The 70,924-nt window shown below is 47.4% G+C and overlaps 2 protein-coding genes across 2 annotated transcripts; both read right to left on the reverse strand.

The window, feature by feature from the left end:
* Positions 1–1,745: 1,745 nt before the first annotated feature.
* On the reverse strand, positions 1,746–24,193 carry E2F6 (E2F transcription factor 6). The gene is made up of 7 exons (XM_047745125.1): positions 23,797–24,193; positions 14,596–14,650; positions 10,714–10,930; positions 8,340–8,495; positions 6,534–6,648; positions 3,457–3,604; positions 1,746–2,981 (listed from the first exon to the last, which is right to left on the reverse strand). The coding sequence occupies exons 1-7, from the start codon at positions 23,902–23,904 to the stop codon at positions 2,932–2,934; spliced, it is 849 nt and encodes a 282-aa protein (XP_047601081.1). The 5' UTR covers positions 23,905–24,193; the 3' UTR covers positions 1,746–2,931.
* Positions 24,194–35,488: 11,295 nt separating this feature from the next.
* LOC125108921 (basic proline-rich protein-like) lies at positions 35,489–48,348 on the reverse strand. The gene is made up of 3 exons (XM_047745388.1): positions 48,328–48,348; positions 36,844–37,887; positions 35,489–36,809 (listed from the first exon to the last, which is right to left on the reverse strand). Exons 1-3 carry the CDS (start codon positions 48,346–48,348, stop codon positions 36,573–36,575), a joined length of 1,302 nt encoding a protein of 433 aa, XP_047601344.1. The 3' UTR covers positions 35,489–36,572.
* Positions 48,349–70,924: the final 22,576 nt, after the last annotated feature.

Below are 70,924 nucleotides of genomic sequence, written 5' to 3' on the forward strand. Positions count from 1 at the left end.
CCACCTCACCCTTGGCCGCAGGGTCTACAGGAGCGGGTAAGCCAACAGGGGGGGTGGCATTTAATAGTCAATGCACATTGTGACATGGGACTCGCTTTTAATGACCTAAGTGCCTTTATTCCGGTTTCCATTTTTAACTTTGGGAGATAATCAAATAGCAGATTTCTGAGGTTTTGAGACATGACTTACCATTCACGCTCCCAAGAGAAGTGCTGGTCCTGTGTTCAGGTCCTCAAGCCTTCAGCAGCGCGACCGTTTACTTGTGCGACCTCCAGCATCGAACGCGACGGCAGCCCACGCGTGTCTCTGGGACCAAAGCCCAGGTCCAAAAGGGCTCATACCAGCCTCATATTTCAAGTCCTGATCTCAAAAACAGTGCACTCACACCACAAGGACGTTCGTCTCCTGGGGCGGGAGAGTTGGGCAGATGTGCCGTAATTTGAACAAAATGCAAAATTGGTAAAATTGTAACTTCTTTTTTCTTCCAGTGAAAATTGAGTTTGTTGGTCTGTGTTTTTGCAAAATCAGGGTTTGTTTTTAAATTCTTGGGTGCTGGGTGGAATGAAATCAGGTCACTTTTCTTACCAACCAGCAAAAGCATAGTAGAGAACTGCAGAGAAGCGTGAGCAGCACAGACGCGTTGGAGTCCCTCCACCCGAGAGCGCGCAGGCCCGGCGGAAAAACCTAACGGCAACCGAGGACGGCGGCACCCAACGCTGGGGACTGCCTGCGGGCACGACGGCAGGAGAGTGGAAGGAGGGCTTTCAGCCAGGTCCGGAATGAAGACGGAATTCTGAAAACGGGCAAGAGGACGACAATTCCAGGCTGAAGGGTTGGAGCAGAGGCACAGGGACGACAACGTGCGCTGTGCGTCTCGGGCGCGGCAAGCGGGCTCATTGGGCAAGTTAACGAGCTTGGAAGCTAGGGCAGGGCCGGCCCAGGGTCGGAGAGTTGGGATGTTGGCCTGAAGGACAGAGGGGTGTGACACTCAGGCTTCTGACCAGGGCTGGGTGGCAGGAAGTTGAGCAGAGCTGGGCACACAGGGAGACGGGCCGCCGTGCTGAGCGTGGGGCTGGGAAGAAGGGCCACCGAGCCAGAGGGGAGCGCACTTGCTTTAGTGGTTGTAACAGTGAGAGACCAAACACCCGAAGAGAGTTCATTTATAGGATGTGTCTCCAGGTGACAAAGGACCTTCGCTTCCATGATCTCCTTTCACCTTCGGAGCAATCTGTAGAACAGGTGTCACATGACACAGCTAAGGAACCAGCTGTTGCCCAGAAGCGACGCGGGCACTTTTGGTAACGCTGCCTGTGCTGGTTTGGGGGCACTGTCTTCTTTTCTCCCGGCCCGTTATTCCTGTTCGGGGAAGGCTTCTTCATCTGTGTTTTCCCGGAAGCCTAACGGTCACGGGCCTCTCGTCTTCTCCGGCTTACCTGCCCGTGAGCTGGGCTCACCTCCTCTCCCAGGTTCGGCGGCACGTGCGAGCGGACGTCTGAGACCTCCCCCGCAGAGCGCAGAGTAAACAAATCCTAGACACTTAGCAGTATTTTTCAGGATTGTGATTTTTGATCCCTTTTAAAAATCTTTTTTAACACGGCCTTAGTTTGAAGTTGCTTCAAATCTCTCTCGGAAAACAAGAGAAGCTCAAAATCGGAATCAGAATGATGCCGACGAGAATCCCAGACGGCAGACAAGCCGAGTATCATGAGTCCGGTTTTACAATTCACTCACTCACTCACTCGAGGAATTGTTCAAATATTTATTGAGCACTTCTGATGTGCCAGGCTTGGGGCAAGGCGCTAGGTATAACAATGATTAAGACAAAGTCCCTCAAAGAGTTCACAGTCTAACGGTGAACTACTGAGTAAACTGAGGCACAGAGTGGTACGTGACTAACCCATGAGGTAGACAGCGCTAGGTACTTGGGAATGTGGGATCAGAGCTGGAGAGAGGGCAGGGTACAACTAACTCATAAAAAGCAAACCCCTTTGATTGAAAAGCAAGGCTGTATACAGAAACATAATACAAAATCTGCTTGCAAAAAGGTTAAAATAGTTTCCAATTTTCATCATGATTAAATTCATGTCTTGCAATGAATTAAGCCATTCCCTGACAGTATTTCCATACGTGTCCCTAAAGCTTTAGGGCATGGTGCTAGTCTGCTCAGACACAATAACCCTGTAGGGACCTTGAAATCAAGAAGTATCAGATTTCAATGTCAGCACTGGGAACCATATTGAAATACTTTAATTAAATCCATGAACTTTAAATGTATAGCATATTTATGATACTTCTACATGTAGAAGTTTGGAAAAAACTTTCCTCTAACCCCCATTCAGAGGATTCTAATAAGTTATAGATACCACAGAAATTAGAGAATTTGTCTGTTACTTTCCATATATACATTATTTTGGCTGTACAAGGGTGAAAAGTTTGACTTAGACATATTACATAAGTAATCTAAACATTATACAGATATATACAAAGGCAGCACATTCAGAGGCCTGCACACACCGGCCCAACATTTAACAGCTAACTGCAGACGGGAACCCGTGTAAGGCGATTTCTTTTGTGACAATGACCAACGTGATCCTCGAAGGAAAGGGCAGAGTCTGCGAAGCACTGTCCGCTCCAGTCCTGACCGCCTGTCTCTTGTGATTCTCTCCATGGTGAGGTGATTTCAGTAGGCAAGATGTCCATTTCACGGACAAAACACAGTGAATAATTATAAAAAGAGTTTTCTTCAAATGCAGAAACCATAATTATCCAGTAATCGAAGTAGTGGGCTTCTCAAAGCCACTACTGGCCTTGATGCTGCTGTCAGGACCAGAGAATTTCATGGATGATTTATTGCTGAGGATCAAGTCTGATGGAGAATTCACCCCCACAGGAAGTTCCTCAAGGACTCAGCCCGCGAATTCCAGAACGCTCTCAGGTGCTCACTTCCAGCAATTCCTCACTTTGCTGTGGAGGATTTTCTTCTGCAAAACAACACGAAGGAGATTCTCCTGAGTGAGGGTTTGAGAGGTCAACAGGTACAGAATGTGGGATTCGAGCGCTTCAAAGAAAGGCTGAAGACCCTGGTCAAGAGCCATACCAAGATGCTGAGGGCAGAGGCTGCTGGAAGTCTCGAGAGGAGACACGGACTCGGGCGCGCCCTGACGGCACCTGCTGGAGGACGCAGACGGCCTTCTCCACCCGGACACAACACCAGGGGCGCCACCTCGGCACCCACTGTAATTCCTCGTTTCTGAGATCAAAACTACATGGAATTTAACTATTAAGTTCTTAGAAAAAGTCTAAACCGTAGTTAAGAATGACCTAGTCATTCTTTAACTCAATTTTGTGGCTAGAAAGTATAAAAATATCTGTAAGGCCACAGAGCCTATATCTATCTGTATCTCAAAAAACCAGTACACTCTTGAACGTCCCTGATGACCAGATGGGTACAATTACCTTTGTCAGGGCGCTCCGGAGGCCTGTCTGTAGAGGAAGAGGCGCCCGCCCCTTCGGATGCTTTACCGCCCGAGTGGCCTTGCTCCACTTCACACAAATACACATCGATGGGGCCTCTGGTGCTCCTTATGTGGACTGTGATCGAGTCCTGGCAAAAGACACATAAAATAGCTTAAAAAAAGACACACAGGATGAATGTGAGAATTCATTAATGACATTGTCTTACTAGATTGACAATGACTTCCTAGAACTTCCAAAGTTTCAATTCAAGGGCTATGTCTGAAAATTTAAGTTCAGGCGGTTTTCTTTCTATCGTGTACTTGAGAGAATCATGTACTTGGCTTTCATCACTCCGGCTTCAGCCACTGAGCTGCTGGCCAACTCACGGCACAGTCCTGGCTCCTGGGTTACCCAGCTAGGACCTCGGGGCCCTGATGTGAACACCTCCACACTGGAGGGCCCGCCTTTCTCCACTCAATGACTTGACGCCTTCTAGGAGGCTGTACTTGAAAGTCCAAAATCGGTGTTTGCATGACCGAGAAGTCTAAAAGCCCCTGTAGTCTCTCAAATGGTTAAGGGTGTGTTTAGCTCTTCGAAACATTGAAGAGGTAGCACAGTATCGGACGGGAAGGTCTCTGTCCATACGAAAAAGCCAGATGATAGGATCCAGACAAAACACACCTCAGCAACATACAAAATACTCAGAAGAACCGCATATAAACTATTAATTATTATTCACATCTTTTGGCTTTGAAACTTTAAATTTACTCGCAATTAAAATACTTATTTTCTGTAAGATATCAGCAAGTAGGGTGCTTCTACTTAGAATTATGCTGAGTTCTCTCTGTGTGTGTGCGTGAGCTGAAACCTGGGAATGGACCAATGTATGCTAAATTCTCAAGGAACAGTTCTAGTTCTAAATGATTCCTTTGTTTCTCTGACGAGAAGAGGGTTCAAGTATCTCAGTCTGTTCTCTGCACTTCCACGCGGCGAGGCCAGGCGAGATACAGACGCCGTGCCCCGCCTCCTGCTCGCCACATCTCACTGGGATCTCACAACTGGGCTCCAGGAGACGCAGCTTATCAGGTCTCAAAACCTCACGTCACCTTCTCTGCGGCTTCCCAGGACCAGACATGCAAGCCGGAGAAGGGGCATCCATGCTCAGGTTCTGGACTGCCAGGCCAGGTCTGGCTCGAATGGCACAGCTTACACAATCCAACACTCCTCTCCACACAAAACAAACTCTTACGGTGCTCAGAACTGGCAGCCAACTGAGGACTTCCTATTCCACCAAATCAGAGCTGACCAGCCTTTCCCATAAAGGGGGAGACAGTAGACATTTTTGGCTTTGTGGGCCATACATCCCTGTCACCACCATGTAAGTTTGCCATTACAGAAAGAAAAGCAGCCAGACACAATGTCTAAGCAGAAGGACATGTGGCTGTGTGCCGGTGAGACTATACCTAAAGATCTAGCCAGCCAGATTTGACCTGAGGCCAGGCCAGCCACCCTGGCTCAAGCTTCCCAGATCTCACCCTGGACCTCTGTGGGGGCAGGACCCCCCGAACACCGTGCGCCTGTCTACCACTCCCACTTACTTCCGGCTGAGAGTGGCTGCCCCCAGGGCCCACGTTCATTGGCCTCTGAACTGGGCTGTCTTGGGCATGACCTACAAACTCAGCAGAATTTAGCAACGACAGCCTGAAGCAGCTCACAGCACAGGGGGACCCAGAACCTCATCAGTCACCGCAGCATGGGCCGCCACTGGTGTCCCAAAGTAAGGATGTGTTGGAAGATTAGTGGTTAATTATAAAAAAAAAAAAGGTTTAAACATCTCTCAAACAACTTCTATCAAATATAACAGTTACTCAGGAAACTTGGAATATATCCAAATCCACATAAAATAATGAGGAAACGTCACCCAGACGTCAGAACTTGAGCGTGACTGAATTAAAAGCTGTCCTTTAACTGAACTATAACGCACTGTGAATTACCAACACGGGAGCTCACTTGGACAGTGGTGCACTGGGGATAAAAGAGAGAAAGGAGAGATGAGTGGAGAGTACTCCTCACTCTGGGGGAGGGGGTCCCTACGGCAATGCAGAGGACACCGATGGGTCTATCAGGCCGTCACCACTTCATGATCTGTCCCAAGAAAGGCCACATTTCTTGGTTCTGATTCCATCCTTACCAAGCAACCTTCTGATGACAATTATCTTTCAATACAAACTTTCCTGAAAGGAAAAGAGTGTGCTAGCAGCTGGTAGGAGTATTTTCATTCGCACAGTAATTTTACTTTTTATTTTGAATGTACCGGTTAATGTTCTAGTTTATTCTTTTTTTTTTTTTTTTTAAAGATTTTATTTATTTATTTGACAGAGAGAAATCACAAGTAGGCAGAGAGGCAGGCAGAGAGAGAGGAGGAAGCAAGCTCCCCGCCGAGCAGAAAGCCCGATGCGGGGCTCGAACCCAGGACCTGGGATCATGACCTGAGCCGAAGGCAGCAGCCCAACCCACTGAGCCACCCAGGCGCCCCTGTTCTAGTTTATTCTTTAGTCTTTGATGGGCGTGGTTGGGGTCAATTCCCCAGAGCCATTGCTGACAGCACACTGTACTTCTGGAACTTCAACAATGAGGCCACTTCTTGGGGAGTCCTCTAAGAGGCACTACAGTGTGCCATCGTCTACTACAGGTTGACACAGGCACTGGGGTGCCTTTGAGTGTGGCACGTGTACGGTACGACAGTTAAACACAAACTCTGAAGCCACGCTCTCTGGGTGTGAATTCTGGTGCTTCACTTACTGTGTGATCACAGAAAGCTATCTTTCTCTGCGCTTCCGACTCCTCCCCTCTAAGATAAGGACTAGTCCATGTGCTCTGTATTTGAAACAAGTTAAAATGTGTCAAGTGCCTGCAGCGAATCAGGAGGCAACTAACATGCGAATCAGGAGGCAACTAACATGCACGTGGTGGTCACTGAGTGACGGAGTTTCGACGACCGTGACAGAACACAGCCTAAGCCGCGGACCTGCCTCCCACTTTTAAAAAAATCGTCTTAGAAACGCAGGGATACCTACTTCCCTGGGAGCTGGAACATCCAATCTGGTTTCTGCCGGAGCTTTCACGGCAATAACAATCTGTTCGTGGAAGGCCTGGATGCTGTGGATATCCTGATACGTCACATACGCTAGCGTGAACATCAGTCAAGGGTCTAAGCAGAATGCTACTTACTGAGGAGACAATTTCTCTCTTATAATACATGCATACAAGTGTAACGTTAGAATCCCTGTAGTTTTTATGGGATACAAGCTCACAATTAAGGAAAGCAATTGGTAAAAAATTAATTCATATATAATTATTGCTATTTCATCAACAATTCCTAAGATTTTACAAAGTGTTTTACAATACTTGTAACCTGAAGCAGCCCTTTAAACTCTAGTGTCATGATTGTAACAGTATCTGGGGAAAAATAGTAATAACGCACATGAAACCACTCCAGTGTCGGTGTTTACTCCCTGCCCCCATTCCCCACTCACTGCTAGATCATGTTATGAGAAGCTCTGGGGACAAAATATTCAGTGTTGATGACAACCTCCTAAAATACGAGGAGGAAAAAAAATTCTGTATAAGAGTGAAGACAACTTGGAGAACCAGTGTTTCATGGCCATCATGTACTCGTGGGGTTTCTCACATACCAAATGCTTTTCCATCTCAGTACGTGAATTTTTTCATTTTGTTTTACGGTATTGCCTGAAATTTTACCAATTACGTCATTTACTGGGTTTTCCCGACACTTCTTGCTTACAGATTTTTGGGTAGAGGAATAGTATTTACTTTCCTTCCAGTAACCGGACTATGGAAATAGAGGAGTTTAAGCCCGAAGCATGAACCGCTGAGGATCGGTGCTGGCTCACAGAGGCAGTGAAAGCGGAGCAGCAGATGGGCCCGGGAGGCCCGGGAGACCCAGAAGATCGCCACCAAAGACTGGTCTCCCCTGCGGGGCCCAGAGGCGCAGCCAGCTCTACCAGGCTCCGTGGGCCAGAGCGGCAGCGCAAGTGCCGTTTCAATGACAATTTTATTCCATTTCGGAAATAAACTCTAGGGACGCCTGGGTGGCTCAGTTGGTTAAGCAGCTGCCTTCGGCTCAGGTCATGATCCCGGCGTCCTGGGATCGAGTCCCACATCGGGCTCCTTGCTCAGCAGGAAGCCTGCTTCTCCCTCTGCCTCTGCCACTCTGTCTGCCTGTGCTCACTCTCTCTGACCAAAAAAAAAAAAAAAAAGAAAGAAAAAGAAAAAAAGAAATAAACTCTAGGTCACAAATTAGGGAAAACCTGCATTTCACAAACACCAAGAGAGATTTTACTATCTTCTTTACAGCATTCTAAGAAAACAAACAAGAACACGCCACTATTTTTATTTTAAATGCAAACATGGATGTTGGTACATGGTCACGAGGCAGCATTTAACCTGAACCAACAGCAAATAAAGAAGCAAAAGGCAATTACTTGTGCATGTCTGAAGCTACACGATTAAACCTTTACTGGCTTTTAAAACTTCTAACAGTCTGATTTTGTATTTTGAATATTTGAATATATTACTTAAATCCCCAAGTTGACCCTACTATTTAAAATAACCTGCTTTGGAAGGAGAAATTAAAAAAAAAAAAAAAAACGACAGTTAACAAACAGGGTTGGTGGAGGCGGGGTTGGGGGGGGATGGGGAAGCTGGGGGATGGGTATTAAGGAGACACTTGATATAATGAGCACTGGGTATTGTATGTAAAAGGAATCACTGAATTCTACCTCTGAAACTAATGACACAGCCTATGTTAATTAAATTGAATTTAAATAAAACGTTAAAAAAAAGACAGAGTTAAAGGATATCGTTCATTTTCTTTGTCGTCTGTTAGCTCAAATAGCTGCTGAGCGCAATCCTTAATTAACTCATCCAAAGCATCTTCCATTGCTGACAAGTCAGAAAGTTCCTCCTGCAGCTTCTTCTGTTGGGGCACAGCTCCAAAGTTGCTAAGATCAGATCCTCTTTAAAAAACAAAAAACCAAAAAACTCACCGTCAGTAACATCTAGGAGATTACAGAGAATACAAGTCAGATTACTGGAACTTCTCTAAACGGTGACACCAGGTATTTTATGAATTGACAGACAAAGCGAGGTACTTAATGTCACCCGGAACCTCCTTCTACTCTAGACAACCATTATTCTTCCTATACATAAACTGGTTTTTGTCCCCATTTCTAGTCTCTCTCTTTTTTTAAAGATTTTATTTATTTGACAGACAGCACAAGCAGGTGGAGAGGCAGGCAGAGAGGAGGAAGCAGGCTCCCTGCTGAGCAGAGAGCTCTATGCAGGGCTCGATCCCAGGACCCTGGGGTCATGACCTGAGCTGAAGGCAGAGGCTTTAACCCGCTGAGCCACTCAGGCGCCCCCATTTCTAGTCTAATCTTACACAGGGATTGAAAAAACCCAAGAAACCATTATAACTCTATGGAAATTAGGGTTAGTAAGCAAAGCTGATGGACTTCACTGAGCACAGACCAAGAGTCAGTAACACTGTTAAGCCTCAGCTCTACAATCTAAGCAGGACTTTTAGTAAGTTATAAACTTTTAGTCCCCTATGAAAAATAAGGAATACAGACTAAAATGATAGTTTTGCTAAAATTCTGAGTATTTTTCCCTCATGTGCATATTCTACTTGGTTCTATGTGAATGTAATGATTATATTCATTACTCTTAAAAGACACCTTTTTTTTTTTAGTTATTACTACCTACCATGTCATACTGGTATGATATGAACCAAGCCACTGATATTTTTTTTTTCTTCTTTATGGAAAATAAAGAGGAAAAATGCTGTGACCACTTTACCTTTGGTTTACTAGTTTTCAAATCTGTTCCAATTACTGATTCAGAATGCAATCTGATGTTAACCCTGAAAGTGTTAATGTTATTTAGCAAACATGTTCAAATTAGAACTCAATCTGCATTTCTGTACTATTGAAAAAAATAACTTCCTTTAGGAACCACTTTCCTCTACCAGCAAAGTTCATTATTTAGAGCCATTTCATGATCTTTGTTGGCAGATTTTTCATTTGCCTATAACGGAAGGTATTTATATGTACGTATGCGCTGCAACTGTTTCTTACCGATCCACAAGATTTGCCTATGGCAAACAACAACAGCTGTCTTCTAGGCACACATGTACACACACAACTGTAGAGTGACTGCATCTGTATCAGATCTTTTTTCCACCATCCTCCCTAATCAAACAGGAAGTCTGTGGCAACTTTTTTGTTTTTTAAGAGAGAATGAGTGAGCGAGAGCACATGCATGAGTGGGGAGGGGGAGACAGAATCTTAAGGAGGCTTCCACGCTCCGTGCCGAGCTCGATCTCACCACCCTGAGATCATGACCTGAGCCGAAATCAAGAGGTGGACACGTAAGTGACTGAGCCACCGAGACGCCCCTAGCAGTGGCCGTTTAGACACTGTCTACTGATTATTCTTTACATTCAGGGTAGTGTGTGACCCATAGCCTTTCTGACTCATAATCATCTCGGGTAATTAAGAATGTAGATTAGGTTCCTGCCTTTGCCCCAGAAAAATGAATTACAACCCCTGGGGCGGGAGGCCTCTAAGTGTTTGTTACACTGTTTTACAGCCTTAACTAATTTCCTCCTGATACCAATCATCACTGGGAAAAAAAAATCTCCTAACAATCAGACGTCCCCCCCCCTTTTTTTTTTTTAAAGATTTTATCTATTTACTTGACAGACAGAGATCACAAGTAGGCAGAGAGGCAGACAGATAGAGAGAGGGGGGGAAGCAGGCTCCCCGCAGAGCACAGAGCCCGATGTGGGGCTCGATCCCAGGACACTGGGACCATGACCTGAGCCGAAGGCAGAGGCCTTAACCCACTGAGCCACCCAGGTGCCCCCGTCCCCTTCTTTTGATCTTGAAAAGCAAAACTCTTAAAATTAATCATTATTCCATTCAACTTTTCCATAATATCTGAATGCTATTCTAGGTCTATGGCTTTCATTTAGTCCTAAATAGGGAAAAAAAATATGTACCTTGTGGGATAACATGATAACATAAAATTTTTATAGAATCCTTTCCTAACAAGAAGCCATCTTTTACTTTGTTTTGTCCTGTCAAAACACTGCTGCTACCTAATCTGTTTTAAGCATAGTGTTGTCACTTAAGGGGAGCGGGGGAAGCCAGGAGAAGTTCAAAACCAACTCACATCCATCGAATATGGTTCTTAGACTTTTTTTCAACCAGAGCGATTCCATCTAAAACATTGGTGATGTCATACACTCTTCGTTTCCGCACTCCCAGTTTTGTGGCGACCTTGTTTAAGTCCAGAATACCCCCAGGAGCAGATCTGACAAGATCCATAAATTTTCGAGTTAAATAAACCAGAGATACATCAAAACGAGGTCTCTTCACTTTTAGAGCTTCTGGGAAACAAAACAAACAAATTTATAAAATTCTCAATAACACTTCTTTCTCAGCTCATTAAGAAAAGTCATCTATTTCCTCAGTAGGCACAGACACTACAGAAATTCCACACACTGAACACATCACAGCTAATTTTTATGAAACAGACTGCTCACACTGGATAAAAATGGAGCAGCCTATCTCAGGCAAACAAAGGCTTTAGTGCTAGAGGATCTGACATATGCAGCCACCTCCCCTGGGCGTGGGAATCTGTAGGAGTCCGTGGCATCTTATCTAACCCAGGGTCAAGAGTTTGCATTTCTACCCATACGACTCTCAGGAATAGGGTTAGAAATGGTTCTTAAGATTAAATTTCTTATTGGGCGTTCCAGTTAAGAAATTCTTTATAAAGCAAAGGCAAAGACTTGTCTTTTTCTTCTTAACACTTAAACTGTTCCTACGCATGTCACAGTGTAACCCCGCTGGAAGTTTCTGAAAGAGCTCAAATTAGTCTTCTATTAAAACATTAGACCACATCTTGAGGAAAGTGGCATCTCTATTTTTTTTTTAATATGCACTAGCCTATATTAACAGATAAGCAAACGAAGGGGGGAAAATCTCTTTAATTTCCCCCCCTCCTTCATCCACTATGATGATTTTGGTTTTCCATACACACCCTGTCCCCTCGGGACACAGACACACGTATCAATATATACATGTAACTTTCTTTTTAATAATTTTTAATTTTTTATTAACATATAGTGTATTATTAGCCCCAGGCGAACAGGTAAGAATCACCAGGCTTACATACTTTACAGCACTCACCATAGCACATACCTTCCCCCATGTCCCTAACCCCACCACCCTCTCCCTGCCCCCCTCCCCGCAGCAACCCTCAGTTTGTTTTGTGAGATTAAGAGTCTCTTATGGTTTGTCTCCCTCCCCCGATCCCATCTTGTTTCATTTATTCCTTTCCTACCCCCCAAGCCCTCCACATTGCCTCTCAACTTCCTCATATCAGGGAGATCATATGATAATTGTTTTTCTCTGATAGACTTATTTTGCTAAACATAATACCCTCTAGTTCCATCCACGTCGTGGCAAATGGCAAGGTTTCATTTCTTTTGACGGCTGCATAATATTCCATTATAGATATATACCACATCTTCTTTATCCATTCATCTGTGGATGGACATCTAGGTTCTTTCCACAGTTTGGCTACGTGGATATTGCTGCTATAAACATTCGGGTGCACGTGGCCCTTTGGATCACTACATTTATACCTTTAGAGTAAATACCCAGTATGTACACGTAACTTTTTAAAAACAAAAATAACAGGCTGCTTTAATTCAACACTGTGAACAGCCTCACTTGGCAACAAATGTATTTCAACATTATTCTTAAGGGCTGCATGATATTTAACTGCATGGATACTGGCTAAACTTACCCCAATACTGGAATTTTGACTGTTTCCAACTTTGCTATTTTGCCCGATACTTCAGGATATCTCCCTGCAGCTAAATTTTGTGTGCATCTCTGTTTCCTTTAGTTAAGTTCCCCGATTTTGAATTGACAGGTAAAAGGGTATTTTAAGGAATGGCTGTCCTGCTCAACCTACTATCCAGGTAGGGTTTCTATCAATTTTACACAGTGTATGAGAGAGGGGCTCAGTTCACGTGTTTGCCTGAATGGAGTATTAGTATTCCTTTCACCTTTCCCAACTTGATATTAAAAAACAAGTTCTTATGGTTTGGTGTGCGGAGTAAATAATTTTACAAATAATCCAGCTGTCCTTTTGGTGTGAGCTATATGATCTCTCCTTTTTTTTACTTTCACAGCATACAACGAGTATGTGTCAAAAGAAATATTCATCTTGTCTTCAATCGGGAAATTCCTGTATCCAGAAACTCTATAATGTCACATTCAGTTTAAAGCCCACTGGTGGCTACTCCAAGAACACAAGTACGTATTTTATAATGCACATGTCTTATCTGTGGAGCCCACTCCTATACTTAATGATCAAACAGGAATAAACAGGAATTAAAATGATGTTTAATTAGAAGAAAGTCACCATCCTACAAAAAAACTTGGCAGACTACAACAGAGAAATTCTAACTTGAAAAAGCACACATCTAATCACTCTAACTGCTAACACGACAGGGTCTTATAAGCTCAGGGTTAAGTATATTCCCACCATGTTAGTCACTTTAGAAAGTGACTTGAGAAAGGTATTAACTGAAAACATGTAACCTGACAGTTGCTGACAGAATACAACCATGATTCAAAAGGTTTTCAAACAAAGCTGTTCCCTAATCTAGTAAGGAACGCCATCACAATGTCCTGAGGTCAGTGCCAAGTGCGGCATCCAAGCTCCGTGAGAAGAGCTGGAACCTGACTGCAGTGGGAGTAAGGAAATCTTACTGAAGGAGGTGAGTGGGCGAGGACAGAAAGGTGGAGAGAAAGCGCTTCTCCCCTGACAGAGGGCAGGGGCTTAATGAGACAAACCGTGGTTGAGAACGGGTGGGTTCAGGGAGCCCGCAGCTGGCAGAGACGCCCGGTGTAATCGCCCTTTCTGTCCAGCCATTCTCTACTGCCTTGTTTCGTTTAAGGATTATGAGGTGGCTTATAAATTTAATGCAAGTAAATAAAACCAAATAAATGAGGAGTCAGGGTTTTCTCTATTTGCAATAGAACATTGTAGAAGAATTCTAGGTTGAGTGAGATCCCAATCCCAGGACTGTTAGGAAAATCCCAGGGGCAGCAGGGTGCTAGCGCCTGAAAGCAGACAAGCTACTGCGGAGGCTGTGCGCCGCGTCAGCTGGAGAGGGCGTGAGGGCCCACACTGGATGCAGCAGACCCAGCTAGAGGTTGAGACGAGGGGCTTGAGTCTGAGAGGTGTGGGGTGAATCCTGACTGAGGCCTCAGTTTATTCATCTATAAAAAAATGAGTTATAATCCACATTTGTATTTTAAAGGTTGTTGAGATAATTCATGCAAAGAGCTTAACACAGCTCGCACTGTACAAGCTCAGTGTGTGTTAGACAATACCGCGGGGTGGTGGTGACGGTCAGAGGACACACATCCAATGTAAAACTGACCAAACCTGGGGACCAGCTATGCGTGAGACTGCGGCAGGGGCTGAGAAGAAATTCAGGGCTGATATTAAGATCTATATATGGATCTAGGCATGATCTATTCCTTGTGGTTAGAACCAAATTAAGGGGAAGTCAGGGGTGGGTCTATCTATGGTAACAATTTCCAGAAGGATGGGAACCACAGCAGTTGGTACTCCATCTCCTTTCCATGACTCTGCACACTGGTCCATGGCAGGAAGGGGAGAGAGCAAAGGGAATCAAAGGAAGTCTGGAGGACCAAAGGCAGTTTGTCCTATTATCAACCGCCTTCAATTCTGCTGATGGCAGCAAGTAACTGATCTCACAGAATTTTGAGAAAAATATCCTTAAACATAGACCACTCCATTTTAAAAATGATTTCTAAAAGCAACAAAGAATCAGCCAGTGTTCGTGTACATTATTGAGCCCACAACCTCAACTTTTACTTAAGTTTACTTAAGTTTCTTAAGTTTACTTAAGTTTCCCATTAATTTATGTACATTTAAAATACATCATTTAAATCATATGAAGCTCAAACTAAAAAACTTAAAACCTATTCAGGATCAACTTACTTCTCATGGAGACATACTGTACATTATCTTCTAAATTAATCCTTATTTTTGATGGCTGGAGAAAAGAAAATACAGAAATTTAAATTAGTAATTTAAAGACAATAATGCAAAATGAGCAAAAGCAAATGAAAAGCATTTCCTGGATAACATGAGGTTTTTTTTTTTCCACCCTGGGGTAATAATTCAGTTGGGGGAAAGGCAGTCCTTCCTGCATACTGTATGTACTCCGAGCTCACAACTGACATCACTCAGAGTGACGTTCCTAACGCTGCGCAGGCCGTGAGTACAGAGGGGTAGTTATAGACAGGGGTAGGTGAGAGATACAAATGAGAAGTTACTACCGGATAGACGCTAATTTACCATCCGTCTCAGCTACTGAGGATAAAAAAGGAATAGAACGAAGATTAGGACACTGTCTCTGGCTCTGGAAAGCGCAGTAGACGGGGCAGATTCCTCTCAACTAGCAAATGTTCACCCCTTGCTATTTTAGTGTAAGTGGCTCCTAAAAAAATTGCTCATAAGTTTTCACAGGTGGCATGCATTCCCCTTATAATTAACGGAAAAACAGCAGCACTTCTGATAATGGAAAATGACACATACTACTTAACTAGAAAAGTTGGTATTAGAATAATTAAAAAAAAACAACAACAACAACAAAAAAAACACCTTCTTTTAAATTCTTCAAACAACCAGGAAAGGAGAAGCAGCTCTACTCCCAATGCTCACCATCTTATCAGGTATTTTGAAGCTATGAGACTTTACATTAACTGGTAGTAAAACATTTGTAATACATTTAAAAATCATTTTTGCAGAAAATAAATAAAACCTTTTAAACAAACCAGGTTAACAGAAACCTGTATCCGCCTCATGCTTACAACAAAGCACAATGACAGGTGCCTCCAGACAGGCCAAGATCAGGTTCAGCTCTTGCCTAAGTGAAAAATCTGGCCCCGAAGATGGCAGTAGCCCTGGGACAGGTGAACTCCACAAGGAGCTCTAAAAGAATCGACGGGAGTACTACAGGTGCACCCAGGGAGGGATATCACAGGACGCACAGGGAAGGGGATTTCCAGTTGAGCCTTGAAGGAGAAGCCTGATACTGCCCAAACCCGTGAGAACTTCAAGAAAGAGGAAGAAGACACGATTCCTAGTGCAGGAAATGAAACGAACAAAGGCATGAAAATACAAATGGCGTGGCACCTTTGGAAGACCCACCTGTGTGGTGAGGGCAAGACTAACTTGACACTGAGGTTGGAAAGACATGCTGAACCAGACGCAACAGAGAGGTCACGGAAGTCACGCTACGCAGTTTGGACTTCCTGTCAAAACCCGTGGAGGATCACCGCAGATTTCTGAACGAGAATATGACACACCCAAACTCATGGTTTATGAATGTGAGTACGGAAGCAATACAGTAAGAGGACTGGGGCATGGGGACGTCTAAAGGCAAGGTGAGCAGCTCAGAAGCTCTTTATCTCAGTGTCAGCAAATCTTGGCACAATGATTTCTCTATCATCTATGACAAAATTATAGCATCTACTAGCAAGTTAACTTGATATGGAATAATTCTACTGAGATAGAATTCGGCTGTAGAATTAGCTTAGTTGTTAGAATGTAAAGGAAAAGCAGACCTGCTGGGGTGTGCGAAACCAGAGTTGGGAAGGCCTGTCTTTGGGGCAGAGACTATGCCTGACGAGCTCTCCCGAACAACAGCGACCTGCCAACACGGAACCACCAGTGAACCGGTGAAGGGCAGTCCTGTTAAAGTCAGACACAGATGAACGTGACCCGTGGTCATTGTTATTTTTACATTTAACCTTTCTACTAATATGGCAGGAGACGGAATTTACTAGCAGGACTCTTAAATGTGAAAGAATCCATCTCATATATTGATTCGAAACACACATAAATAAATATCCTAAATTGTTATACGTTCCTTAAAAAAAGCACACAGAAAGGGTTAACTATAGCAGGGCTCATAGGTGCTTTGCCGCAAATAGACTTCTGTTCTTAATTTAGAGCAGCAGGGCCAAAGCCTGCATACAAGCACTTAAGGGTACCCTAAGTGGCCGCCTCGCCATCTGCTCGCTGCATATTCCAGAAGGGCATCCCCTCGGCTCTGTACTCCCCGCTCTCTCATCCCCTTATCGAGACCGCTGCCATTCACAGGCTGGCACGGGGATGGTACCACAACAGCTGTAACAACAGGAGCAAGGGCTTGCTTTCCCACACACTTTGCCATAAATGCAGCTGCACGGCATGCTGTCTACACCAAGAGCTGTGGGAAAGCAGAGTCCAATGGGCAACCCCCCCCTTTTTTTTTTTTTACCTTTTGAATATGAAAACATGATCTCTTTATCTTGGAAGAGTCCCAGCAGTATCCTGGCCCCTCCGGGGCAGATCCCAGTACGTGTAAATCCTATGGGTGAACAATACCGGAGATTTCCAAAGTGTCCATAGTAATGACACATTCATCTCCTTTGTATTCAAAATAGTACTTGGCTTAAGACGGGGGTTTGGGACTACCAGCCACCCGACTTCCTAGACGCTGAGAGATCCTGGCCTTTATCTGTAACACAGTGTGTTGATATCATTTTATTGCCCATTTTCTGAGCTACTGTGAAAATTAAAAAAGAAATTGTGTCGATTGTAATAATCCTATGCAACCCTAAGAGACTATTATCATTTTGCATTTTGAACCAGAAGAGCACCTGGTACATTCAAGCACTTGGTAAATATCTGTTAACATGGGAAGTTGAAATAGGATCTTGTCGCAGATAACTTCAACTGTGAAGTAACTCAGAACTCTGAAACGGTGAGTATTTAAGACACAAGGACACAGGGTGAAGACTCCCTCCTGTGTACACCATGAATACAGATCCCCGAGAGATTATCAAGTGTCATTTTCTGTGCTCTAATACCACATGCATCCTCTTGCTAGATCAGCCTGACACCTGGCCAGCCGTTCCTGCTACTTTAACTTTGGTAAACGGCATTCAACAAGTAGGCCAGGAGCTTTTCTGGGAGTAGAAAGAACTAGACAAGACTCCTTTTTAAGTGACTTTAAAATCAGAATAAATGGGAGCGCCTGGGTACTTCAGTCAGTTAGGCATCTGCCTTGGCTCAGGTCATAGTCTCAGAGTCCTGGGATCTAGTACTACTCGGGCTCCCTGCTCAGCGGGGGAGTCTGCTTCTCCCTCTCCTTCTGCCGCTCCGCCCCCCACCTGCACTCACTCTCTCTCTCTAAAATGAGTACAGGGGCTCCTGGGTGGCTCAGTGGGTTAAAGCCTCTGCTTTCGGCTCAGGTCATGGTCCCGAGGTCCTGGGATCGAGCCCCGCATCGGGTTCTCTGCTCGGCAGGAGGCCTGCTTCTCTTCCTCTCTCTCTCCCTGCCTGCTTGTGATCTCTGTCAAATAAATAAATAAAATCTTTAAAATAAATAAATAAATAAAATGAATACATAAAATCTGGGAAAAAAAATCAGAATAAAGGTTTCCTCACAGAAACGTTAGTGAGCTATTAGGAAGAAGAAGAAAAAAAGAAACTTAAATGCTATCTGTGCACTTGGCCCATGTCACTTAGGTCCACTGGATCAGAGCAGTGCACCTCGCCCCTGGAGGGAAGCCGACAAGGCTCACCACTCTGGTACGGACCCCGGTACGAACCCACAAGTGCAAACAGGAGATTGAACAGAGGCAGCTCCCACTCAAGGTGAGGAGCCATCAAGGCCCCTCTCAAAAGGAGACTGACTGCGTATGCTCCTCTCAGGGATACCCACTTTCTTTTTATTTTGAAATAATCTCAGCCTTCACGAAAGGGACACAAGCAGCACTAAGAATTGCTACATACCCTTCATCCAAATCCCCCACATACTAACGCTTTACGACATTTGCTCTATCATTTCTCTATACACATGTAATTCTTTCCCTTGAAATCACCTGAGGGTAAACGGCAGACCCCTACGGAACTCAGCGTGTGCCTCAAGGATGTTCCCTTATACGACCACCAAATAATTACCAACAAGTCTGTGCCAACTCAGCAGTCTCTAAAGAAATGCTCAGTAAAACCTGGACTTTGAGGGCACTCCAGGGAAGGTTCAAAAGGAAGAGAGGATCATGCTACTAGAAAGCAGAAGAAAGCAGATGTCTGCTGTGTTCGGAGAGAACCTTAGCAACACCGTCGTCTGCAGTTAATGCGGGAACTTGACAGTCATGGCTCAGGTAACCTGAGATTTCCACACCAAGTTGACTGCGGCACCTGGTTTCTCTCTGCAGCCTACAGTAAATGTGTGAGGGAGAACTCAAGAAAGGGATTTTTAAACAAAAAGGAGCCAGGATTTAAAGACTTAAAATTCCCAGCCTTGAGGCACCTGGGTGGCTCATTTGGATAAGTGTCTGCCTTCAGCTCAGGTCGTGAACCCAGAGTCCCAGGATCGAGCCCCGCACTGGGCTCCCCACTCAGTGCGGAGTCTGCTTCTCCCTCTGCTCCCCCCGCCTCAGCTCGCTCGCTCTCAAATAAAATCTTAAAAAAATTCCCAGCTTCTCCAGAAGCTCAAATTAAGAAATGACACCTGAGAAAGACCAAATCAAAGGTGTACTCTAAAGATGATGGTGAAGGGCGCCTGGGTGACTCAGTCGGTTAAGTGTCCGGCTCTTGATTTCGGCTCAGGTCATGATCTCAGGGTCGTGAGACTGAGCCCCAAGTCAGGCTCTTTGCTGGGTGCGGAGCCTGCTTGAGATTCTCTCTCACCCTCTACCCGTCCCCTTCCCGCTTACCCTCTCTTTCAAAAAAATAAATAAATAAATAAATAAAAACTGGAAAAAAAAAAAAAAAAAAGAAGCTGACAGGGTGTGACTGCACAGCCTCTGGAGAAGACCTCAGGTGAATCAAAGATGCTGCCTCAGAGTGCTGTGCAGTCACACAAGAGGCCTTGGCGGAGATGAAGGATGAACCCCACAGATCCTCTAAGTCTCAGCCAGGGCCTCGATGAAGCCCCAGGGCCCTGTCCACCAGCCACTCCAACAGGAGCCCAAGGCGGAGAAGGGTTCAGCCAGAAGAGAGGTGGGATGCTTGTCTGCTGAGTGAGCCACAAGAGGATTCACAGAAGGTCCACACGGTTTCCGAGAGAATTCTATCAGCAAAAACACTGTCAGCCTGGATGAAAGGAGACACTGTTTAAATTGAAAAAGGTTACTCAATACCCAAAGTTCTACTGCCAGGAAGCAGGCTGATAAAATTACTCAGCTACAAATAGGGATTTCCTTTCATGAGGAAGAAAGGAAGACAGTGGAACCAACAGCCCAGAGGGTAGAGCTGGCAGCACAGAGAATTGTTCCCTGAGACCTAACCAAGAAATTTCTAGCACTTAGCAAGCTGATTTTCAGAACTATTCCGGACCATTACTTCCCTGTGACTCCCATTTCCTCCTTTAGGAACAGGAATGTCTAGAGCAGGTATCAGGTCTGTCACACTAGTGTGTGCTGGCTGTGCTGTGGGGAGGGGAGGAGGAGAGGGTCAGATAATGGTCTTTTTAGTGTCACGTGTCTAAAGATCTGGAGGAGCTGGATGGGCTGTACTTGAAGACCTCCATCCGCAGAGCCTGGATGCTTATTTTATTCTCCGAGTATGAAATCTGTTATTGTGAGGCTCAGATTGTCGCAGGTTAGGCCAATAGAGGCCTTTTCAAAGTGGTGCCTGTGCAGGACACTTATTTTTTACCTTTTCAGCATTGTGAGGATAGTAGTCCTACAAGATCTATGGGACTAACCTGCCCGGGTGCCAGCACAGATGCTGCTTCTAGTGCTGACGACCCACCACTGGGGAAGCTGTCACGGTCTTCAGTCCTTTCCAGGAGTCTCACGGGGAGGTTACTCTCTGGTAAATCCCTTGAGGGATGCCAAGGGAGAGCTCAGTAGGAGAGAAACCTCAAGAATGGACTACCTAAGACCTTTCCCTTTCAATCGTCCAACTGGTTCTGGGCCCCTACTGGTTCAGGCTTGATACCTAGCATGTCTGCATCTCCACTGGGGAGTGCATGGAGAAGACAGAGGCCGCCAGACTGAAAATCAGTACGATCTCAACGCACACAGCTCTCCAGGAACCAGCAGCTCCTGACAAGCAGGTCTGCACAATGGAAGCAATTTTACGACTGTTCTGAGTCCCGCATCTGAAGACCGCAGAATAAATTATAATTTGAGATCTTAAAGGACAAGGACAGAACACTAGGTCAGTGTCAGGGGCTAAAACCTTAGGCACCGCCTCTAAGTTGGTGAAACATCTCTCTATACAGATGTCTCTCTGTTCCGCCGGCCTGTTTGGGGGGTCATATTCCCTTAAGAGCCCTTTGGAAACAGACCTCTGTCCAAGGCATCTGCATTCTCCTCATTCAAACTTTCCTCATTTTTCAATGTGCAGACTGAGTTCCACCGCCAACCAATACTACTTCCTCCCTTCTCTAAAATCCAGTTTTCAAGCCATTTACCTGGGGGAACATCAATCACTCAGGCAAATACATGACGAGACAGTGGACTGATCTTTGCATAGCAACACACTTCATTAAATATCCAGTCACCGGCCAATTAAAAAACACTGCGAGGGCAGTTTAAATCACCATTTTACAAGCAGGAAAACAAACACACATCCGAACATGTACGAGTACCCACTTCAGTCATTCAGTAACTACGTGCCAAATGTTTTTGTGAGAGGCACCAAACCACTGCGGATGTAACAGCGAAATGGACAGAGTCACTGTGCTCAGGGACCTAAAAGCCGCAGGCTGCAGACAGGGTAAGCAAGCACAGGGTGCTCTCGGAGCACAAAAGGAGCGCCTAACCCAGTCCTGACAGGTCAGGGAAGGCAGACAAGGAACCTACACACCCAGACCTGAAAACCAGGGGAGGTAACAAGGAAAAGGGCTTTTGGGGAAGGTGGGGTATGAATATGAAGGGATCCTACGAACACGGAAATTCGGAAATCTAGCAACTATAAGCAGTTCAAAAAAAGATAAGTCCAGGAACCTGATTATATTAAGAAGTTTCTACTGTGTTCTGAAAGCACTAGGAAACTGCGATGGATTCTTTAAGCCAAATGACATGGTCAGAAACATGCTTTAAAAAGACCACACGAGGGGCGCCTGAGTGGCTCAGTGGGTTAGGCCTCTGCCTTCGACTCGGGTCATGATCTCAGGGTCCTGGGATGGAGCCCCGCGTCGGGCTCTCTGCTCAGTAGGGAGCCTGCTTCCACCCCTCTCTCTGCCTGCCTCTCTGCCTGCTTGTGATCTCCCTCTCTCTGTCAAATAAATAAATTAAAAAAAAAAAAAAAAAAAAAAAGACCACACGAAAGTTACTATGTGAAGAGTATCTAGAAGTCTGGGGGCAAGACCAGAAGCAGGAAAACACTGCAACAATCTGAAAGACGGTTAGAAGCGCCAAGCATTGGTGATTAATTTTCATTAGATAGGGAGGACAGAGGGGGTCAGTTTGGAGAAGGGAAAAGGCAAGGATAATGCCCAAGCGACTAGCTTAGGCAATACGGTGGGTGTGGCGCCATTTATAAAGATAAGAGATAGCAAAGCTGTTGCCGGCTTTGGCAAGAAGATAATGAATTCAATTACGGATTGGAGTTTGAAATCTAAGAAATGTCAGCCGACAGTTGGAAAGCTCTGAGCTGGATTTATAGATCTAGGAGTTATGACACAGTAACTTAAACTGCGTAAGAAGATAAGAATATCTAAGACTTCAAGGGATGTGTGTATCTTCTGATGTTAAGTGCAAAAATTAACTGGTTTTTCCAGAGTTGAGAGTTCAGAGCTTTTATCAAAGCCTCAATGATTAAGACTACCAACACAGACGGTACCAATAAAGACAGTATCAGAAGTCCTAAGAGTGGCGAATGACATCCCAAATGAAGCTCGTGTAGAGAGAGTAGAAGAAAACCCAAAATAACACCAACATGTAAGAAATGCGGAGAGAAAGAGCAGTTTGCACAAGGTGAGACCAGATGAGTACATGGAGCACCACGAGTATATATGGCCAAAACAGCCATTCAAAGGTGAGAATCTAACAAAATCAAGTGGTCAGTCGTGTGGAAACTAGAGATAAGGGGTGAAACATCTGATGGAACTGACAAGGCTGTTGGCAAACTTGGTTAGAGGAGCTGTGCGGAGAGCAGAGGTCCCCCGCCCGGCAATGTAATGATAATGGACACAGTGAAAGCAAACAATTTTCTGGAAAAGTCTGGAGGGAAGAGATACAGATGACAGGGTATCTAGAATTAAGGGAAGGCTCTTTTAAGGTCAGGAAATATTTAGGATGCAGTTGAAGCGGTCCAGAATTTAACATCAGGGGTCAGACACGGTGAGATTAAATCCAGGCTTTTCCAGGTACTATCTAGCCACCGGCAAGCCACTTAACACTTCCAAATCTATTCTGACAAATGGAGAACAAGAATAATAATCTCGCAGGACTGCTACCAGGAATTAAATGAGGTTATGCTCGTAAATTATTTTTGAGCACTGAGCCACTATAGTGACGGGGCAATATTAACTTCATGTTTCGTTATTATGGAAGAAACTAGTAGAAAAGAAAATACAGGGAGAAATGGAAAATCATGGATTCATCAATGCCTCTGAGAACCAAGAAGAATATACTGCATCTAATCTAAAACAAGAATAGAGGAAACTAACCTTACGCAGGGAGGGAGCGCGACCTTCCTCGATTTGCTGAATGGGGAGCCTGTGGGGTGGGTAATGTAGTGTTGGGTTTTAAATGGCTACAGCCAAGTAAAAGAATGGGAGAGGAGGACGAAGACAAACACAAATAAGTTGCAGAAATACAGCGAGGGTCCAGGAGACGTAGAAAAATGCGAAATTGGGCAATTTTCTCCAACAGCGCTCCCTAACCCCAGGTAAAAGCCAGTAAAACTGACGTATTTGGGAGCAAGTGCTGAAAAAGGAAGACAGGAGAGTTTTAACTGAAAGACCGATCAGCCTGGTTCAGAGCACAGGACGGGCAGCTGGAGAGCCAGGGAGACCGGGTGCTCCCGCTCCGAACCAGGCCCAGGGAAAACTCACGACCCGGAGGGCGGTGGGTCCGGCTTCCCAGCGAACGGGAAGAGGCTGCCGGACCTGAGAGCCGCCCCCGCCCCACCACGCGCCGCGCCAGGGCTCCCGCGCTCCCAGCACAGGCTATCCCCGGGGCTTACCAGCAGGCCCTCCACATTGATGGGGTCGCGGCACCGACGGCGCACCGTCTCCTCCGCCGGGTCCACCAGCAGACTGGGCAGTTTCCGCGCCGGCCGCTGCTGACTCATGCTGCCCAGCCAGCCGTCCCTCGCCTCGCACCCCGCGAGCTCTCCCGCCTTCTCCCGCTCCGGCCGGGCACCGCCCCCAACGCGCCGGGTCCCGGGGGCCGAGCACGAACCGGGCCCGCAGCCTGCTCGGAGGCGCCACTGCCTAGGTCGGCCCGCGAACGAACGCGGCACTGCTCCACGATCTCGGGAGCTACAACGCAGACAGACGGGAAGAGTGCAGGGTGACCCACGGCTCTCAGGACGCCAGGCCCGCCATCTTCCCGCATGCGCAGTGCGCCGCCCCCAGTGCGCCTGCGTACGGCTGCCCGAGCGCTCCCACGCACTAACCCTCTCCCGGCGGCCGGAGCCAGGGAAAGCCCGGACGCTAAATCCACGGAGAGGATGGCAGAGGAGAGGAAGAGGTGGAGCAGGAATTTCAGAAGAAGGGAACAGAGCCAGAGAAAAGAGGCTGCTGGTGGCGGGGGAACGCAATTGTCGACACTGATTATTGAAACTTCTGAGCGTGCGACTGTTAATTAACCTTGAGCTCCCTCCGCACACCGCAGGCATTTGCCCGGTGTTGATGCTTAGAAAATATTGGTAATCAAACTGGTGTGCAATTGTTTATTTACAGGCTTCTTTCTTTCATCTGATGAATAAATTATTGATTATCTGTTGTATTAGGTATCGTGGTGGGTACAGGAGATATTCATTGATATTTGGCACAGACTCAACCTCAAATCCCAATAGAGGAAACAGAAAAATAAACGGAACATTTAAAGCTGGAGTCAGAAAGTGTGTTTTCAGATCCTGGCTTCTCTCTCTCCTTATTAAGTTTACAAGACCTTAAGCAAGTTACTTAATCACGGTGTGCCTCAGTTTCCTCATTTGTTAAATGGGAATAACGACAGTACTTATTTCATAAGGTTGTTGTGAGAATTAAATTATTAAATTACTTAGAACAGAGACAAGCGCATGTTTGAAATAAAAACCCAATGCAATGCGGTACGTTCAGGGTAGAGGGCAGCAACTGAGCGCTGTGGTAGCTAGACCAGGGGTTTCTACCCAGCCTGAGGTGTGGCAGAGGAGGCTTCTGCTGGAAGTTGGCTCCCCACTATACTATAAATTTTCCAGTGAGAGGCATTCTCTAATCTTTGTAGCTCCAGCATCTAGCACAGTACCTGGCAAATATTAAGAGCTCAGTAAAAGTTTGCTAAATTAATGACTTGAGATAGAGAATAATATTATTAATAATAATATTAATAATAATATGGGCTAGGTCTCTAGAAGACTGAATTTTGTTGCAGAATGGAGAATTGTCCAGAGTTGTTAAAATATGCCTTCACCAACCAGAGTCCCTGGGAAGGCAAGCTCCAGAGACCAGAAATGAATGTTTTTTATAAAAAAATATAATCCACTGTTTGCTACATGTTTGGCATTCTACTAAAGGTTCTGCATAGATTTTTTTTTGCATGTAAATCTTATATCAAAACAGAAAGGTGTTTTCCTGTCCATTATATAGATTAGGAAAATGAAGATTAACAAGATTGCAAAAATTACCCAGGGTCCTGGGTAGGGTGTGGTAGACACAGGATTTGACTCCACAGCTGATTAGTTATTCTGGTATGCCACTCCTTAAGATTACTGGAGAGTGACTAGATTTTCTCCAGCCAGGGATGGGTTTGGGTGAGCAAAGGAGGGGTGTGGGTGAGTTTGAGTGTGGCAGGCACTCCAGGCTGAAGACAGCGTGAACACAGCTGTGGAGAGCTGGAAAAATGGCACGGCCTTCCAGACATGATTCCTGTAACTTGGCTTCAGCCTGAGACTTCATCGTTCACACATTTGAGTGTGAACCTGACATAGAGGAGGTGCTGAAGGGGAAACCAGTTCGCCAGGGCCTTACCTTGTGCTCCAACAGCCTCCAGCCTGGGGAGATACATAACTAGAATACAGAAGCCCTACTAAAACGTGTATCACATGCTATGGGAACACAGAGGAAGGAGAAAAGAAAGAACTGAATTTGGTGTATGTTACAGATGCTTTTTTTACATATCTCCCAGTGAGGTAGATATTTCTAGAATATTTTGTGGATTGAATACAGAAGCTAGAAGAGGATAAGCGCCTTGCCTAAGGCCATGTGGGAATCAACAGGGCTTCAGACTCCGTATCCTTTGCTTTATCCACTATGCCCCACGGTGGAGCCCAGACAGTTCCCCGCACAGAAATTCTGTATTTCCCATCTCCAGTCCTGTTGCTGTGTGTGCTTCCTGGGGCAAAATGGTGGACCTTCAGATTTTATTTTATTTATTTATTTTTAAAGATTTTATTTATTCAATTGTCAGAGAGGGGGATTGTCAGAAAGGGGGATAGAGAGATAGAGAGCACAAGCGGGAGAGCTGTAGGCAGAGGGAGAAGCAGACTCCCGGCTGAGCGAGGAGCCCCATACAGGACTCAGTCCCAGGACTGTGGGATCGTGACCTGAGCTGAAGGCAGATGCTTAACGACGGAACAACCCAGGCACCCCGGAGCTTCGGATTTTAAAATCAGGGCTGAAGTAATAGGCCAAGTGCAAATGTGTGCATTAGGAATGCCGCAAGACCTTACCTGTCAAAGGATGCTTTACTTTCCTTCTGCGGTAAAATTTCTTCCCCATAAGTCTGAGGAAATGGCCATGTCCAAGGGGACTTTCTGTGACAATGGAAATGTGCTGTGCTGTCTAGTATGGCAGCCACTAGCCACATGTGACCCTTGAGCTCTTCAAATACAGCTAGTGTGTCTGAGGAATTGAATTCCAAATGAATGTTTAATTTAATTCAAACAGTAAATTAAATAGCCACATAACAGTGGCTACCCTATTGGATAGCACAGATGAAGAAACTAAAATGTATGGCTATCCTCTAGTGCTGTGCTATTTTGGTTTTGTGTGTGTATTTTTCTGTTTTGGGGGGGGCAGGGAGGGAGAGAGAAGAAGAGAATGCGTACAGGGGAGGGGCCCAGGGAGAGGGAGAGGGAGAAGCTTAAGCTGGTCCATGCTCAGCATGGAGCTGACCTGGGGCTCGATTTGGGGTTGGATCTCAGGGCCCTGAGACCATGACCTGAGCCGGAATCAAGAGTTGGCCACTTAACCAACTGAGCCACCCACACAGCCAAGTGCCAGAGTGGGAGAGACTTAAATTTCTCAAGATATTTTGTGGCTGTGGACCTCAGCATCACCATCACATGGGGTTATTAAGAATGCACAGTTTTTGGCCCTAGCCCAGACCGACAGAATCAGAGACTCTGAGGATTTGGGCATACTGTGCAAGGCACCGGTCTAGCCCTGTCCTTTATTTTGCAGATGAAGAAACTGATCTCCAGCCCGTTTTTCAAGTGCCTGATGCCCCAGGCACTGGAAGCCAATTTAACTTTTCTAATCCCGTGCTTTAGGATTGAGGATTTAGAACAAATCCAAACGTCACCATTGTAACCGAATTATTTGTTAGATGTTACAACTATGCTCCAGCATAGACATAAACAGCAGGAGTCAAACTGGGGGGAAGGAGGATGGACGGGAGGCCATCGTAATCACCGACAGGGCAGCTGATGATAGCCTAAACTCTGCCAGTGGTAGTATAGACGGAGGAAAGGACAGATTCCGGAGGTGGTCGGACAGAAAGCCTGGGGGTGATTGAGTTTAAGGGAAGGATTGGATTGAAGGTGACGGTCTGGGTCCTTGAAGTCCAGGAATAGAGGAGATTGGTTCAGGGAGCACCAGAGGAAGAGCACGCTGGGGAGGGGACAGGGGGGGGGCGGGGAGGAGCCAAAGAACATTGAGGGGGAAGCTGGCAAATACTGTCACAACTGTTTACTTTAAGCTTGTGTTGCTTTTGTTTTTAAACTAAACAACAACAACACTAAGAGAGTAGCCAGGGAGGGGCGCCTGAGCGGCTCAGTTAAGCGACTGCCTTAGGCTCAGTTCAGGACCCCCGGGTCCTGGGATCCCGGGATAGAGCCCCATGTTGGGCTTCCTGCTCAGCAAGTAGTCTCCTCCCTCTTCCTCTGCAGCCGCCCTCTTTCTCATTCTCTCTCTCTCTCTCAAATAAATAAAGAAAATCTTAAAAAAGAGAGAGAGAGAGGGAGAGAGTAGCCAGGGAAATTGAAGGTGAATCTGGACTATGAATGTTTTAGAGATTAAAAGAGTGGCTTTTTTTTCCCTCTTCCTTCCTTTGTTTCTTCTTTTTTCTTTCTTTCTTCTATTTTTTATTTTTTTCTGTTGTTTCCTTCCTTCCTTCCTTCCTTTTCTCTTTTTTTAAAGTGGGAGAGACTTAAATTTCTCAATGTCGATGAGGAGAAGCTGGGAGGAAGGGAAGGGTTGAAGTTTCCATCAGTGATGGGGACCGGCCTGAGGGCACTGAGGGGGGGGGGGTTACAGCACAGAGCACAAAGGGAAGGGGGAGGGGGACAGGAAGAGGGAGCCCATGCCTGCAGACAGGATGACTGTGTAAGGGCAGAGGCAGACAAGCTTGGAAGGTATTTTTGGCAGGAAGCAGAGGAAGTCCAGGATAGGCAAAGTCAAGGTCCTGCGTTGGGAGTGAGGGGAGAGGGCAGAATTTCAGATCTGGGCGAGAGGTGGGTCCCAACCACATTATAGAAGGATGGAGGGGTGGGTAAGACGTGATGGAGGAGAGGGATTTAGGAAACACAACGAGGCTGCGGGTCACGCTGGAGACCTCCGCAGCTGTCCATGGTCATCTCGCAGTTTCTCTCTGAACAGACCCTCCTTCGAGAGGTGGAGGACGAAGGGGACTGTGTGCAAGAGGGCAGAGGAGAAATGGTGCAAGGGAGGACCGTTCCCCATGAGTTCTCTGTGTGTGACCGTCAGAGACCCTTAGAGCAGGAAGCGGTCCCAGGGATCCTTTAGGAAAACCCTCTCATCTCACCAGCGGGGGGGGGGGGGGGGGGGGGGGCAAACTGAGAACAGAGAGGTTAAGTGACTTGCCTCAGATCAAACAGCTGCAGGGCCACAACTGGCCTTTTCCTTTCCATATCGGTATCTCTTGGGAAGGTGACATGCCCTGCCAGGAGACACACTTGGCAGGTGAGGAGTGTAGACGAGATGGCTAGATGCTGAAAGACAAGGTGGTCTGGAAGAAGGGGCCGACAGACCTCGGCCCTTGTGGATCCTGCAATCACCTCGACTAGCCCTCGTCGGTGAGTGACTTGACTTTCAGAACCCTTGGGCTCTATCTTCGGAAGCCAGGGGCGAGCATGCCTGGAGCTCTGTTGTACTGGGGTACTGGACAGCAAGGCTCATCTTGGACCCTGACACGGACTTCACAATTCCACAGGGACTCTTCCAATCCAGTCTCAAAGCTCCCTGTCCAGGAGCTAAAAATGGTTCTAAAATGACATCAGATGGAACAGAGAGAGGAACAGTTAACTCTTTGTCCCGAGGTTTTGTTCAGAGTTTGACAAGCTCTGCAGAGAGCTCCCCAAGAGGATGCTAGCCCCGTGAAAGTCCTCATCTGCCCAGCCCCAGGGACTCCGTCCTTCCACTTAGCAACAGTATTTGCCTCCCGCCTCAGAAAGGAAACAAAACGTAAGACTGCAGTCCAATCCACCCACAAGGGCAAATCCCCATGAAGGCTTGTCAAAAAGGAGCTGTGAGCAAGATGATCTATAGCCTTTCGCCTCAGTGAGCGCCAATGGAAAGCAACAAAGGGGCATTAATTTCAGCTTTTCCCTCCTCCTGATCCCCCCGCCCCGCTGCCCCCCTCATCGCCATTGTTCCCCGGCCATTATAACTGCTTCCTAATTCATTTCCCCATCTTTCATCCCCCCACCTACAACGGACTCTACACCATCACTGTCAAATTAAACAACCGCCTTTTTTGGCGGAGGGGGGGGTGACTGTTGACCTCACACTGCTGACAAAATCTTTCTAAGGCACAGATGTGATCTCATCCCTCCTCCGCTTGAATCTGTCAGTGTATTGCTTGTATGACGCTCAGGGTTAGTATTTCCCCCTGTACACTTGTCACTTGCCTGCCTGGCTGTGTCCTCCCCATCACACATGTGGAGGGCAGGACCTGCACCCCCACCCCATTGGGGCCATCTGTGGCACTGCCTTCTCTGGCTACAGCCACAGGGATCTTTGCTTCATTCCAGGACTCACTGGGAAGTCCTCTCACCCGTTGTTTTCTTTGCCTAGAACCTCATCCCTTTGGGGCTTCCTCTAGCAAACTCCCCATCCCCACTGTAAACATTATTCCCTCGAAAGCCTTCCCGGAGCCCCCAGATGAGGCTAGCATCCCAGCCTCTTCCCCCGATGTTGTCTGTTGAGCCCTGAAACCTGGTCTGGTGTCCTATAACTTTCCATCATCAATAGGTACATTGCATTGTAACATTATAAACATCCAAATAGTACTTGGAAAAAATAACATCTTTACGAGGGATCACTTCGGTGGCTCAGTAGGTTAAGCATCTGCCTTCAGCACCGGTCATGATCCCAGGGTCCTTGGACCAAGTCCCACATTGGCTCCCTGATCAACGGGGAGCCTGCTTCTCCCTCTGCCTGCTATTTCCCTGCTCGAGCTCTCTCTCTCTCCCTCTCTCAGATAAATAAATAAAATCTTTTTAAAAAGATCTTATGATAGCAAAGTTTCACTGGTAATAATTCAGATGAATTTTTTGAATTTTCCTCTTGCATTTTCTGTATGTAGAGTTATGTATTATAAATATCCATTTGAATTAATTATATGGAAAAAAGAAATACAATTAACTAGTCTGGAATCTTTTGTTAGGTAGTTACATACCATTTACATAACGAAAAACATAAATTCTACCTTCCCTAAAAGAGAAAGAAATTGTCTAATGTTAGAGACTAATCATATTGTTTTCAGACTTATGATACCAACAATTAAAAAATATTTTTAAAATTTTGAGAAATTTTGGCTGAGGAAAGTTAAATTTTTTTAAAAGACATGAATCTTTTTAAAGATTTTATTTATTTATTTGGAAGACAGAGATCAAAGTAGGCAGAGAGGCAGGTAGAGAGAGAGGAACGGAAGCAGGCTCCCTGCTGAGCAGAGAGCCTGATGCGATGATGCGGTTCGGGGCTCGATCCCAGGACCCTGGGATCATGACCTGAGCTGAAGGCAGAGGCTTTAACCCATTGAGCCACCCAGGTGCCCCAAAGGAAAATTAAATTTTTAAAAAATTAATTTTGGGGGGCACTGGGTCCTCCAGTCCAACTCTTGGTTTCGGCTCATGTCGTGATCTCAGGGTCATGAGAATTGAGCCCCAGGTCAGGCTCTGCACTCAGAGGAGTCTGCCTGAGATTTTCTCTCCCTCTGCCCCTCCTGCTCGTGCTCTCTCCCTCTCAAAAATAAATAAATCTTAAAAAAAAAAACCAGTTTTTTGAAGAGTTACCTTGATATGGCTCAAAACTCAAAGGTACAAAAGAGTAAACAGTGAAAAATCTCCCTCCCACCCTGTCCTTTAGCAGCAAAGTCCTATCTCTGGAGGCCACCATTATACCGGTTTTTATGTATTCTTGCAAGCAAGTTTTAGGCACACAGATTCATCTATGCTATTTCCCCTGCCTCTTGTTTGCAAAATAATAATCATACTATTGATTTTTTTCAACACAGGAAAACATCTTACAGACTGTTCCCTTAGCAAGAGCTAAGGGTGTGAAAAATATGATAAAGTCAGTGCATTTTCCCTTGGCCTTTAAGAAATAGCTTTGTTCATTCTGGATTAATACATTTCTCAACAAAGGCATCCTTGTTCTTCTGAATAGAAAGAAGCTATCCATCAAGAAGCTACCAGCTGTCAGATTTTTCTTTGCTGATGCTAGCAAAGGTTTGCCAATCCTCTGACCTGTCAGTGAGATATACATATGAATTTGGGGATACATTACAACAATCCAGGTTTGTTATACATATTTGTAATGTACATACTGTAATTATCCCATTACATTCCTGTAGGAATCAACTCCCAAGAGGTATTCTTTGGAGAAAAAGAGAATGAAGAAGTTAAGTGCGATGGGTACTGATATCTACAGTGATGACGTTTACATCCATTGCATTGCCTTCCTTCCTTTCTATGTAGTTGCGTTCTGTAAATGCCATTAGAGATTTTGAAGGTGGCTTTTTTTCTTTGTTAAAGATTTTATTTATTTATTTGACAGATAGAGATCACAAGTAGGCAGAGAGGCAGGGAGAGAGAGAGAGAGAGAGAAGCAGGCTCCCTGCTGAGCAGAGAGCCAGGACTTGATCCCAGGACCCTGATATCATGACCTGAGTTGAAGACAGAGGCTTAACCCACTGAGCCACCCAGGCGCCCCTGAAGGTGGCTTTTAAATCTGGCTGCACACCTGGCAGATGCATTTCTATACAAGCACAATTTACTGTGTTTCCTCATGTCTTACTGTTAAATGTTTTCTACTTAAATGTTCACCTTCCATGCACTACACTCATGAAATATATCGGTTGCCCCAACTTTGTTTTGCTCCTGGGACTCTCTTCTTTGTTTATCTATCACTTACTTGACACCAACCAAGAGGCGCTTCAAGCCGGTTTTTCAGTTGCTGAAGTGTATCGCCTCGACTCTCCACCAGGTGGAGCAGTTTCACCTTGCGGAGTCCATTGAACACAAGGGCTTCTGAATTTTGGGAGGTCAATATCCCTGTTATAGTGAAGGTGGAGAGGAGTAGAGGCCATGCAGTCGGATCCGAGTTTAAGGTTTCAAGTGAGCAACTGTCACATCCAGGTTTCAGATGTCCTACTGATCAAGGAAGAATTTGGTATCATTGGTCTGAACCACCCGTAGAAAGGTGTCAAATCATGCTGTTACAGGCTGAATTGTGTTCCTTATCCCTGTCCCCCTCCCGATTCCCAAATTGAGGGGCACCTGGGTGGCTCAGTGGATTAGGCCTCTGACTTCGGCTCAGGTCATGATCTCAGGGTCCTGGGATCAAGCGTGCATGGGGCCCCTTGCTCAGTGGGGAGTCTGTTTTTCCCTCTCTCTCTGCCCTGCCCCCTGCTAGTGTTTTCTCTGTCTCTCTCTCTCAAATAAATAAACAACATAGTTAAAAAAAAACAAAAACCAACAAATTCAAAAGCTGAAGTCCTAACCCCCAGTACCTCCGAATGTGACCTTATTTGGAGATAGGTCTCTACAGAGGTAAACTAAAATAAGTTCCTTAAAGTGGGTCCTAGTTCAATGACTGGTGTCCTTAGGAGAAAGGAGATTTGGACACAGATGCATAGAGAGGGAAGACAGCCATCTACAGATCAAAGTCAGTGCACTGGAAGAGAGCCCCTCACAGCCTTCAGAAGGAACCAGCTCTCCTGATACCTTGACTGTGGACTTCCAGCCTCTAGAACTGTCAGCTGTTGGGTTTCCGTGGTTTAAGCCAGCCCATCTGTAGTACTATTTGTTACCGCAACCTGAACAAACCGCACCTGCCCATTCATATTTTGGGAGAATTGAAGCAAGGTGGGTTTAAGCATTTACTATGCTAGAAAAACATTTTCTGTGCAGAAGTGATAGTCAACACAAACCCCGTTATAGAACTATTACTGGAAGAGAATAGACTTTAAGTACCCTTAAGCCATTTAGAAGCCCCCATTGTAAGTGGCATGCTGAAATCAAGTGATTCTAAACTGCTTGACATACACAGATGGGGGCTTCTCGAAGGTTCATCGAGTTCCACTCTGCGGCATTTTCCTTGGGCAGTCGTGATGACTGTGATTACAAATGGAAGCGCTTTGTACCAAGGCAGGAAAGGAAGGGGACTGTGTGTGTATCTGCACGTGTGGTGGGATAAGCAAAGATCCACATATATGAAAATATGTGAGAGAATGATCGTGTATCTGGGCGAAGCTGTGTGAAACTGCTTGTCTGTTAGAACGAGGTCTGAGAAGAGCTGGCTGTTCAGGAAACACTCTGCGAGGGGAGAAATGTTTGTGTGACAAGGCGTGTGTGTGTGTGTGAAAGGGAGAGAAATATTTGGTGTCTGTGGGAAGAAACACGTGTATGAGAGATACGTAGGTATGTGCAAACCACGTGTGCTGTATGCATTCAGGAAAGCAGATACGGGTAAGGAACACATGTGTTAGCATGCGTATACACATGTAACAGGGAAGTGTGTGTGAAGGATAGAAAAATGCACGTGCGTGTGTAAGTGTGCGAGAAATGTATGAGTATAATTCTTTAGGAGAGGGCTGGTCAGAGAAACAAATGTGCCCAGAAGCCATGTCTAATTGCCTTCCTGACCCCGTGGTCTCCTCCAGAACCCTGCTCACATAGTGTGCTTCAGGATTGACAGCTCCTTTGTAAGCCTCACGTTGGCCACCACAGATTTTTAGTTTGGTCCCATTCTTGCTAACATTTTAAACGAGGTTGATTCTCCCCATTTAAGAAAATATCTTGCAATTATTTTTTTTAGTCTTTGGTTCAAATTCAGTAAAGACATGTAAAGTAACTGGGCCAGGTTTAGTTCAGGAAAAATAGATCTCATAATTTGTATTTGCGTGTTACTGTTTAAATCAATAAACCAGGAACAGAATCATTTGATTCATTAAGCAAGAGAACAACACACAGTTTTTTCACAGGATCTCATTTCTGGTCTAATTAATTCTTCGTTGGGAGGAGCCCCGTGCCTTTCTGAAATTTATTGTAGATTTTAAGGATAGGATTAAATGGCTTCTCCAAAGTCATTGTATTAATTAGCTAAGGTGGGGGACATCTTTCCAAGAATTTTTCCCTAGCAGTATTATCACATTCATTTTGATTCTTCTGGTGAGCCAAATTATATTTTTGTCTTTATTGAAAATGACTCCCTTTTTAGTGTTGGTTTTGAAGAAAGGAATTAATTTTTGGAATGACTATATTATAGCAAGAGGTAGGCAAACTGTGGCCCATGGGCCAACTCTACTCACTGTTTTTGTTTGGGTCCTAAAAAATTTTTTATGCTCCTTGAGGTAAATTTTTAAAAAATATTTTTAAAAGGTTATAATTTATAGTACTTATGTAGAAGAATTGCCTAAATTTTGCCTCTCAGCTGGTAAAGTCTAAAATATTTACTTCTGGCCCTTTATGAAAAAAGTTTGCATACCTCCTCTACTCTGCAGGATTTCATTTGCTTGATAAAATGTAAGCTGTCAAAATGTAAGGGGGAAAAAATGACTATCCTAAACCATACAACAAACCGAATTGGTTTTGTTAATTCAACAGACCTATCGGTTAATGTTAATTGGTTAATGTTGGTTAATGTTAATTCGACAGACCTATTCGGTACATGTTTTTACTGGAGGGTTGAAAATGGGCTATATTCTAGAAATACGAATGAGATTTCTAGATTGTCCACTACCGTCTTGTTCATAATCATGAAAAACTAGATCAGCTCCAATATCTATACAGAAGAACGTGAATATAAATTGTGCGAGTCATACCACAGCATACCATTTAAAGAGTTTACTTATTTATTTGAGAGAGACAGAGAGAGCGCATGAGCTAAGAGAGGGAGAAGCGGACTCCCTGTTGAGCAGGGAGCCAGACACAGGCTCCATCCCAAGACTCTGAGATCATAGTCAGAGCCAAAGGCAGACACTTGATGAGCCACCCAGGTGCCCCTAAAATGCCACTGAGTGGTTAAAATGCATAAAGTAGTGGGGGGGGGATGGGGTATCTGGATGATAGACATGAAGGACAGCACCTGATGTAACCAGCACTGGGTATTATAAAAGAGTGATGAATCACTGACCTCTACCTCTGAAACTAATTTAAAAAATGAATAAAGTAGGGCTTTGTGTAGGACTAGGGGGCTCTTACAAACAATATAAAGCCAACCCTCCTGGTTACAGAACAAAACAGAATCTAACACACAGAAAGTTGCAGAACTAGTAAAAACACTCTACAGAATTCATAAATGCATGCATAGCAGTAATAGTACAAAAACATGGTTGGGATGTTTTAGACGAGTACTGGGGGGTTGGGGAGGGAAGAACTGGGATCTGGGAGGGCTGTCCAGGGGCTTTGACTGCACTGTGATATTTCTTTTTAACATGAACATTTGAAGCAAGTATGGCAAGATACTAGGACTGGCTGGTTCCTGGGCACACAGGGAGGGTTCGTGATGTTATCTCTCTAGTGCGCATTTGAAATCTTTCATAATAAGAAGGAAAATGATGGTGCTGTCTTCCTAGCACAGATCTGCCAGGATTCTTCCAGGCAGTTCTCCTACTTTGGACGCAGGGAGAGCCGGCATTTACTGGAGCTGTTTCCTCACCTGGTCCCTGAACTGTCACTCCCCAGTCCCAGAGGACAGTGACTCTTAGGCCCAAGACCTCACCGGCAGGGCGTGCAGGTGAGGGGCAGCGAGGAGGGCACAGAGCAGGTTCTGCCACTTGCAGGTTCCTGAAATCACGGGGGTGACGGCTTTGGCTTCAGGAGCACATCTCCAGTTCTCCTTCTCCTGCCCCGTGCTCACTGCTCTGGCTACTGCTGCATCACGCGCCGGTGAGGTCTGCAAAGTCTTCTTTGAGGTTCGCTCTTTTAGTCCTTACTTCATTCACTCCTTCTTCCGACCGGACACGGGGGTCAGGGCAGAGGTGACCGGTCCCACCCGCCGGAGCCTGGAGTTCCAGAATCTTCCTCTTCTCTGCGGGCCCCAGGCCGGCCCCCTCGTCGCCGCTTGCCCACTAGGTCTGTCGGGGACCGGGGTCTTCCAGTCCCCGCTGTTTGAGCGGGTCCGCGGCGCTGCGGGTGACGGGAGGCGGGGGGAGGGGCGGGTCCCGCGGGGCGTCCGGGCGACAGCGACTACTGCAGGGCTCAGCCTGGCGGCCGGGCGCGGGGGGGGGGGGTCCCGGGGTCCTGGGCGTGGAGTCACTGGGAGGTCTGGGCTCCTCTCTCGCTGCCCCACAGATTTGCCTTGTCTCCTCCGGGCGCCTGGGTCCCAAGTGACAAAATGACCTCTGTTCTCCGAAGGTTCTTCCCACTTCTTTGCAGACTCCCCGCCCCGCGGACTCCGCTGTGGCTGGAGAGGCTCCAGGACTTGGTCCCACGGAGTGCAGGGGAGGAGGGGTACGTCAGGGTAGGGGGCTCGCGGGCCGCTGCCGGGGGGTGCGGGTGGAATCCTTCGGGGAGAACCGAGAAGAAGGCGACATTTCCTGGGCGCAGGCGGCGCACCGTGGCTGGGAGCTTCGAGTGGGAATTTCCTGGAGACGCGCGCGGGGGGCGCGGTCCTGCTGGGCGCCCGGCCAACTTGGACCCTCCGCAGGGCTCAGCTCCGGCCCGGCTTGGGTGAGGGGACCCGGGCACCGGGTCGGGGAGACGAGAGGACCGGGGTGCCACCGGGGCGAGAACCCCGGCGGGAAGGCCGCGGGACTTCGCTCCGGCCGCCTCGCCCCCTCCCCTCGCGGGACACCGCCCTCGCCGCGACCCTTCCCCAGTCGGGTCCCGGGGCGGCCGAGCCCACCGCGAGTCCCTTCCGCGCGGTCGGCCCGAAGACCCGGAGAAGTGGACTGCAGGGGGCGCGGCCGGGGTCAGGGGTCGCGTCCCCGGCGCCGGCCGCGCTCCGCCGATCCGGGCTTTGCCGAGCGCCCCCGGCCCGGCCGGAGCCCGGGAGCTGTGGGTGGGACGGCGGCCGGGAGGCTGGGCTGGCCCTCCGACGGCGGCGGTCGCAGGGAGCGGGGCTGCGTCGGCGGCAGGACAAAGGCCGAGGTGAGAGCGGGCCCGCCGGGCTCCGGAGCCGGGCGCGGGGTCCGGAGCCGGGCGCGGGGTCCGGAGCCGGGCGCGGGGTCCGGAGCCGGGCGCGGGGTCCGGAGCGCAGGGCGCGGGTGGGCATGGGTGCTCCGCCGGCCGGCGCCCGCGAAGGAGGCGGGGTAGGGTCCGGGTCCGGCCTCGAGGGCACGTGGGACCTGGGTGCCGCGGCCTCGTGTGCGCGCGCGCGCGTGTGTGCGGGAGGTCGGGAAAGTTGGAGAGCGCGCCCTGGGCGCCGGGCACACGGGGAGCCCGCTGGAGGGGAGAGCCCTAACAGACGACCGTGCCGGCGGTCGTGATTATTTTGGGGGTGTGTGTCTGCGTCTGTGTGTTTGAAGAGCTGGAGTCCGAGGTGGCAGCCACATCCCTCCAGCAAGGGACGCCGGAGAAAATGGGGCTTCCTCCCAGAACGGCCTGGGACCGGCTCTGAGGGAGGTGGGGGCTTAGAAACTGGAGCCTAGTTTTGCGTCTTGGGAACAAAGGCTGGTTTCTGTCCGAGAAGTGAGTGTGTGTGTGTGTGTGTGTGTGTGGCCGCCGGGGCGCCAGGCCGGGGTGGAGGCCGGGGCAACCCGCCATTCACTGGGAAGGATGCTGGGCCATTTTGCTGTCAACCCTCTTTTGATCCCTGGTCATGAAGACCAGTAGAAAAGAGGGACTCCTGAATTTGCAGACTAAAGCTTTTCTTGACTAAATTCTTGTAATAGAGGTGAGTGTTGCTTCCAGGCTCCAAGGCTGTTTTTAGGAGGCTTTAAATCGATCAACGTGTACATCTCACTTGAACGAAAACTTTGATTCCCAATAAAAGCATTTTAATTTCCGTGTTTAACACTGGAGGTAAGACCTGGGGAGAGGTGGAGGTCTGGGGAGGGTCTGAGCTTTGTCTTAAAGAAATGTGTTAATGTCATCTTGGTCTGCCGCGCTTTGTAGGAAAAAGTAACTGGAGTTTTGAAGGCCATTAGTTTAAAGACATTAGGACCCTACCTCTAGCTCTTTGTCAAGAATGTCTTAAATCCCTGGGCATATTTGAAGAATTCCTTAGAACCAATCCTCAGAAAAGTTTGTTTCTGGGAAACAAAAGCCAAATTAAAAAGGTGAAGCGAGGAAATGAAACACAGGTGAGGAAATGTTTCTACACGTCTTTGCATGCTGGAATCTGGCTCATTTAAAATTTGCAATGTGGTCTGTGACAGTTTTCATTCCCCAGAGCGGCGGACGAGGGGCGCTGCTGTTTCCTAGAACAAGTATTCTTTATGGAGTAAGAAGTAAGCTCGGTGGCAGCTGAAATTCTATCCTGCGTTTCTCGTTATTGCAGATGGTTTAAATGGTTTGTTTGTGGTTTAAATGTTTTTAATTAGTGAAAAATAGCCAGTTGGACCAATACCTGTGATCTTACTTGGTGGGTACAGTGAAGCTACACTTTAAATATGTGTATTTTTGTCTTGGGATTTTTACCAGGAAAGTTTGTAATCTCCTAGAGCCTGTCTAAAGCTTTCTGTGCAAAATGTGAAAGTGACTGTCCTTTCTTTCATTTAGTAAGTAACTTACTGACCTCCCATGGCGTTGTAAGTGTTCATTCTGGTACCACCATCATGTTTGACATTAGAAATCCCCTTTTGAAGAAAATGGTGTTCATTTTGTAGATTCCACATTTGAATTATTCTAGTAATTCCGTAGCATTCAGAGGCACTTTCCAAAGGAGAGCTAGTAAAAGTTTGAAAAATCAGAATGAGAAGAAGACAGACTGAAGTTTAAAGAGAGAGGGAAGTCCCCAGCCCCCTGTGCCCGAGCCCCCCAGTGCCCCTGAGGCATGCCAGGCAGTCGTCAGAATTGAGAAGGACCAGGATGTGAAAACAAAGGCTGTGGTATAGGACCCTTCAAGCACCAAGAGAGTAAAGGGAGCCTGCTTCTAATAATTGCATGTATCCCTGGCCCCCATGCTTCAGGGGTTCTGGCCCAGAATGGGAAAGGAAGCCTCTTGGGCTTTCGTGGGGGCAACGGACCATGAGAGGTGGCTGTGGGCAGCCTCGTCTGGCCATTCTGGAGGGCCCTTACCTCTAATCTCTTCAAAAAGATTCCAGGCAGTTACTCTTCTCAGCTCATACCCTGCTTAATGGGCCCTCTTGGCTTTTTGTTTGTGTTTCTGGATATACAGATAAATTGTAGGACATTAAAGTTAATTGCACTTTAAAAAAGCAGGAGATGGAAGGCTATGATGGACGTAATGCATATTTATAACATATAATTTAAGAACATACAGAAGAGTTGAAACAAAAGAACACCAGAAATCTATGATGCAGATACAATTAGTGTTAACACTTTAGTGTATTTTTTCTGGTATTAAAACTAAATTTTAGGGGCGCCTGGGTGGCTCAGTGGGTTAAAGCCTCTGCCTTCAGCTCAGGTCATGATCCCAGGGTCCTGGGATCGAGCCCCGCATCGGGCTCTCTGCTCAGCGGGGAGCCTGCTTCCTCCCCTCTCTGTCTCTGCCTGCCTCTCTGCCTACTTGTCTGTCAAATAAGTAAATAAAATCTTAAAAAAAAAAAAAAGAATTAAAAAAAAAAACAAAAAACCCCCTAAATTTTAGGGTCACCTGGGTGGCTCAAGGGGTTAAGCCTCTGCCTTCAGCTCAGGTCATGATCTCAAGAATCCAGCCCCGAATTGGGCTCTCTGCTCAGCAGGGTGCCAGCTTTCCCTACCTGCCTCTCTGCCTACTTGTGATCTCTGCCTGTCAAATAAAATCTTAAAAATAACCCCAAAACGACTAAATTTTATATGCTTCTAAACATTGCTCAAAATTACATGTTATATAATACATACATTATTGTCACTTTGCATCTTTTTTCATTTAAATGTTATGAATATTACTTATCATTTCTTTCATATTGTCCTTTTAACTAATTTTATAGTCTGTTGTATAAAAAATAGTAATAATACTATTTCTGTAGCAGATTTTTTTTTAAGATTTTATTTATTTATTTGACAGAGAGCACAAGTAGGCAGAGAGGCAGACAGAGAGAGAGGGGGAGAGGCAGGCTCCCTGCTGAGCAGAGAGCCCAATGCAGGGCTCGATCCCAGGACCCTGGGATCATGACTTGAGCTGAAGGCAGAGGCTTCACCCACTGAGCCACCCAGGTGTCCCTATTTCTGTAGCAGATTTTTGACCTCTTATTATTTCTACTTTTGATGTCTTTAGTTTTGATTAAACTTTACCTATTGATGGTAATACACATTTCTAAAACTTGACTGCTCTTAGAGACAAAAAAAGTTTAACTTCTGGGATATAAAGTGGGAAAGGAGGCAGTCTTGCTTTGGTTCACTTAATCTCTTAGCTCGTTCTTGATCGTCTCTGCCATTTATTACTCTTGGTAACATAATGATATACATTTCATTTACTCCACCAAATTATGGGCTTCTTGAGGACAGCCGTGCATATCTTAATTTTCTCTGAATCCTTCTAGCACTCAGGCAAGGCTTGGCATGTTACAGATGTTCAAAATATTTTGGGGGAGGCAAGTATATTTCGGGGGCTGCGTGACAACCCTAAGCTTTCTCAGAGATGTGCAATGATCAGTCTTGATCCAGCTGATTCCCATTACCTAGTTTGTTATGGAAAATGTTGAACATGGACAAAAGTGGGAAGACAGTAAAACACACTTCTTTGTAATCATCACCCAGCCTTGACAATTGTCAACGTTTTGTCAATTTTGAATCTCTCTACTGCCCCGCTCCAACCGCCCCCCCCTTCCTGCCCACTGCAACCCTTCTGGACCTCTTTGAGCTCTAAGACGTGATAGCATATCCTACCCCTGTGTTTTTGACAATGAGTTTATCTCCCTATCCTCTGAGAAGGGCATGTCTTTGGAGGCTTGGCGGAAGAAGTGGGTTCTCCAGGAGGCTGTGTCACAGAAAGGCCAGTCATCTGAAGGGGAAATGGCCTAACTTGTTCGGTTTTGACCTTGAGAGATTTGGTTCTCCTCTCTGGGCTCATGTCCTATCCCTGTCACCCGAGGAGCCTGACCTATGTAAGCTTCCTTCCAGCTTTAACTTTGTTTGTGCTAAAGCCTGCCTTTCAGTCTAGTGTGGTCACTCTCAAACTGTGGTCCTTGGACCAGCATTTTCGGTGTCACTAGGGAACTTGTACGAAATGCAGATTCTCAGACCCCTGCCTAGACCAACTCAGAACCCTGGGGGGCGGTGGCTGTGGTTTGTGGTTTAATAAGCCCTCTGGGTGATTTTGATGACCAGCCATTGGAAACACTAATCTGCGAAGGTAAGCCCAGGGTCTATGAGCCCTTTTCAAAAGACAGAAACAAAAACCTGCTGGAAATTGTGCCTTTACCCATCATCTGGCCCTGGAAGTCCGTGCAAGGGACAGGCTTCTTCCCTCTGTGCAGACCTCTGTTAACTGTGGAGGAGGGACTGCCGGATCTTTTGTTGATCAGGGAATCTGGTTGGCAGTTACATGTTCTTGATGAAAAAGATTTGGGAGAGAAATTATGAGATCAAATGTTTTTGAACTGGGGTATATATAGGCCATTTTCATTAAAAACAAAACAAAACAAACAGTTGAGGAGTGGCTGGCTGGCTCGTTCAGTAGAGCATGTGACTTTGGATCTCAGAGTTGTGAGTTCAAGCCCCACATTGGGCCTGGAGCCTACTTAAAAAAAAAAAAAAGGTTGAAAACCACTTAATGTCACTTACCATGTTTGTAATTACACAAATATTGGTTTAGCATCTTATCTCCCCCTGGCACCTTGGTAAGTGCTGTGCAGAATCAAATTGCCTTTGCTCGCTGTCGTGCCTTAGCACCTGGCACAATGGCTGGCCCGTAGTAGGTGCTCAGTAAATATTTGATGGATGAATGAGTCTTTGTTCTACAGGACCTTACAGAACTCTGGATAGAGAGCCAAGCCAAATGCTGATAGAATCGGGGAACAATTGAGGGTTCCACTTTGAGGTCTCGACTCCAAATGTAGGAGAATTTGAGCCAAAAGTCCAGTTAGTTTCTTATTTGTCGAGTAAAAGTATCTATCATATGCTTAGTTCTGTATTAGACTCGGGGGAGAAGTGTAAGGACGGTACAAGGGAATGAAATAAGGAGCGGACACATGTGAGAGCATTTCATTGATTCATAACTACCTTTCATTCCACTGCCTTGTGCTCCCCCTCTCCTCTTAACCTTAATTACCTCCTTTTGGTTCTGTGTCCAAATACAGCAAGGCTGGGAGTTAGGGGTTAGGGCTTCGACATATAAATTTGGTGGGGGGTGGGGCACGAGGCTTTAGTCAGTAACACACTGCAAAGATTACCCCTGAGGTGAGCATACCCAGTTTTGGATCCTGTAGTTCGAGGATCAGTTTGTAAGAGCACATAGGGGCTCCCAGTGCTGGCTTGGGGGACTCTGAGGAAGAAGGGCACTCCTCTCCTAGTGGGTAAGGCTTGGAGCACATATAGGGGACAGCTGGTTCTGGCGCCTCTAGTAAGATTTAAGAACCGAACACCATTTGATTACTTGAAAGCAGTAACAATTGTCTTTTATTAAAGACATTAATTTCATATGTACAGCCTAGGCATTCAGCATCTCTACATGTCATGCTGTGCTCACCCCATGGGTAGCTGCCACCTGTCACCGTACAGTGGGATTCAATACCATTGACTAGTGAAACCGAGTAAATAATGGAAAGGTTCCTGCAGAGTTAGCTGTGGGCTCAGTTGTCTTATCGAATTGTAGAAGTTTCAGAGTTTTCATTGTAAGCGTTATAAATTGGTTCCTTTGTGACCGCAGCGTAACATTGCACGCATCTAGTTGGATCCATGGAAGTAATTCGTAAATCACAGAACTCGAGGCCAACAGAGGGAGTAAATCCTCTTCCCTTATCAGTGGGAAGGTTACCAGTGGGGCCAAGTCGATGGGAACTGAGAATTACATGGCTACTCTGGGCCAGGTTCCAGATGTAGGGGTATGTCGTTCAGCCCCCCACAACTACCCTGTGAAGAGTGGGCATTACCGTTCCCATTTGTATGCCGGAAAACCCAAGTCCAGAGATGTTCAGTGACTTGTTCAAGCTCATGTGACAGGTGGATGCTGTACCAGGATTTGAACACACATCGGCCTGACTGTAAAGCTATACACAGACATGCCAGATCTCAGCATAAGAAAAAGTCTGTGTCCATGCTATGAAATTTTCATTTCCGTTTCAAGTTAATTTCTGCATGGACTTATTTGTCTGCCTTCAGATCCCCCCTTCTGGCCCCTGGGGTGGTCAGAGTAACACCTGTCTCTCAGGACAAATGTTCTGCCCCTTCCCCTCCGTCATCTCCCCTGTTTCTTTCTGAGGACCTGCATTTTCTCACTGGCTATTATGAAGGGTTAGTCTAGAAACTTCTCCAGCCCTCTTTTACTAAGCTATATTCTTGGTTTTGTCTGGAGAATTAATAACGGTGAAAGAATAATGGTGACTTTCGTAACTCCAAGAGAAGTGCTTTGCCCCACTGTGTCTACGATGCTGGCTTGATTTCACCGTTGCCTTCAAATCACAGACTTCCTCCTGTTAATTCTTCTTTTTTTTTTTTTTTTTTAAGATTTTGTTTATTTATTTGACAGAGATCACAAGCAGGCAGAGAGGCAGGCAGAGAGGGGGGAGCAGGCTCCCTGCTGAGCAGAGAGCCTGATGCAGCCCGGAATTTGTTTTCAGGAGCCCTCCAGATGAGTCTTATCAGTGCTAAAGGTGGAGAAGCACTGCTCTAGAAGCTGCTTTAGAACTGCCTTGGCAAGAGGTCAGTGGAAGGGATCTTTGATCTATAAATCTGGAGACCATCCTGGACGCAGCTGCCGACTTCTGGCTTCCTCAGTCGGTCTTGCTTTTAGTTAATGATCCTACTTCTATGTCAATGATGGTGAGCTGGGTGCTTAACGTAAGGGGAGTGTAGTTAAGAGCTGGTTGTCTGGAGTCCTGCAAACCCAGTTTCTTCACCTGTAGAATGGGGCCGTTGCTAATAAATGCCTCACCGGCGGTTGCAAGAATTCAACATGCCACGTGTGAGCCAGATGCTGAGAACACGCCTGCAGTCTGTCCTGGGGGCTGGCCTTAGAGGTGTTCTCCCCCGGGGGTGCTCATTTCTGAGAGGTTAAGGAAGTTAAAGCTCCAGAAGGCAATGCAACTCGATTTTGCGTGTCCCTGGGTCTGGGTCTGACTGCAGAGCCCTTTCCATCCTTGCCCTCCTATGGCACAGTTGCTGTGGAAATTGTTCTCAGGAACCCCGTTTCTGGGGTGCCTGGTTGGCTCAGTCAGTTAAGCGGCTGCCTTTGGCTCAGGTCATGATCCCAGGATCCTGGGATGGAGCCCCGCATCAGGCTCCCAGCTCAGGGGAGAACCTGCTTCTCCCTCTCCCTCTGCCTGCTGCTTTGCCTGCTTGTGCTCTCTGTCTCTCTAATAAATAAATAAAATATTTAAAAAATAAAATAAAAAAATAACAGAAAGTCTCCATGCCTCGCTCTCGCACTGGTGAGCCGAGGCGCTGGCCACACCGTGCGCTGCTCTCAATTCATGGGGCTGCGAAAGCCTCTCAGACCGAGGCTGGGGTCACCACTAGGGCCTTCTTTCAATTATTTGATCACCATGGAAGGGAACAAAAATGCCTTGTTAGGATTTTAACCCCCTCCACTTATATTTATCTGAGGTCATTTGCATGGGTGAAAAGGAACAGGTTCAGACTTAGCCCTTGGAAGCTCCCTTCCAATCCCCGTTTATACTGTGTAAAGCTTGCGAATTCCCAGGGGGCTTCTCACGCGGAGACAAAGGCAAGGGATAACACCGCCTTTTCTCCAGCCCTATGTCTGCACTTGAATATCTGATTCCCAAAGCAGGGCATCTGGACAAAGCATTCTCTGCTGCTCGGATGCCAGAGTGTTACGGCAAGTCACTAGCAAGAAGAATACTTTCTAAAAAATGCTGATCATTGTTATTTTTAATTAACATTTTATTTTGAGATAATTATAGATTCACATGTAGTTGCAAGAGATAATGCAGAGCTCCTATGTACTCTCCCCTCCGTTTCTCCCAACGGCAGCATCTTGCAAAGCTGTGGTACAGTATCACTCTGATTGTGCCGTCCCTGCAGGGAGCCCTTATGTTGCTCTTTCAGGAACACAGCTGCCCCTTCCCCACTCCTATCCTCCCATCCCCGAGCCCTGGCAGTCACAGTTTTGTTCTCCAGTTCTGTAATTCAGTTGAGTCACAAATGTTTCACGCACGGAATTATGCAGTATGTGATCTCTTGAGACTGGCTCCCTCCTCGTCCCACTTAGCGTAATCCCCTGGAGACTGACATCGGTTGTTTTGAGTGTCAGTCCTTGATTCTGTTTCATTGTTGAGTCTATGCCGTGCTGTGGATGTACCCCGGTGTGCTGAACCATGAACCCATTCAAGGATATCTGAATTGCTTCCAGTTTTTGGCTGTTACGAATCAAGCTAGTGTGAACATTTTAGGTTTTTGTGTAAACATAAGTGTTAGTTTCTGGGGAATAAATATCCAAGGGTCCAATTGCTGGATCTTATGGTAGTTTGTTTAATTTGATAAGAAACTGGAGAACGGTTCTCCAGGATGGCTTTATCGCCTTACTTCCCACCACTGTTGTGTGAGGGTCCAGTTTCTCTGCATACTCAGCATTTGGTGATGTCGCCCTTTTGTGTTTTTGCCAACCTGATGGGTGTCTACTTATATCTTACTATGGTTTGAATTTGTATTTTCCTGGTGGCCGGTGAGGCTGACCATCTTTTCATGGCTTATTTGCCATGTGTCCTTCTTTTTTGGTAAAATGTCTCTTCATAGTTTAACTGTTGAGTTTTGAGAGTTCAAAAAAAAAAAAAAAATTCCGGGTATTGGTACTGTGTTGGGCATGTGGTTTGCAAATATCTTCTTTTGTTCTGTAGCTTGTGTTTCATCTTCTTCCCGGGGTCTTTCACAGAGTAGAACTTGCACATTTCGATGAGGTCGCGTGTATCGATGTATCATTTTAAGGATTGTGCTTATGGCATCAAACCTAAATAGTCTTTGCCTCGCCCTAGATCATGAAGATGTTCAACTGTGTGTGTGTGTATTTCTCTTAAAGTTCACTATTTTATGTTTTACATATAAGTCTGTGATCCATTTTGAGTTGTATATGGTGTAAAGGTTTAGGTCAAGGTTCATTTCTTTGCAGGTGGATTTCCAGTTGTTCCAGCACCATTTATTGGAAAGGCTGTCTGTCCTGCACCGAATTGCTTTTGCATTGATTTCTTTTAAGATTTTAAGAATCGGTGTTTTTTGGAATAGCAGGGAGGCCATTAGGAGAAGAAAGGGAAGAATGAAGAGGGGGTGGAAATCAGAGGGGGAGAGGAGCCGTGAGAGACTAGGGACTCCGGGAAACAATCTGAGGGTTTGTGGGGGGTGCGGGGAAATGGGTGAGCCCGGTGTTGGGTATTAAGGAGGGCATGGATTGCATGGAACACTGGGTCTTACATGCAAACAATGAATCATAGAACACGACATCAAAAACTAATGATATACTGTATGGTGACTGACATAACATAAAAGAAAAAAAAAAGAATTGGTGCTTTTTATTACCGAGTCAAATATATTGGGTCACAAAAGGGCCTAAAGTTTGCACAATAAATTTGAGGTGCTCAGATAGATACTTTAAGGCTTTAAAAAGATCGTAACAGCACAGGGTCACCGTAGGTCAGGACTTGCTGGCACTTAGGTGGGGGTGTGAGGCATGGTAGGGGAATCTGGGTGGGTGGGTGGGGGCTGATGTCCTGGTGAATTTTGCTGCTGCTGTGCAGCTGGGCAGCCTTCCCCTCCAGGGAAGGGTGGGTGACCCTGGGTGTCCTGGGTCAGTCTGGGGCACACTGACCTTTGGGGTGGAGTTGACCTTGCGGTAGGCATGGGCATGACCTGGTTAGGCTCCCAGTTTGTCTCCTCTGTGAGCTGCAGCCCTGCCTGATCTCTGACTGATGTCAGCTGTCAGCTCCCGTGTGGTGTCCCCGCCTCCTCCGTGGCTTCTGGCAGCTGGCCATTTGAAAAACGGTGTATGGAACACACAGGGCTCGAGTGCAGCCTTGGAAGTCCAAGTTGACATTTTAAAAATTATTGTTTTATTTTAAGATGTGTTCTGTTACTCTCTCTCTCGCTCTTGCTCTAAAATAGATAAATTAGTCTTAAAAAAAAAATGGGGCTCCTGGGTTGCTTAGTTGATTGAACATCCTACCCTTGGTTGTGGCTAAGGTTGTGATCTCATGGGTGGTGGGATCGAGCCCTGCGCTGGGCTCCCTGCTCAAGGGAGAGTCTCCTTGAGATTCTGTTTTGCCCCTTCCACTTGCTCCATCTCTTTCTTTCTCTGAAATAGATAAATGAATGTTTAAAAAGATAAAGAAAATGTTTTCTGTTACACAAACGTGTTCATTGGAGAAAAAGGAGATAACACAGTTAAGCAAAATTTATCTGTAATCCCCATGCCCTAGGATAATCCCTGTAAGCACAAAATTGTTAATTTTGGAAGGAAGAAGAAGAAGATGATGGTTATTGCTTGTTTCTTTCATAAACTCTATTCTCCACCTGGGCCATCAAGACACAAAGCTGATTTGGGGGGAAAAAAAGGAAAGAAAGAGATTGTTTTCTCATCAGCTGGATGTGGAGAGTTCTGATGTCGCTGACCGCATCGGCCATGAGGCTCATGGTGGTGCAGTGGCCGGCGTGGGGGCACGTACCAGAATGGGGGAGCAGGTGGTCCGCTGCAGTCAGGACTGCGAGAATGATCTTTTGTTTCCAATGTTCGGCTGTCCAGGATGATGGCCGAGGACATCAAAGACATGTCTAAACACTGTTATCTGGCCCTGTCCTTTGCCCCGAGTGTGTAAGGGGTCTCCCCACAGGGAACCCTGGAGACCAAAGCTTCCATCATGCTATTAATTCCAGTCAAGAACTGATCAATAACATTTGCATTCACCATCTCCAGCGGTCTCTCTTTTTTGTTCTGAGGAAAATTTATTTACTTTGCTGATGAAAAGACTAGAAAACGTTTTCTTCACATTTGAAATGTTAGATGTGTGACACTGCAGAAAAACTCATAAAACAGACAAATACAAAACAAAAGACTATAATTCCCCCACCTAGAATAAGTTCTTTTTTTTTAAATGTACATGTATAATACACATTTTACCCAAAATGCCATCGCATTGTATGCGTGATTTTTCCGGTAGGTGTGCTAGGAACCTTGAAGGTATCTTTACTGTAAATATCCCACTACGCAAATTTGGGTATCTGTATTCTGTCATAATCCCTTTTTACATAATTGCATTGCATTATAGAATTGTTGCTTTAAAAAATTAAAATGGTATGGCTGCCTTTTTTTGATTAGTAAGAGAATTCTTACTGTAGCTAAAATTGTCCGCTTGGCTAACAGGAACATGTCAGAGGTATCATTCAAGTAACATATTGTTTCTTGGGGGAACAGTTGAGATTTACTGAGTTTTGTTGAGCGGCTCTAGCGTAATTCACATCTTCATGGCAGGGAATGGATACTGGTCAGACTTCTGCCCCTCACCAGGCACCTCTCTGGGAGGAAGTCCGAGCATGGGGGACCGCAGGTAGGTCCCTGGCACATTTTCCGAGACCAGCTTTTGGCTAAGAAACAAAGAAGATGAAAAGGTAGAGAGAATATTGGCAAGCTACTGCTCGATTTCGGTGTTAGCCTGGAGATGTGAGAAAATAGAATAATGTGGGGGATGCCATGTCCCTCCCCCTGTTCCGCTGTCATGTGACTTGGCTGCCACGGAGAGCTCAGGCTGGAGGTCCCATCTCACAGTCTCAGATCCTGCAGGGACAAAAGCTCTACCTTTGTGCTGACCGCACTGTGTTATGGTCACATGTTACCTGTGCCCCTCCACCCCCTGGCACAGCCTGCCCACCTCCTGGAGGGCAGGAACCAGGGCTCCCTCCTCCAGGCCCGCACTGGACCCGAGCAGGGTACTGCAGCCTCCTAGAATTGGCCGGTGAACTTGCTCAGTGTTTCATGAAGGGATGCTCTTTCATCCCGTGCTGTTCCCTGTGGACTTTGCATTTATTCATTTATGTCCTGAGCTCTTCTGAGTAAATTGCTGCGGTGGTGGGGGGGAGCCCAGGGCAGCCCAGGGGCAAAGGGATGAGCCTTGTGGGGGGTTGCGGGATTCTTTCCATGATGGGATGTGACGTGTTTTAGACATTTCACGTGAATCTCTATGTTACTGTAACCCAGTTCATTACAGAGAGAACGAGTTTTTAGATTCCATTTTGTGTTCTGCTTTTTAGGAAGATAATTTTGGGAGGTGCCCAACCACAAACACATGGGAAGTGCCTGCTTCCTGCCAGGTCCATCCTGCTTTCGTTTTCAGGAATCAAACTCTTAAAAGGCCCTCCCCTTTTTAAAAGATTTTATTTATTTATTTATTTGGGAGAGAGAGCGAGTCAGAGTGAGAGTGCTAGGGGAGGGGCAGAGGGAAAGGGACAAGCAGACTCCGTACTGAGCACAGAGCCTGACTCGGGGCTTGACCTCATGACCCACAGATCACGACCTGAGCCGAAACCGAGAGATGGACCCTGAACCGACTGAGCCACCCAGGCCCCCTGTAGGGTGCCCTTTTCATGTCTGTTTGGGCTGAACTGATTGTAATTTGGTAGAGCCTGCATTTCCTTTTAAGTGAGCAGAGCCAGCATGAAGTGGAGCCTTGCTCAGCGCTTGAAGTTGCTCCTTTAATCCTTTCCCTGAATAAAGGCAATACTTACGAATATGAAGATGTTTGCTGGCCACAGACCTTGTACCAGGAGCTCTGTCTGTATCACCGCCTGTGTTATTACTGTATCCACGGAATTTCACGTAGTGAAGGCCCGTTGGAGGCTGAGCGAGTGCCTGATTATCCGAACAAGCCCACGAGGGAAGTTTCACTATCTTTGTATCTTTGCATGGGAGGCGGCGAAAGCCTCACCAACGGCATCGTGCTGCTGGCATGCTGGCAGTGGGCGTCCAGACCGAAGCCTGTCTGCTCTCAAGCCTGTGGTTGGTGCCTCTGGGCTATTCCCCTTCCAGGGCGGGAGGGACAAGCTTCATTCCTGGTGCAGGAAAAGAAGGAGCTCCAGCTGGTGAAAAGAAAAGATTTTCAGGGCGCCTGGGTGGCTCAGTCAGGTAAGCGTCTGCCTTCGGCTCGGGTCATCATCCCAGGGTCCTGGGGTCGAGCCCCGCATTGGGCTCCCTGCTCTGAGGGAAGTCGGCTTTTCCTTCTGCCCCTCCTCCCTGCTTGTGCGCGCGCGCGCGCACACACACACACACACACACACACACACACACTCACACTCTCTCTCTCAAATAAATACACAAAATAAAAAAAAAAAAGCAAAACAAAAGAAGATTTCCAGAGGTTGGTTGTGTGGCCCGAGAGATGGTACCATCCCTGCCTTAACCCGGTGTGGATAGGGGTTTCTCATGTGCCTTGGGTCAGAGGTGACCTCCCCAGTCTACATACCCTGAACGGCTTTAAAATTTCTGGAAGATACCATTTACTCTTTCATTGATTTCCTCAGAAATTCTAGTGGTTAATTTGTTTGGGGGGGGAAACAGAATTTAAAAAAAGGTGGTGGTGTTTTGGGTGACTTGATGTGATATAATTTTTACAGTAATTAATAGAAACTATTTCCACATCTTTGTATTATATTTAATATGTTTAGAGAAAGGTACACATGCATCAAGATCGTGATTGATAATAGAGCCCCAGAATATTGACTTTGTCCTTGAGGAACTCTGATAATAACAAATTGATAAATTGTAACAAATGATGAAAGTGGTCCGAGTTACTTATAAACCGACACTGGAAGAAAAGCAGTTGTAAGGTATGCTGTAATAACTAATTCCTTAGGGAAGATAATGGTGCGTAGGGTTGGTGATCCTGCAGGGGTGGTGCAGGGGTGCGGGGAGACGAGTAAGTTACAGTTCTACAGTGAAAAAGTGACAGGCTGGCATGAAAGGTGTTACTATTTATTTTATTTTTTATTTTTACGTTGTATTGGCGTATAGGGGATACACAGTGTTACACTAGTTTCAGGTTGTACAACATAGTGGTTCAGCAATTCTGTAATTCAGTGCTTGCAGCAAGTGTAGTGACCACCTGCCCCCATGTGATGTTATTACAACACCGTTGACTGGGTTCCCCAGGCTGTATCTTTCATCTCGTGACTTACTCACTCCCTAACTAGAAGCCCGTGTCTCCCGCTCCCCTTCACTCATTTTGTCCCCCTGGCCTTCCTGCAGCTATCCATTTGTTCTCAGTATTTAAATGTCTGATTCGGCTTTTTGTTTGATCGTTTATTTATCCATTTGTTTTTTATTTTATTTTTTAAAAAGATTTTATTTATTTATTTGACAGAGAGAGACACAGTGAGAGAGGGAACAGAAGCAGGGGGAGTGGGAGAGGGGGAAGCAGGCTTCCCGCCTAGCAGGGAGCCCGACGTGGGGCTCGATCCCGAAGGCAGAGGTTTAACTGACTGAGCCACCCCCTGGTTTCGTTTTCCAGATTCCACATAGAAGTAAAACCATATGGCATTTGTCTGTTTAACTTATTTATTTTTGTTTTTACTTCTTTTAAAGATTTTATTTATTTGACACGCAGAGAGAGCAAGCACAGCAGGGGGAGGAGCCGAGGGAGAGGGAGGAGCAGGCCCCCCGCTGAGCAGAGAGCCCGACGACTTGGTCCCAGGAGCCTGGGATGGTGACATGAGCTGAAAGCAGACCCTCAACGCGCTGAGCCGCGCAGGTGCCCCATGGGACTTACTTCACTTAGCATAACCCCTTCTAGGTCCGTCCACGCTGTCGGGAGCAGCAGGATCTCACCCTTTCCCAGCCCGGCGGCCGCGGCTGCGGATTGCTGCAGCCGGTCAGGCACCGGGACAGGCTGGGGGGCCAAGCACACATGGGCCCCGCGTGCGTGGGGGTGTGGCGGCGTGGGGGAGAGAGGCGGTCTAACAAGCCCTGGATGGACGAGGGGGAATGCACTCAGATGGGAAGAAAGTTCCAGGAGAGCAGAGAGCAAAAAACCCAGGCTAGACTGGGACGAGCTTTGTGGAGGTTGGCGGTAACTGTGAGGCTGCCGGCGGTCTGTCATGACCCAGGAAACTGAGCGTCCAGGGGCGCCGCTGACGGGGCAGGTGTCTGCAGGAGGGCGGATGCCAGGAAGGCAGAGTGTGCAGCCAGGGGCCGGCCCGAGCGGACTTTTCAGCGTTTGTTAAAGATGAGAGACTTTAACTTCAAAGCAATGGGAAGCTGCTGCTGTGGGGGGTTTCAGAGGGTGGGGTGCGGGTGGGGTGCAGGGGTCAGTTAGTGGGCTGCCCCCCAACCCTGTGTGCTTCCCAAGCTGCCTCCGGAAACCCGATGCTCTGTGTGGAGCCTCCTGCCAGGCCGTGGCATGCCCAGGCAGATGTGGCTGAAGGGGGTGGCGGGCCCAGCCTCTGGCTTTCGAAGCTGGTGGCCTTCCTGGGTCCCTCCAGTCGAGATTCAGCCGCATGGATTGGGGGCGGTTGTGAGCTGTTTCAGGCCATAGCCACGACTGGTATCTCCTGCATGCCTTACCGCTACAGACTCCTAGTATTGCAAGAATTTGAGGCACCAGGGACCGTTAGTGGGGTGACCTCCCTTCTCTTGCTTATCTGCACAATCCCTGTTTGGAAGCCCGGCAGAGTCCTAGTCTTGTAAGAGAGCCTCCCTGTGTTTGCAGGTTTCTCTGGTGTCTTCTTTCTCCTCCGTGTGAAGCTTATTGTTCACACTACAGAATTGAGGGGAAATTACTTGGGGGAAACCCTGGCACAGGCAAGCCCTGAGTCCCTGATGGCAGAGTAGGAAGGGTCTGGTATGCACTCCCCGACTCTGCACACATTTGTGCACATCTGGAGAGATGCCAACTCCTGCTTCTTCCTTTGCTTTCCTGAACTCAAGGGCTCCCGACTCCAGCTTCTTTGATGAGTCGAGGAACCAAACCAGAAGGTCTGACATTCATAGATGCTGAAACTAAATTCAGAATTAAAAAAAAAAAAGATTATGTTTATTTATTTTAGAGGGAGAGAGCGAGAGCACGTATATGAGCAGGGGGTAGGGCCGAGGGAGAGGAGAGAGAGAATCCTCAAGCAGATTCCCAGTTGAGTGTGGAGCCCCCTGTGGGGCTCGATCCCCCCAACCCCAAGATCATGACCTGAACTGAGACAAAGACTTAGAGGCTTAACCCACTGAGCCACCTGAGCACCCCCTAAATTCAGACTTTCTGACTCTCTATCCAGTTTGCCAGTGCCTCGGGCAAGAGAGAGTGCCCCCTTCCTCCCTGCTTCCTGCTTCTTCCCTCTGTTGTGTGGGGTTTGGGGTTGGGGGGGGCATCTGTGCAGTAACCAAGAAAGGGCGGGCTGGGATTCCATGAGATTCCATGAGTTACAGGGGCTTGATCTTTGGGTGCAGACATCTTCTCAGGACGGTCACATGGGTGCATAATTGGAAGACATATGCCTGTGTCCTCACCTTTGGGTTCCCTTGGTAGATTAAATTCATTGGATACTGAAAAGGTCGAGCAGGAGAGGTGCATGTGCTCACACATAACGTCCCCACTGTCTCCACGAGCCTGGGTTGCCCACGGGCCATATAGAGTAAATAAAACTTTTCCCTTGTGGATGCAAACATGTACGATGTGCATCACATACATGGAAGAAAATATTTTCTGAAAATGGAAGCTGAGTGTGTGTGCTGTGGATTTTCTTGCCTATTTGATTCTTTAGTTTGGCAGGGGTGGGACTCTGGGGTTAGGCAGGACTCAGTCACCCACTTCTGGGCTCCTTTGCGGAGGAGGGGAATGGCATCACTTGGAAGATGAAGGATGAGCCTAGGAGATGGGGGTCCCGTTGAGCGATACCCTTCTCTGTGCCCTCGCAGGAGCATTTCCCACCACAGCGCATCAGCTAGTACTTGAGTGTAGACAGTGTAGACAGCGGGACTTCCCGTCGTGGAGAAGCATGGTTTGGGATGGGGGCCAGACACATAAGCAGGTAGTTAACTCACAGCTGAGCAGAGCAGAGGGGGAAGTGACCAGACTGCATAGAAGCTTTCTCTGGCACAGAGCCTGTGCTGATGGCCTACGGGCACCAGGCACAGTCAGTAGTCCAGGGAAGGTAACCACTCAGGCCAGAAATCAAAGCTTCTCTTCTCATGATCGGTGTCCCTGGTAGTCTTTTCTGCCCATCCTTACTGGATCAGTGTGTCTTGTTAACTGGATGATGGGAAACCCATTGAGGCAAATGGAGAACGTTGGGGGTCTAGCTGGTGTATTATTTTTTTCAAGACCGGATGCCTTTGCAAGTGGCTGGGAATTGGGGGTGGCTTTCTCCAAAGGAGATATAGCCCTTCCCCTCTCTTCTTCCTTCATTTATTAAAAGTTTGTCATGCTTAAGTGTTGGGACATAGGCCAGGCAGGAAAGAAGAGAATAAGGCCTGGGCTTGCAGTTTGGTTGGTGGTAGAAGGAAGGAAAGTGCCCTGAAGGTATTCTGGGGATGCAGGAATGCCAAGGAGCCCCTTTGGCTGGAAATGTCACGGAGAGCTTCACGGAGGAGGATCGTCTTGAGTTCTAGCACTTTGAAGGGATGTGGTATGAGGACCTGTGAAGGGGAGAGGACTTTCCCTCTGGAATGGAAGGAGCTGTAGGAGCACAAATTTGGAGGTCAGATGTCTTTTCTAAAATGGCATTTTTAAGGATCTCCAGTTTAGCATTATGGCATGGATAATGATGGAGTCCTCTGGGGCCTCGTTTCTATTTTTCCGTACAAATGAGGCAGGTAGACTCGGTGACGGTGAAGGTGTCAGCTGAGAGCAGCTTTTGGAGCTCAGATGGGCTGATGGACACATCTGGTTCTTGCTGGGTGCCAGGCAGAGCGCTGAGCTCTTTACACCGGCTGCTTCTGCTGCGAGCCAAAAACTCAACACCGGGCCTTGCCTCGTCCTGTTTTGTGGACAAGGTCGGGGAAGCCTGGAGAAGTCACAAAACTGGCTCACGAGTATGGGGTGTGTGTAGCCAGGCCTCGCCAGACATCCCACGGGTGGGGGAGGGCGGGTCATCCCCAACGCTCCAGACCCACAGCGGGCTTATAACTTAACATCTTGGTTTTCAGAACCTTCAGGATCAGAGCTTCACCCACAGTAGCTGTCCTCGTAAATACAAAGTATTTATGTCACCGTATGAGTTACGTGAATTAAATATGGTGATTTTGATATAGAATTGCAAAATATTGAATAACTCATCTAACCGAGGTGTTAAAACAATGTATACTAGTTTTGCTCAGTGGGTAGTAAGACAAGCATGGACATTTCCTCTCACTGAGCTGATAGCACTAGCAATGACAAGACAGTGAAAATACTAACGGCAACAGTGTGGTTCTCCAGGGACTGTCTACTCTGTCTAGCCACTAGGTCAGATGCTTTATGTTTGACATCAAGAAACAGTGCAAGTGAGCCTGCGTCGTTTTACTTTTTAGTTTGTGACTATTTCAAAGAAGTTGTCCAGAACTTGTTTTTCTGTGCGATGGGCATGATTATTACTGACACAGGAGTCCCAGAGGCATGGAGCTCCCACCAGGACAGGCACAGCTACCTGCTTCTCCGAGTCCCCCCTTCCCTTTGCGGGTCTGGTGGTCCACACCAAGCTCGTCTTCTGCCCCTGCTCTAGGCTGGGGTCCTGAGATCAGCTGCCATCTTGCTGGACTTGGAGTGGATGAGAAAAAGGCTATTTTGTGCTTTCCTGAGTTATTCGAAGTAAGGATTCTGATCTTTCCTCATTTCTTTCCTTTAAGTCATCTAAACCTGGGTTGTGTTCCTTTGCAATAGCGTATTAAAGAAATGGTCCCGGGAGGGAATCATAGCCTGGAAAGCCCAAAATCACATGGTAGGTAGAATTGTTTTCAGAGGCTCCTAGACAGTCTCTAGCTCACTTCTCCAGTGGTGGAGTCTGCTCTCTCCTTAGAGAATGAGTGGCTCTTCCAAGTCTGTCCCCACCGTGATCCAAATCCTATCTGCCAGGCTGTTCTTCTTGTCTACTTTCCATCCCCAGATCTTCCTTCTCCAGAGATCCTTAGCAGTTGGAATTTCTAATTCTCTCAAGAAAAAAACCCTGGTGCTTACAACTAGGGCTGGCTTTGCCCTCCAGCCCCCACGCATCTGGGACTCAGGAGGACGACACCGGAATACTTCCCTGAGTTCATTTTCCAGTGAGTAGCTGCACCCCACGGGCTCTGTGGCAGCATGGACTTTCCGAGTGTGGCCTCCCCTCTGTCCTTTGTGTAGGCCGGGGAAGGTTTGTTTCCCATCCTTCCTGACGTCTCTGGATCGCCTCTCCTGCTTTTAGGAACAAGAACACACACAATCCTTCCAGGAACAGTCATTTTCCAGGACAGTGTAGTCTAAACCTATATTTAGAATGAAACAAAATAAAACAAAACATTCTTTTGAAGCCAATTTAAACCGTAGGGGTTTGGCTTCAACCTTGCTGAAGATGCTGTTTTTTCTAGATCCACACCATGTGCCGCCATTGCCGGAGCAGAGTCCCGAGGACCACTGCCTGCCCCGAGTGTCCTCTCTGGGGTCTTCTGGAGCACAGACAACCTGAAAGCTGAGTCCAGACTCCTTTCCCTCACCACTGGCTTGCCAAAAATTACCATCTCCCACCCCCCTCCCCACTGAGTCCCCAAGTTCTGGGGCCAAATCTGCTTTTTCCCTTTTTTCAGTCTTTTGTTGTGGAAAATTTTAAACATACACGAAAGAAAGAAGATTATAATGAGCCTCCAGATAGGCATTGCCCATCCTGAGAAATTAGCAACACATGGAAATCCTGTTTTATCTACCCCATCTCTCCACATACAGGTTTTTTTCCTCTGCTGCATTATTTTATTTTATTTATTTTTTTGGAAATATTTTTTTTTCTTTTTTAATAACCTTTTCTTAAAGAGGGTTTATTTATTGGGGCACCTGGGTGGCTCAGCCAGGTAGGTGTCTGCCTTCAGCTTGGGTCATGATCTTTGGGTCCTGGGATTGGGCCCGATGTCGTGGTCTCTGCTCAGCAAGGGGCCTGCTTCTCCTGTCCCTCTGCCTGCCCCTGTCTGTGGCTCTGCCTCCTTGTGCTATCATATAAATAGAGTCTTTAAAAAAAAAAAAGGAGTGAGATTTATTTATTTGTTTGTTTTGAGATATCATGAGTGTACATGAGTGGGGGAGGGGCAGAGGGGGAGTGGGCAGATAGAATCCCAAGCAGACTCCACGCTGAGCATGGAGCCCGACATGGGGCTCGAACTCGGGACCCTGAGATCATGGTCTGAGCAGAAATCAAGAGTTGGACGCTTAACGGATGGAGCCTCCCTGATGCCCCTAGATTTTATTTTAAGTACTCTCTACGCCCAGCATGGGGCTCGAACTCACAACCCCAAGATCAAGAGTCACTTGCTGCACAGACTGAGCCAGCTAGGTGCATCACTGCTGGGTGATTTTAAAGCAAATCCCAGATACATAGTTTCATTCAGAAATACTTCTGTGGTGGTGCAGCCTACGGAGTGGAGTCAGTGGCATTGTAGTAGCATTGTATGGGGACAGATGGCAGCCACACCTGTGAGTCTCACATGCCGTATAAAAAGTCAACTTTTACACCTGAAACTAAGGTCACATCGTGTGTTAACTATACTTCAATTAAAAAAAAAAACAACCTGAAAGTACTTCTGTGGGTATCTCTAAAGGTATTCTCTTAAAAGAAGCCAGTGCACCTAAATAAAAAATTAACAGTAATTCCTTATAATCTGACCTATCCAGTGAGCATTCCGTTTCCCTGGATGTATCATTAGTATGCTTTTGCAGTTGGTTTGCTTGTTGGAATCGGGATCCAAACAAGGTCTGTATGTTGCATTTTTATTGATAACTCTCTTAGGGGCCTTTTGATTTATAGTAGTTCCTCCCCCCACCCCCCTTGCCATTTATTTGTTGAGAACACCAGGTCACTGGTCTCTTGCAAGTCCCTACTTTCTGGATTCTCCTGATGGCATCAGTGGGCCGTTGTTGAATACATACCTTTCCCCTGTATTGTCAGTAAATTGTAGCTTGATGTAGAGGCTGAAGGTCAAATTCAGGTTCAGTATTTGGCCAGACACGTCCAAGTAATGATTTGTACCTTATACTGTGTCACGGCGGGACGCTCGTGTCTGGTTGTCCCCTCTGTGATGTTGGGATCGGCCAGTGGGTTCAGGGATCGTGAGCCTGATCTTTCCATGTAAAAATTCCCTATCAGTCTTTCAGCTTTGGATGCAGCCACAGGTGATGGTCCCTGCCAAGGTCCCGATTTCCTGAGGGCCTGGTACCTTGATTCATAATTTCTTATTCATGTATTTGCTGGAATCTTACGGAGGACATTCCTTCATAAGTCTTTGGCTACTCTAAAATAAAATACTTTAAGATACTCTAAAATTCCATGGGAAAGGCAGGGGAAGGGCTTGGCTCTTTGTCCATCAGGTTTCAGAATAATGGGTTATTAATCCCTAGCATCCTTCAAAGCTGACCGAGAAGTGTTGTTGTATTTTTATAAATGTGTGGACAGTTGGCATATTCACAGTGCTCAGTTAAGGGAAGGCATTGCTGTTTTGGGCACTCCTGTTGCCCATCTCTGTCCAGTGGGCTCCCTTTCCATTGGCTCCCGCAGGCTGGGCTTGGTGAGGCCCAGGCCTGGCGTGTGGGGCTCATCTCCTCCCACAGCCTCTTTGAGGATGAAGCTTTCCCTGTGAATGGCCTTGGGGACCCAGATTATGATGAAGGGGCAGCCGCAGGTCACTCTCTGTCCACTTTCCATCAAACAATTCTTTGACCTTTTAAAAGTTTTGGGAAGGGCGCCAGGACTAAATTTCTATGAATCAGAATTAAATTTTTGTATTTTCTATATTTGTTCTTCCCACATTTTTTTCTTCCTCAAGTGACTGACCGCACCCTGCTTTGTGCCACCTTGACAAATAGCGTTCTGGCTGCATTAAGAGGCCTCGAGGCCACACTCCCCTTTTTTCGAGGTGCCCTGTCAACCACTGACTTCTGGAGAAGGACTCATTTCTTAGAATCATCATCATTTAATTTAGTAGAACTTGAAGAAAGGAATTATAATTTTTATGGAGCTGAAGTAGAAAATCAAAGAGGCAACTCTTTTCCTATAAATAAAAATTAATTCACTCAACAGGTATTTATTGAGTACTTACTATGTGCTATGTCCTGAGTGTTTGATAATGCACTAGGAAGATGTGACCCCTGCAGGATTTTCTTGAAAACATTTGGGCAAGGGGAGAGGTGCATGTTTGCTAAGGCTTGAGAAGAAAATGAATCTTGAGCTTGTGGGGTGGAGGGTCGAGGAGCCCTCCAGTTTTGGTGGAAGGCGCAGTGAGCTTGCCCACGTTGGGATGGAGCAAGGTGATCGGTCCCCTGAGCCTCTTTCCCCACCTGACGGAGAGGGTCAAACCTCTTACCTCAAGAGGCGATCAAAAAACAAAACAAAAAAAACTCATTAAAAAAAACCAAAACACACAGGGGGTGCCTGGGTGGCTCAGTGGGTTAAGCCTCTGCCTTCGGCTCAGGTCCTGATCTCAGGGTCCTGGGATCGAGCCCCGTGTCGGACTCTCTGCTCAGCGGGGAGCCTGCTTCCTCCTCTGTCTCTGCCTGCCTCTCTGCCTCCTTGTGATCTCTGTCTGTCAAATAAATAAATAAAATCTTAAAAAACAACAACAAAAAACCACACAGGTGCTCGATGACCCAGCACTGGATCTGAAGTGTCCTCTCAAGAAAAGAATGAAAGAAATGACTCTTCCCAGCAACTCGAGACATTTTACGCAGCCTCGCTAGTTGTATGTTTGACTTAAGTGAGTACGATGTGAGATTTATAGACAAAGAGTATCAGGTCAAAGTGACCCTCGCTCTGTGGCTGGAGCAGCTCCGGTGAAGGAGCCGAGGGAGGGTTATGTGGGAAGATGGTTATGGATTCTTCCTCACGCCGTCTGCCTGGGACGGAGAGTTCGATAAAGCCAGATTCTCTGTTCCAGAGCTGAAGAGAACACTTAAAAACAGGAGGCCTTATTGGATCTGGTTGTTTTCCTGTTTGTTATTCATAAATGGGACCATAAGTAGGCAGGGCATGGTTCCAGGAACCTCTGCAGATTAATCAAATCTACTCTCTTTGTTCCCAAAGAAGGACATTTCTTCATCTGTTCTGGGGGCGGGGGATCTGCGGGGGGGCCCATAGCTCATCTCCTGACAGAGAGTCGTGGGCGTCTTTACCTTAGTCCCAGTGCGGGAAGAGTGAGGCCCCAAGCCCCCGCTGTGGGGTTCCAATCTGAGAACCGAAGGATGGGTTTCTCAGGGAAGGAAGTCTTATGCATCTTGGCTGTTGTAATTAATTTATTCAGGAACGACATTCAAGATCTCTGCCATCATTAGACTTCCTGAATCTCTAGGACAGTCCCGGGCTCTTAGGGAACCTCTTAGTTACCCTTCAAGGCCTACATCCTTTAGGAAGTCTTCCCTAATCTTCTTAGCCCATAGAATTTTCTCTTTTCCGAACTTCTGTAGCCTTAGGTTGGAATTCTATTCTGACTTGTCAGAAACCTAACACGAACGTCCCATTTCCTGATCAGTCTGGTTCATTGAGAGTTCTCAGTCTTGATCTCAAAAAGCAAGAACATCCACCCACCCACATCATCCATCCATCCGTCTGCCCTACACCTACCCAACCCTTCATCCCCTTATCCACCGTCCATCCACACACCCAAACATCCCCCCTGCGCCCGTCTGCTCATTACTCAGTCTTGTTTTCAGCGTTCTCTGAATAACAGGCCGTGTGCTGGGCATTATGGCCAGTGCTGAGGTAACAGAGCTGGAGTCAGAGGCAGACCGTGCTCCCAGAGAGCTCAGCGTCTGGATGTGCTAAGAGGAAGTGTGGTAGGTACAAACAAAAAGATGATTGAATGCAGACAATGATCTCCCGATGCCTGGGACTCTCCAGGAAGATATCAGGTTGTTTCTTTATCTTAAATGGTGCAGATATGAATGTGGCAGCTGCTCTCCACCCCGTTTCCCCTGTGTCTTGGCCTCTGGGAGGAAATCTGCAGGCCCCATCTGGCTCCTCCTCCTGCGGGAAGCCCTCCCGAGGCGCCTGGACAGGGAGGGAGGGCAGGGGGCGCTGACCTGGCAGCCTCAAGGTGGTCACTTCACCAGCCCCTCCTGCGTCTCCCTGAGAGGAATGTTGCCTAGGAGGACAGAACAGCAGATGGTCTCTGGGCAGAGCGATCAGTCATCGGCCTCTCCCCTGGGAACGGGAGGTGACAGCACATTTCTCTGAGAACAGAGGGCCAAATCGCTGATGTTAGTCTTGGTTCAGGCTGCTAGCGTTCTGTCAAACACTCCAGACTCCTGGGGCCAACGGACGTTTGTTCACCTTCTCCGGCCTTTGTGATCGAGGGGCCCGGGCTGAGGTGCTCAGGGAGGCTGATTGGACCGTGCAGGACAGCCGGTCGGGCAGGCTTCGGAACACCATCCCAAAGAAACCTCTGTAGGGCTCAGCATTCCCGTGTTTCCAAACCGTCCTGGCAAATGTGCCACCTGGGCATTCAGAGTGGAAAAGTGGAGATGGCCCGTCTTGCCGGATATAATGGGTTTCACACGAGTGACAGGAACAAGGGCTCCCACCAGATCTTCAGCCTGGGGGGGGTCCCATGCCCACTGGGGGGCTCCCCAGACGCATCTCCTCCAGAATGCACGCCCATCTTCGGTCTTCCCCAGCTTCTCCTGGAAGCTTGGATTCTAGCTGCCTGAACTTGGGCGTCCTTCCTTGTGTCCACAGTCAGGTGATCGCCGGGTGCCGTAGCTTTCTTCGTCAGCCCCTGCAGGTGTGTTGGGGAGGGGAGGGCGTGTGTTCTCGTCTTTCACTCTCCGTGACTGCTCCTCCCAGGGCTGCTGGAACCAGGTCCTAACAGGTCCCCACGGTCGGTCACACCCCTACCACGGCAGCCTCCTGTGCCTTCTAAAACACAACTCGGGTCATGCCACGAGGGGCTTCGAGCCCTGCTTTGCCTTCCCGTGGGGCTCATCCTCTCTTTACCCTCGTTCCAGCTGCAGTAGGTGGACGAGTCGGATGGAGACGAGAGCCTCTCCTCAGATCTGCTGAGGATTGTGGTTATTAACTAGCCCAACGGCCTAGTTAATACTCCCTGCTCCCTCCAACCCCAGGCTAGATCTTGGGGGGTCCATCCAAGGGAGAGTTTCACCCTGATGTTACCTAGGAAGCTGCCTCGCACAAGGAGGGGAAAAGGGACAGAGTTGCCAGTGCTAATGGGCTTTTTCTGGATAGTTCTGCCTGTTGGAGGGAAGAGCCATGGCTGCCGTCACCCGGGTAGTGTGGTGAGGGCTGGGAGGCTGGGAGTCCTGCCCTGGGAAGCCCTTCCCCCTGGAACTCTAGGAACAGAGCGCGGGGATTTTCCGGACGTGGCCTGTTGAGTCAAGCCAAGCTCCTTAGTCGTCCGGCCCCACTTATTTTTCCAACTTTCTTCTCTGCCGATGTGTCTGGAAGGTTCTTTGGTGTGTGCCGTGGCCCAGGGTTACCCGGAGGAGCCAGGCTATGGACGTAGGCAGGGGTTTGCGTCCTGCAGTGCCCACCTCGATGGCCAGGCTCACCCCCTTCCTCCCCGCTCCCCTGGCCTACCGTACTTCGCCTTCCTGTGGCCCCTGTCTCTTCCTCTTCCGGAGGGGAGGCTGGGGTCTCTCTCTCCACCCAAAGGTGCTGCTCCTGCCTTGTCCCCGCCCAGCTCGCCTCCCTAAGCCAGGCGCGGGCTCGTTGAGGCCACCCGCTTGACCGTCTCTTTCCCGGCTGAGCTGGGGGCCTTTCCCTAGTGTTACTCACTGTTGCGCTGGATTTAGCGTGTCTTCCACTAGAGCGGAGGTTCCTTAAGCCAAGATAACATGCCTCTTGCGGTGCGTGGTACATAGACGGCCCCACGCAAAAATTTTTTTTTTTTTTTAAAGATTTTATGTATTTATTTGACAGAGAGATCACAAGTAGACAGGGAGGCAGGCGGGGGGTAGGGGAAGCAGGCTCCCTGCTGAGCAGAGAGTCCGATGTGAGACTCGATCCCGGGACCCTGAGATCATGACCTGAGCCGAAGGCAGCGGCTTAACCCACTGAGCCACCCAGGCGCCCCCCCCCACGCAAATTTTTTGAAGAAAGGAATGGATCACGTATCCGTTAGGCTCGGGATTTGAAATGAGAGAAGGGCTTGGTTGGAAGTGGGATTGAGGTTAGCCCTTAGGAACAGGTGGCTAGGTGTGGCGTGGGGGAGCCAGAAAGATTAGGAAGAAGGCCTCGAAAGGGTGTGTTCACTGATTGGAAGTGAGGGACCCCACAGGGGGAGGTGTCAGGGTGCTGGAGTTCAGCCTTCCAGACCGAGTCTCTCACTCTTGTTGCTGTCCCTTCTCGATGAATTTCACAGCGCCTGCTCTGTTCCTCCTGTTTCAGCGCGCCAGAATTCCCTGTCTGGGCTCGTCCCCCCAGATGTGCCAATCTTGTCTCCTTGGCAGGTCATGAGTATGTGGTCTCTACGCAGTACCGTGACCGAGTACCTTTCCCTCCCTGGACAGTTGCCCCCTGACGGGTGTTCCCGCTAGCCCCCATGATACAGAAATGTGGGCTACCACAGTCCCCAGAGACCACCTCCCTATTCTAGAGCCATCGGAGGGCAGCTTGGTGGATCGTGACTGCCTCCAGCAGAATTTTGAACAGTGTTTGCTGAACGCGGTTCAGTGCCGAGCTCCTGGTCAGGCACCAGACGTGGAAGTGGGCTGAGGAATAGCATCTTCTCTCTGTTCGCCAGGCTTTGCCGGTTGCCTGGCAAGTCAGCCACAGGGGCTTGATGAAGGTAACCTGTGAGTGCCCTAGGACACCACGTATTCTAATTTTGCCTCATTTGGTCAAGAAATAGAGATTCCCTGAAGTCACTGCAAATGAAGGAGTTTGCTGGGAGGGGCAGGAGGGGGTGCGTGTGACTGGGTCAGCGGTGGTCACGGGCTGACTGCGCCCAGGCTGAGACTGAGTATGTCTGGGTTAAGGCTGTCCTGGGTCCTTGGTGTGGGAGCTTGTGGGACTTGGTCCTCTGCTCTGCCACCAGTCTGACTCGTCAGCAAACTGTGTCCCTGCTTCTCCCTGTTCTCCCCTCTGCTTCTCTTGGGTTCGGCATCCCAACAGAGGGATTTGGCGCAGGTTCTCATTTTGAGTCATCCCATCCAAGGTCCTTCTTCCCACTCTGCAGGGAGTGCACCATCTCTTGTTTGAAAGGGGGAACCCTGTAACAGAGGGCGGGGCAGGGAACCTCCTCTTTCTGGAGGGAGCTTGGAAAGGTCCTCTTGGGGAAGATAAGGCTTAAGTCATTGCTGTAGACTGAATGTTGGTGTGTCGCCCCATGAAATTCGTATTTTGAAACCCACCCCTCAGTGTGATGGTAACTGGGAGGTGGGTTCCTCAGGAGGTACTAAGGGCATGAGGATAGAGCTCTATAAATGGGATTTGTACCCTTATAAAGGAGACCCCAGGGAGGTCCCATGTCCCTTCTGCCAGACAGAAAGTGGCCGTCTGCAAAATTGGAAGGCGGTCCTCGTCAGAGGCCAGCCACACTGACACCTGATCTCGGACTTGTAGCCTCCAGAACTCAGAGAAATAAATTTGTTGTTACAAGCCACACTGTCTATGGTGTTTTGTTAAAGGAGCCTGAATGAACTAAGATGGTTGAGTAAAGGACTAAGATGTGTTGAATTGGTTTCCTTGGGCTACCATCACCAGGTTCCATACACTGAGTGGCTTACACCACAGAAATGCATTCTTTCTCACTTCTGGAGCCTCAGCGTCCAAGGTCAAAGTGGCAGCAGGACATGCTGTCTCTGACACGCTAGAGAAAGATCTGTTCCAGGCCCTTCTCCCGGCTTCCACCAGTTCGTTGGCTCACGACAGCGTTGCTCCCGTGTTTACATGGTGTTCTCCCCGTGGATGTGTTTAAGTCCCCTGCCCCCATAAGCACACCGGTCATATTAGATTCAGAGCCCAATCTACTCCAGTATGATCTCAACTACCTACGTCAGCAACGACTGTATTTCCAAATAAGGGAAGCATTTGGAGCTGCTAGGAGTTAGGATTTTAACCAGTGAGTTTTGGGGGTCACAAGAACAGTTAACGTTCTTGACTTGAAAGGTACTTGGATAGGCAGTGACACGGGAGGTGGGGGGACACGGGCAGAAGCACAGGGCGGGGGTTGCTTCTATTTCTGCCAAGACGATACACACCTTACATCTGATCTGTGGCTCACGTCACCCTGCTGAGAAGTTAGTTCTTGGGACAGACTTGGGCACTATAATTATGTATATCGCTTCAGGTCCATGGGACCTCAACCTGCCTCCCCAGCTGACTTAAGGACCTCCCCAAATGATTTCCTCCTCTTTTCATATCGGGGCAGCCCAAAGGGGGTTGAAAACGTGGTAACTGGGTGACCCATTCACTGGTGGGAGACACTTGGCTTCGGCTTGGATTTTGTGTTGACTTCTCAGTTCTGAATAGAGTCGCATCCGTCTTAACCAAACCAGAAGGATATGGTCCAATGCCCATTTTCCTGGGAGCAGATTTCTTAGGAGTGATGTCAGCATAATTGGGGGAATTTGCGTGTATGGATAGTAAGGAAGTCAGTGCAGCTCTTCACTTGTCCCAGCCTGCCCCATGCCCTCAGAGTGGACAGCAGGTGGCTCTGGGGACAGCCTTCTGTGCCTGGTGTGTTCTCTTCCTAGCCTTCTTGGCTCCTGTGGCCACACCTTCCTGCTGTCCTTGTTGGTCTAGTGAACGGACACTCATCTTCCAGCTTGCTCTCTGGTGCTTCCTCAGGACACTCTGCCCTGTGCGTGGGGCTCGACTTGGGCCTCAGGCACACCTGGTTCTAGTGTCCATTGAACTCTTGGGGGGGCCTGGTAGACTTCAGAATCTTGGTTCCTCTCCCGTAAAATAATCCCCACTGGTCCACTTTTCTCAGGCGGTGAGGGGGGATGGAGATAACTTGTGGAAGTCACCATCCTTGCTTAATAAACGTGTTTGTGGTTGGGGCACTTGGGTGGCTCAGTCGGTTAAGCTTCCGACTCTTGATTTCTGCTCAGGTCATGAGATCGAGTTGGCTCTGTGCTGGGCATGGAGCCTGCTTGGGATTCTCTCTCTCCTTCTCCCTCTGTCCCTTCCTTCTCCCCTCAACCCCCTAAATAAATAAATGTGTTCATGGTCTTTCCACCACCCCGATAGGGGTCACTCTGCCTTCCTGGGGGCCCAGGCTATGATCACGGGTATCACAAAGCGACATGTACTTTGGAACAGCAAGGAGTCCTTTACCTTGAAATTGTAAGGAATGACAGCATATTAGCTAGCCTATTTGAAAAGTCTGTTCTTTCTCCAAGAAATTATCCTATTAACAAAAATCTATGCATTAACAGTTGTTTTCTGATATAATTTATGACCAGCTTTGTTCAATAGGTGAGTAACTTTTCCAACAACTTCCCTGTTACATTGGCAAATATTTTCCCATTTCTTGTTTTGGAAATTCCCCCAAAAGTCATGACTCCCTGAAAATGCATATGAACTATCTGTCCTAACATTTTACTGGAAACTTTCGGGCTTTAAGAAAATGTGCTGTTTGACATTCACTTTCCTCGACATTCCTGTTTTGTGAATCGTTTCCATGAACGGAGGGTGGAATGGCTGTGCCAGGGCAGGGCCAGTGAAGCCTGTGTGGTCCTGGAGGGTCAGTCTGTTCCTTAAACTGTAGAAGAGGTGACAGTGACAGCCACCGTGCTCCCTCGGTTACTGAAAACAAAGTAAGGAACTTGGTGTTTCTTCACCCAGTCGAAGTTGGCTTCCTGTCCCACAGGCATTGTTCTGAGGGACTTTCCTACAGGTCTATCTTGTTTTAATGTGTTCATGTAATCCTTGTGTCTGCTACATTTCGCAATTGGTGGGGAAACGTTTAGGAGTAACTAGAGGGTGCTGGTAACTTCTAAAGACCCAGGGAGTTTTCCTAAGAGGGCTTGTTGATTTAGTACTATTTCTTAAAGGGCAGAGGGGAAAAAAAGAAACAGCCACTCTAACAAAACTGTCTCTGCGTATTCAGTGACCGGCACTACCCAGCTCTCATCTCCCGCAGCCTGGGGTGGACAACCTGCTGAGGAAACAGGGGGCTTCTTTCCAGATAGGGGTCTCGCGTCAAGGTCACAAGGAGCGTGTGAATCTTTTCTGGGGGGAACTTATCACCTCACAATCATTGAAAGCTGAAAACTAACACATTAAGCATTTTTAGTCCAGGAGAAAGTCATGCTCATTTTAAGGTAGATTTGGATTGTCCAGGTAGTGTGACTGTATTTTCTTTTCAGTAGGAGAGTCATCGTTCCTCCTTCTGGGGCTTCTCATCTGTGTCTCAGACGCTGAGTTTTCAAACTCCAGGTGCATCAGATGGGATGAGGTTTTGTCTCTGCTTCCGGGAGGCACTGCTGTGGTTAGGGAGCGTGGGGGCCTTAATTAATGCAGATCTGTTAGGCCTTCCTGGCCTTGGGCAGGTGGTTTACTTAGCCAAGGCTAAAATCTGTGCAAACAACTTACATTGTTAGACTCTGATGACATTTTGCCGGCAATTTGAGTATCATGGAGGCAACTTATCCGGGTCTAATAGGTGAATAGAATGAAATGGGGGAAAAATGTAAGCATAATATAAAAACAGGTGATTTTTTTTTTTTTTTTTTACATGAAAGACCCCCTCCCAAGTCTTACCTTATTGGAAGATCTCGTTCAGAAAGTTTTGACAGAAAGACATTAATGATTTGTTTTCCCTTTTAATCAGACCAGTAGTTGAATACAGTTTGAGATAATGTAGTTGGATATAGTCACCTATCGTGTCGTAGTAAAGGCTATTTCGATCTTACCATCTGTGGTCTTGTTAACAGAAGGCATTTGGACATGGGCGCTGACCGTGTCTGAAGGTCTTTATTAGGTCTCTGTGATGTTGGGAAGTCTGACCAGCTGTGGCTGATTGTCCTGTGTTTTCTCTCTTTTGGCCCTCTCATTTTTTTTTTTTTTTAAAGATTTATTTATTTCAGAGAGAGAGGGAGAGTGAAAGCATTGGGGAGGGGCAGAGAGAGAGGGAGAGAGGGAATCCCAAGCAGATTCTTTGTTGGGTGCAGAGCCCCGTGTGGGGCTGGATCTCAGGACCCTGAGATCATGACCTGAGCCAAAACCAGGTGTTGGAAGCTTAACTACTGAGCCATCCAGGCGCTCCTGGCCCTTCTACATTTTATGTAATCACTTGTTTAATTGTTTTTTGTCCTCCGCTATAACACTGAAGCTCTGTGAAAACATGAACTATATGTATCTTGTTCCCTCTTTAAAAAGATGAGTACTTATATGCAAGTCCTGCTTTAAGTGTCTTGCGGATTAAACTCTTCCCGTCTCTACAACAGCTTTTCATGGTAGGATATGAGTTTCCTGTTGCTCTTGTAACAAAATATCATGAATTCAGTGGCTTTAAAAGGGGGAAAAAAAAAAAAAAGAGCCCACCTCAGATGTATCTTACGATTCTGGAGGTCTTGGTCTCTGCGGACCAGAATCAAGGTGTCAGCAGGACCCTGTTCCTTTCTGGCTTCTCAAGGAGGAATCTGTGTTTCTTTGCTCATTTAAGTTGTTGGCACAATTTAAGGTGGAGGCTGTCTGCTGAGGGATAGTCCCCGTTTTGATGTCTTCCTGCTTTTCTCGATCTTCCCTTCCTCCATCTTCAAAACCAGCCACAACTGGTCAAGTCCTTCTGACACTTGGAATCTCTCATTCCTCTTCTAGCCGCCCCCAGCTCTCTCCCTCTCCCCCTCCCTTGTCCTCCTCCTCGTCTTCCTCCTCCTCCTTTTCTCCTTCTTTTCTTTGTCTCCTTTCTGACTACAAGACAGAGGTTGCCCTCCTCTAAGGACTCGTGACTAGGCGGAACCGTTGGACAATCTGGGATAATCTCCCCATCTCCAAGTCTATAACTTTAATCACTTCCCTCAAAAGTCCCTTTTGCCATGGAAGGTGACATTCCCAGATTCCAGGGAGCAGGCTGAGGCCATCCTTGGAGTGAGGGGGAGGGTGGCATCATCTTCATTTTACAGGTGGGGAAACTGAGGTACAGAGAGAGTAAGTAATGTTTTCAAGGTCACAGAGTCAGCAGGCGGACGCCTGGGTCTCAGCTGAGGGAGGTTTGGCTCTAGAACCTGCCGAGGGCAGCAATCATCTCTGTTGCCGCTCTGCCGTCACAGGAGCCCCGGGCAGGTCGCCGAGGCGCTGCACTCACCAATCTAGCATGAGTTCAGGCTGGGCCCTTCTTGGAATGGACTGACGTTCCAAGGTGAAGAAAAGTTTGCAATACACCAGTCCCTTCAGTTTTGGAAGATAAAACAATGGAGCCCTATGCAGACATCCATCTTTGCCAGTTGACCTTGACTTGCAAAGCTGCCCTGCAGTAAACTCCCTTCTGCTTGCCTCGTGGCCCTGAACCCATCCTGTTTCTCCTGTAGATGCTGAGGGCTAAGAAACGGCGGCGGCTCCAGATACCTCTACTTCAGTTGTCATCCAGGAGCTCGCTCTTACTCAAAACCGACGTTACCGCGCCAAGAAGGCTACCCACAACCCCAGTGCAAGTCGTGCATGCGGTTTCTTGTTTGCCACTTTGTGCCGCGAGTAAAGATTTCCCTGCCGCTTTACTTTGCAGACACACTGCTGCAAGGTACTCCAAGAAAATGTGATGATCATGGGCGCCTGGGTGGCTCAGTGGGTTAAGCCTCTGTCTTCAGCTCGGGTCATGATCTCAGGGTCCTGGGATCGAGCCCCACATCAGGCTCTCTGCTCAGCAGGGAGCCTGCTTCCCCCCCTCTCTCTGCCTTGCCTCTCTGTCAAACAAATAAATAAAATCTTAAAAAAGTGATGATTAGAACCTCCACCCAGATGTAGGCTTCATAATGTGTGTCTTTGCTTGGACACAGTAACTAGGCATCCTGTCCTCAACTCAGAAACCTGCAGAGTTTGCCCTTGGTCATCTTTGGGCAGATGTCAAGTGTCTTAGGCAGAAGTCCCAAAGTTTTGATTCAAAGTCAAACCAGAACCACAGGAGGCCCTG

Source organism: Lutra lutra, chromosome 9 (assembly GCF_902655055.1).
Source record: "Lutra lutra chromosome 9, mLutLut1.2, whole genome shotgun sequence".
Classification (NCBI taxonomy): Eukaryota; Metazoa; Chordata; class Mammalia; order Carnivora; family Mustelidae; genus Lutra; species Lutra lutra.

Coding starts and splice junctions, on each gene's coding strand:
- LOC125108921 (XM_047745388.1), bottom strand. CDS start 48,348: ATGAGCCTCATGGCCGATGCG. Junction 37,888..48,327: donor TGAGCCTCATGGCCGATGCG/GTCAGCGACATC, acceptor TCTCCCCTCCAG/CGGGCTCCCCGTGTGCCCGG. Junction 36,810..36,843: donor AGAACCTTCGGAGAACAGAG/GTCATTTTGTCA, acceptor AGGCGCCCGGAG/GAGACAAGGCAAATCTGTGG.
- E2F6 (XM_047745125.1), bottom strand. CDS start 23,904: ATGAGTCAGCAGCGGCCGGCGCGGAAACTGCCCAGTCTGCTGGTGGAC. Junction 8,496..10,713: donor AAGAACCATATTCGATGGAT/GTGAGTTGGTTT, acceptor TGTTTTTTAAAG/AGGATCTGATCTTAGCAACT. Junction 2,982..3,456: donor TCCGGAGCGCCCTGACAAAG/GTAATTGTACCC, acceptor GTTGTTTTGCAG/AAGAAAATCCTCCACAGCAA.